The 72089-nt window shown below is 36.7% G+C and overlaps 5 protein-coding genes across 8 annotated transcripts; 2 read left to right on the forward strand and 3 right to left on the reverse strand.

The window, feature by feature from the left end:
• Positions 1 to 22602: 22602 nt before the first annotated feature.
• LOC122049564 lies at positions 22603 to 23463 on the reverse strand. The gene is made up of 2 exons (XM_042610937.1): positions 23197 to 23463; positions 22603 to 23115 (listed from the first exon to the last, which is right to left on the reverse strand). Exons 1-2 carry the CDS (start codon positions 23450 to 23452, stop codon positions 22880 to 22882), a joined length of 492 nt encoding a protein of 163 aa, XP_042466871.1. The 5' UTR covers positions 23453 to 23463; the 3' UTR covers positions 22603 to 22879.
• Positions 23464 to 23820: 357 nt separating this feature from the next.
• On the forward strand, positions 23821 to 26722 carry LOC122049565 (myosin-binding protein 7-like). Its single transcript, XM_042610939.1, has 3 exons — positions 23821 to 25255; positions 26270 to 26316; positions 26406 to 26722. Exons 1-3 carry the CDS (start codon positions 23963 to 23965, stop codon positions 26545 to 26547), a joined length of 1482 nt encoding a protein of 493 aa, XP_042466873.1. The 5' UTR covers positions 23821 to 23962; the 3' UTR covers positions 26548 to 26722.
• Positions 26723 to 27830: 1108 nt separating this feature from the next.
• On the forward strand, positions 27831 to 31214 carry LOC122047333 (protein WVD2-like 4). Of its 2 annotated transcripts, none has more exons than XM_042608525.1 (10): positions 27831 to 28134; positions 28486 to 28745; positions 28832 to 29021; positions 29094 to 29140; positions 29277 to 29353; positions 29780 to 29857; positions 29938 to 30019; positions 30099 to 30170; positions 30250 to 30360; positions 30610 to 31214. In XM_042608525.1, the coding sequence occupies exons 2-10, from the start codon at positions 28500 to 28502 to the stop codon at positions 31009 to 31011; spliced, it is 1305 nt and encodes a 434-aa protein (XP_042464459.1). In that variant the 5' UTR covers positions 27831 to 28134; positions 28486 to 28499; the 3' UTR covers positions 31012 to 31214. The 2 variants fall into 2 exon arrangements, with proteins under 2 accessions (XP_042464459.1, XP_042464458.1); XM_042608524.1 differs by having other exon boundaries at positions 27832 to 28134; positions 28469 to 28745.
• Positions 31215 to 31608: 394 nt separating this feature from the next.
• On the reverse strand, positions 31609 to 32067 carry LOC122048740. The gene has a single exon (XM_042610270.1). The coding sequence runs from the start codon at positions 32065 to 32067 to the stop codon at positions 31609 to 31611; it is 459 nt and encodes a 152-aa protein (XP_042466204.1).
• An 881-nt stretch (positions 32068 to 32948) lies between these two features.
• Positions 32949 to 38011, reverse strand: LOC122047334 (putative E3 ubiquitin-protein ligase SINAT1). 3 transcript variants are annotated; one of them, XM_042608528.1, is made up of 4 exons: positions 37964 to 38011; positions 34649 to 34988; positions 33678 to 34061; positions 32949 to 33553 (listed from the first exon to the last, which is right to left on the reverse strand). In XM_042608528.1, the coding sequence occupies exons 2-4, from the start codon at positions 34901 to 34903 to the stop codon at positions 33233 to 33235; spliced, it is 960 nt and encodes a 319-aa protein (XP_042464462.1). In that variant the 5' UTR covers positions 34904 to 34988; positions 37964 to 38011; the 3' UTR covers positions 32949 to 33232. The 3 variants fall into 3 exon arrangements, with proteins under 3 accessions (XP_042464462.1, XP_042464460.1, XP_042464461.1); XM_042608526.1 differs by lacking the exon at positions 37964 to 38011 and adding an exon at positions 36648 to 36853; XM_042608527.1 differs by lacking the exon at positions 37964 to 38011 and adding an exon at positions 36678 to 36852.
• Positions 38012 to 72089: the final 34078 nt, after the last annotated feature.

Below are 72089 nucleotides of genomic sequence, written 5' to 3' on the forward strand. Positions count from 1 at the left end.
TTACGCTCTTGGGTGAGAACTATTCTCAGATTCCTGTACCAGTCCAGGAAATTTGCTCCGTTGAGCTTGTCCTTGTCAAGGTCAGAACGCAGAGAGAAAGTGTTCGTGTTTGACATCATGGTTATCTACAACAGAAAAATACAGAAAATAAATAAATATCATATTCTTTTAATCATTTAATTAGGCCTTTTAACTAAATGATGCTCCCACTGAATTCTATAATTCAAGTGGGATAAGATCCAAATCATACTATGCCTTGAGTTAGCTTTGGCTAATACGCCTAAGATTTAGTATGATCGGTAGGTAATAATTTACCAATTACATCTCTATGCAACTCTTGTTTATAGGATCATTATCCGCAATTATATTAAAACTTGAGTTAGCTTTGACTAATACGCCCAAGAATTAATATAAATGTGATTTATGTCCTATCTTTCCAACCGTTGGAAGAATGCCTACAGTTAAACTCGATTTAACTAGTTGTACTCAATTAAATTGAGTCTCTACTCACCCATGCGTTGATAGGCGCGACCAAGATTGTCCCTCCATACCCTACCAAGATAATATGTGTTGCTCTGCTTTGGCAGATTCAACAACACATGTGATCGAGGTAGTGATAGGTATCATGGCATGGTAGGCATTTTAGAGTTGACGCGATTGAGATCTAATCTAATCGTAGGGTGCATCTTGTACACGATTTAGATCTAATCTAATCGTTAAGGCGCTAATTAACTACTTTATTAGCATGCATCAAATACACACAAGCAATTAATTATACTATTTGTGATTAGTCATGGCCCTACTACGATATTCTCAAGCCAATGAGAAGATCGGATGGTCAACCTAGGGTCAACAGCTTCTCAAGCTCCTCCCTTTGACCACCTTGTGTTGCTCGCGCCCTCCTCGTAACTCCGTCTCGAGTGGACCTTCCACGGCTCCAATTTTGTATATTACAATTTTGAAACTTGAGTTACATTCGAGTCTAAACTAATTTACAACAACAATAAATGGGGAAAGGCACGACGCGCAGGTCGCGTATCAAATATACAGTACACACAACACAAATGACGACGCGCAGGCCGTAATATGAATTAAAACACAATTTTCAAATCTAATTTGGGTCTTTTGGGTCATGAATTTCACAAACTAATACATAATTCTAAATTATTTATTTTCTATAATTTTCTGTAATTTTTACTACAATTTTTATGAGTAAAATTCCCGGCGGTCCCGTTTAGTGAGTTTCGGGCACAATCGGGAACGAATCCCCTTGCGGGGCCAGGGGCAGTACCCCTACCCGCGATATAACCATCGCGAGTGTTCCTTAGCGATCCTACAGCGTCTTAGCCCGCTGTCCCAAAACGTTTTGGGGTGAAACCTTGCCGTTTCAGAAAAATCTTCTCGGTAGTCGAAACTTACAAGTGTCGAAACACTTGTGCTTCGCTTCTACGAGAAAAATACCCATAAAAACCATAAAAACCATAAAATTATAGAAAGTTATAGAACTGATATTTTTCTAAAAAATACAAATTAAACTCGTACAAGACTTCGCACGTGGCTCTGATACCACTGTTGGGATTTTCGGGCCGTAAAAACCGCTTTTTCGCGTTACGGAAACCCCCCATGCCACCGGATCCGTGCGAAGTTTATAAAACAAAATTTTCATGTACGAGTTTACTAAAGCCTAGATCTACACTAGGAGAAGAAATTTACCCTCGATGCGATGCCCTTCGCAATCCCGCTTGTCAAACGGTTCGCCGGATCTCAAAATCGTCAAGTGTACGATCCTCTAGAAGTATCCACACAAACAAACTAGGTGGGGAAGACCAAACAAAGGTGTGCTAGCACCTTAGATTGTTCGGCCAAGGAGGAGGAGAGGGAAAGCAAGAAGAGAGGAAGAAAGAGAAATGAATGCCTTGAATAAAAATCAAATTTTCATCCACCATAAGTGGTCGGCCACATAATGGAGTTGTAACCTCCATTCTCATTTAATGTGGCCATTAAAGAGGAGATTTGTAACCTCCATGAGGTGGCACACACATGTGCTAAACATGATGATGTGTAACACCATTATTGGCCACTTAATGCCAACTCACAAATGAGGTGGCATATAGTCAAGCCAAACTTGACTTTTCCTCTTTCTCTCAAGTCAAATCAAACTTGACATTATAACTCCCATGGTTGATCAAATCCAACCATTTGATTCGAGCAAATTTAATATAATGGATCTAATTCATTTAATTAAATTGATTCAATGAGTCATAATCTAAATTAGACTCATTGAACATATGCATCAAATTGAGTCCAACTCAATTAGTTCAATTAGGATTACTCTTAATCCAATTTGATTCATCATATGAATCTAATTCTCTTGGTTCATCATATGAACCTAATCTCCATCTAATTGTCCTTTGTGTGTGACCCTATAGGTTCTTATAACGTTGGCAATGCTCCTAAACTCATTTAGAAGCATAAGTAATGAGCGGTATCTAGCAATCAATCATTACTACCCAAGTTATAAGAATGTTGAGATCCAACATCACCTTGTGACTACTAATTGTGACTCCTCACAATATATGACAAGTGCCCTTCTTGTTAGAGTGTATACTAAAAGTCTAGCTTTTGGTATAAACATTTATCTAGAAATAAGAATCACATTGGTCAAATGTCTACATTTATGATAAATGTAGTTGCTCAATTAATTTATATTGTAGATAACATGGTGTGTGGTGTCACATACAGAAGATCATATTATCGGTTCCTTATAAATTATAAACAGTAGCTCACGACCAAGATGGAAAGGAACAAACCATTGGAAGGTCGTAGTGTAATTAGGTATTAGTTTATCTTAACTATATAATTACACTAGTACACTTAGAGTGTATTGAGTAGGACCATTTGAGGTCGTTTCTTTTATACTGACTTTATAAAGAAACAAAGACCTCGGTTATTATGGAAGTGTGTGCTCTTAATCCTAATATAATAACAAGCACATATATTTGATATTTATTTCTTTAATTTATCAATGGGTGAGATTTAGTTCGATGAATCAATAAGCTCGATAAATTGGGAAATGATATCACTTATAGTGTGTGTTGTTGATTATAGAAGGAAACTGTGTCCTAGTAATCTAGGTTGAGAATGTCCCCAAGAGGAGCTCATAAGGATTGTCATGTTAAACCCTGCAGGTGGACTTAGTCCGACATGACGATGAAGTTGAGTGGTACTACTCTTGGAGCTAGATATTAATTAAGTGAGTTGTCAGTAACTTACTTAATTAGTGGACATTTGTTATCTTAAATACAGGGAGACTAACACACTCATAATAAGAAGGAGCCCAAAATGTAATTTGGGATTGGTGCGGTAGTTCAATAATAGTTCTCTAGTGGAATGAATTATTATTGATAAAATTAAGTTGTGTGTTCGGGGCGAGCACGAGATGCTTAATTTTATCGGGAGACCAAAACCAATTCCTCCTCTCGGTCCCTATCGTAGCCTCTTAATTATAAAGTACTATATCCACCTATACCCATCTTCTTACCCATCCTATAGGGGTCGGCCAAGATAGCTTGGAGACCAAGCTAGGGCCGGCCATGGGTATGTTCATGGGTGAATTCATGTGGCCGTCCCTATTAAAATAAAAAGGAATTTTAATTTTAAAAATTTTCTTATGTGGATAATATAATTTAAAAGAGAGTTTAAAAATTTAAATCCTTCCTTTTATAAGATTCTACGAAAGATTAAGAGAAGAGTTAAAATCTCTTTCCTTATTTGTAGATTAAAAGGTTGATTTTAATTTTGGTAAAAACTTTCCTTTTAATTATATTCATGATTTAAAAGAAAGTTTAAAAATTAAAAATTCTCTTTTATTAGTTTCTACAAAAGATTAAGAAAAGATTTAATATTTTTCCTTATTTGTAGATTGAAAGGAGATTTTAATTTTTAGAGATAACTTTCCTTTTTGGAAATTATCCACATGTTTAAAAGAAAGATTTTAATTTATAAAATTTCTTTTTATTAACCAATCATGAAAGGATTAAAATTATTGGAGAAATTTTTATAAATTTCTAAAAACAAATTAGGAAGTTTTAATTTTTGTTTTAATTAAAACTCTCCTTGTTTTGGGGAGAAGAGTGGCCGTCCATTATAATTTGAAAAGAGAAAATTATTTTAATTAAATAAATTTTCCTTTTCAATGGCAAAAGAATTAAGGAAGTTTTTATTAAATTTTCCTTATTTGCCAAGACCAAGGATTATAAAAGAGGGGGTAGAGGAGGCTTCAAGGCTAACGACTCTATTCTATTTTTCCTCTCTTTTCTCCTTGGGTGTGGCCGACCCTTTCTTTCCTCTCCTCTCCTTTGTGTGGCCGAAACCTTCTCATGGTGGAGATAGCTTTGGTGGCCGGATCTAAGAAGGAGAAGAAGGAGAGAAAAGAAGCCTCTTTCTAGCATCCCTTGGAGCATGGTGGTGGTGGCCGAACCTCTTCATCCTAGGAGAAGTTTTGATGGCGAAACTTGTAAGGAAGAAGAAGGTGCTTGGTGGTTCTCATCTCAGAAGATCGTTGCCCACACAACGTCCGAGGTTAGAAGAGGAATACGGTAGAAGATCAAGAGGTCTTTCTAAAAGGTATAACTAGTAATTTTTGTTTCCGCATCATACTAGTTATTTTTGGAAATAATACTAAATACAAGAGGCATACGATTCTAGAGTTTCGAATTTGTTTTCGATATAGTGTTCTTTTGTTTTTTTTTCCTTGTGATTTGATTGTTCTTTTCGGTTAACCTAAAGTTATTTTAGGAAATTAAATATTAGCTTTCCATAAAAGGTTTTGTCTAGTCGGTGGTGGTTGCTCCCATATCCAAGAAGGCCATGTGCCTCGCCACGTCAGTACTGGGAACCAATTATGGAAATTAATATTTAATGAAATTAATAACTTAAGGTGATTTGGGTCGAACGTGTTAAGTTCCGCAGGAGACCCAAGTCAAAACCTAAAAGAACGAATAGATTAAGTTTTGGATCAAACGTGTTAAGTTCAGCAGGCGATCCAAAATTTAATTTAAAAGAACACATGGTAGCTAGGAAAAGGTTCAAACCTTTGTACGAAATTTTTGTAGAGTGGAACCTCTAGGTTTTCCGAGTAGCAACCAACACTTCTATCCTAGACATCTAGATTGATCAATATGAGGCATAGACCGTGTCATCCTTTAATTAATCTAAATCTTGAACTCCAAGTAGATTCACTCGATCAAATGAGCTCAATATCTCATATTGACTCATTTGGGCATGGTCATGCACTTCGTGGTCTCACTCTATCAAGAATATCGATGTCGCTCCCGTCATATAGGAGGGATAGATCTCATCTACATCACTCACATCTCTCTGCATAATTCGTTACATACCCAGTAATCACCTTTATAGTCCACCCAGTTACGGGTGACGTTTGACGAAGCCAAAGTTCGTAACTCCTTATATAGGGATCCATGGTGACTTCAGGTCCAAGGACTAGTAGTCATACTAATAGTCACATGAGAAAGTATATGACACTCATATAACGATTTATGATACTTTCTCATGGCGGGTCATGCAGTATACATTCTCCAATGCATACCCATGTGTCAACTTGATATCTCCATATCCATGACTTGTGAGATCAAGTCATCGAGTTGACCTACATGCTAGTCTTGTCACATTAACATTGTCCCTGAATGTTAATACTCGACTAGGAATGATTAAGAGTAGTGTTCCCTATAACATCTCACTATCGATTCAACCAATCGATTGATATAGGTAAGAACCTTCTACTCAAGGATGCTATTATACTTAGTTTATTTGGCACCAATACAAGTAAGCATAATAACCAAAAAACCAAATGCCTTTATATATAAGAATATGATACAATGAGTCCATACAACAATCATCAAATGATTGGCTCTAGGGCTCTAATTAACATATGCCTACTCCACTGCTCTACCGAATGGACGACCTATCCACATATATCTTCCAGGTTACTTTTGGCTCAACGTTCTACACTTTAGTCACAAAATCGACTAAGGCTTGTGCCTTGGTCGTCGATCTGGGTTGGTATTGTATGTCTAACTCACTTAACTCCGTGGTTCACTTGATTAGCCACTTGGATGCCTTTGGGTTGAGAAGGACTCTCCCGAGCATGCTGTTAGCTAACACAATTATGGGATGCAATAGAAATTATGAGCGTAACTTTCGAGTGGTGAGGATCAACCCGTACGTCAACTTCTCAAGACAAGTATAGCAGCATTCAACATTTTTCAATAAGTGGGTCAAAAAGTACACTGACTGTTGTTCAACGTCGTTATGTCGCACCAACGCTGATTTGACTGCCTGTTCTATGGACGACAAGTACATCCAGAGCGGCTCGTCGACTATGGATTTTACCAGTACATGTAAAGAAGTTAAATAACTCTTGAGCTCTTCTTGCGTCTTGTTACACTCCGCATTTCATTGAAATTTCGTAGCTTAGCGTAGACCTTTGAAGAATGAGTGGCTTTGATCGAACGACTTGATGATAAATCTTGATAAGGTTGTAATTCGTCTGGTTAGTCGCCAAGTCTCCTTTAAGTTGTGCGGAGGGGGCATGTCTTGGAGTGTCTTCACTTTGCTTAGATTTACTTCGATCCCCCGCTCAGTTACGATCTAACTGAGGAATCATCCACTTTTTACCCCGAATAGGTATTTATTGGGGTTGAGCTTAACTCTATACTTCCTCAGGGTTCATTAAGTCTCCTCTATATGTTGTCGACGTATACCTCCATGTTCCGGTCGATCTATCTCCAGAACACCTTGTTCATCTGTTAGAGTGTATACTAAAAGCCTAGCTTTTGGTATAAACATTTATCTAGAAATAAGAATCACATTGGTCAAATGTCTATATTTATGATAAATGTAGTTGTTCAATTAATTTATATTGTAGATAACATGGTGTGTGGTGTCACACAAAGAGGATCATGTTATCAGTACCTTATAAATTATAAACAGTAACTCACGACCATAATGGAAAGGAACAAACCATTGGAAGGTCGTAGTGTAATTAGGTATTAGTTTATCTTAACTATATAATTACACTAGTACACTTAGAGTGTATTGAGTAGGACCATTTGAGGTCGTTTCTTTTATACTGACTTTATAAAGAAACAAAGACCTCAGTTATTATGGAAGTGTGTGCTCTTAATCATAATATAATAACAAGCACATATATTTGATATTTATTTCTTTAATTTATCAATGGGTGAGATTTAGTTCGATGAATCAATAAGCCTGATAAGTTGGGAAATGATATCACTTATAGTGTGTATTGTTGATTATAGAAGGAAACTGTGTCCTAATGATCTAGGTTGAGAATGTCCTCAAGAGGAGCTCATAAGGATTGTCATGTTAAACCCTGCAGGTGGACTTAGTCCGACATAACGATAAGGTTGAGTGGTACTACTCTTGGACTAAGATATTAATTAAATGAGTTGTCAGTAACTCGCTTTATTAGTGGACATTTGACATCTTAGACACAGGGAGACTAACACACTCATAATAAGAAGGAGCCCAAAATGTAATTTGGGATTGGTGCGGTAGTTCAATAATAGTTCTTTAGTGGAATGAATTATTATTGATGGAATTAAGTTGTGTGTTCGGGGCGAACACGGGAAGCTTAATTTCATCGGGAGACCAAAACCAATTCCTCCTCTCGGTCCCTATCGTAGCCTCTTGTATATAGAGATTTATACTCACCTTCTTACCCAACCAATAGGGGCCGGCCAAGCTAAGCTTGAAGCTCAAGCTTAGGGTCGGCCAAGCCTAAAGGTTGGCCTTAAGGTGGCCGGCCAATAGCTTGGAGCCCAAGTTTAGGTGGCCGGCCACATCATATTAAAAAGGATTTTTTTATTAAAATTATTTCTTATGTGGATATCATAGTTTTAAAAGAGAGTTTAAAAATTAAATCTTTCCTTTTAAAGCTTTCTACAAAAGATTAAGAAAAGATTTGAAATATTTCCTTATTTGTAGATTGAAAGGAGATTTTATTTTTAAGAAAAACTTTCCTTTTTGACCATGATAATAATTTAAAAGAGAAGTTTAAAAATTAAATATTCTCTTTTATTAGTTTCTACAAAAGATTAAGAAAAGATTTGATATCTTTCCTTATTTGTAGATTGAAAAGAGATTTTAATTTTTAGAGATAACTTTCCTTTTGGAAATTATCCACATGTTTAGAAGAAGAATTTTAATTTATAAAATTTCCTTTTTATTAACCAATCATGAAGGGATAAAAATTATTGGAGAAATTTTTATAAATTTCTAGAAACAAATTAGGAAGTTTTAATTCTTGTGTGAATTAAATTTTCCTTGTTTGGGGGAATTAGAAGTGGCTGGCCATTATTATTAAAAGAAGAAAATTGTTTTTTAATTAAAATAATTTTTCTTTTTTATGACAAAAGAATTAAGGAATTTTTTATTAAAATTTCCTTATTTGTCAAGACCAAGGATTATAAAAGAGGGGTAGAGGTGCCTTCAGGGTGATCAACTCTATTATTCTTCCTCTCTTTTCCTCCTTGGTGTGGTCGGCCTATAGCTTCTTCCTCTTCTCTTCTTCTTATGGCCGGAACCTCTCTTGGAGCTCTTGATGGTGGCGGTTCTAGCTAGGAGAAGAAGGAGAGAAAGGTGTTTTTGTTTCTTGCATCCCTTGGAGCTTGGTGGTGGTGCTCGGACCTCTACTTCTCTTGGAGAATTGTGGTGGCCGAAACTTGCAAGGAAGAAGAAGGTGCTTGGTGGTTCTCATCTCGGAAGATCGTTGCCCACACAACGTCCGAGGTTAGAAGAGGAATACGGTAGAAGATCAAGAGGTCTTTTTAGAAGGTATAACTAGTAATTTTTTCTTTCCGCATCATGCTAGTTATTTATGGAAATAATACCAAATACAAGAGGCTTACGATTCTAGTATTTCGAATATGTTTTTCGAAGTTGTGTTCTTTTATTTTTCTTTTCCTTGTGATTTGATTGTTCTTTTTGGTTGACTTAAAGTTATTTTAGGAAATTAAATATTAGCTTTCCATAAAAGGTTTTGTCTAGTCGGTGGTGGTTATTCCCATATCCAAGAAGGCCATGTGTCTCGCCACGTCAGTACTGGGAACCAATTATGGAAATTAATATTTAATGGAATTAATAACTTAGGTGATTTGGATCAAACGTGTTAAGTTCCGCAGGAGATCCAAGTCTAAACCTTAAAGAACAAATAGATTAAGTTTTGGATCAAACGTGTTAAGTTCAGCGATCCAAAATTTAATTTAAAAGAACACATGGTAGCTAGGAAAAGGTTCAGACCTTTGTACAAAATTTTTGCATGGAACCTCTAGGTTTTCGAGTAGCAACCAACAATTGGTATCGAGCTAGGTATTGCCTCTGTATTTGGTATTAGTTTAATTATGCACATGTCATACATAATTTAGGCATTAATAGTAGGATGTGCTAACTTTGTGGATCTGGATCCAACTATTATGGCTTATAGTTATTATGTGTGATTGGATCCTTGAACATGTCAAGGGCATTTATTGTGTGTGCATGATTGTATTATAAAATACAGCAGGAGCTGTATTTATTTTTATTAGGATTTTATTTTTGATCTAGATACATGTACATTCCTTCGAGGAATATAGGATCGAAAAATGTAAAATTCTATTTATGTTGCGGATCGAATCTTGCAAGGCGTGGAACCTTTTGAGGACCAGAGGCGCAGCAGAATAAGGAGCAAGATGGATGCGACAACTAGACCCGGTGGCGGTGGCCAAAGATGGCAGCAGCTAGGGTTGGCGACACACGAATGACAGCAATAGATAAAAGCCATAATAGTTGAAAATTAGTTTTTCTATTTATTGCTTTTTATGCTGTGTTGTGTGTGCTTGTTAGTATGCATATTTAGTAGGCTAGCATAGTTAAAATTCCTCATTTATAAATAACTAAGAGGGAGAGGGATTTTTAAGTAAATCCCATGGTCTCCATTACTGGTTTGTAAGTGATGCAAACAAGCTTGCGCGTTGGCTCTGAGTGCCTTCCTCCATAACGGATGAGCTTGTTTGTGGATCACTAGAACAGACTTCCATTTTTGGATGACTATAGGAAGTTAATTAAGAGCGTGTGATCTTCCCCAACGGAAGGGACATAATCTTATTAATGGACTTAGTGTCAAGTAATGGTATACACTTAGACACATTTAATAGTATCCTCCCCAACGGAGTCACTACTATCACTTGTGTGACCAAAAGGAAATCAACTATTGATTTGTCATAAAACTAGATTGGCAATATAAATAAAATTAATAAACCCCTCTTACAAATGTTTGAATTTGTATACGTCCACACTAACGTGGCATACAAGATTCATGGTGTTTGAGGTAATTTTATTTGCCAAAAAGTTATATTGACAAGATAGTCAATGGGTAAAACCCTCCTCTTACAAATGATGAATTTGTATACGTCCACACTAACGTGGCATGCAAAATTCACGGTGTTTGAGGTGTTGGTAAATTTAAATAATATTGTTTGAGGAATCAATGTTATTTTAAATTCAAAGAGTTTTGACCAAATATTTGATCAAAGACAGATCAACTATTAATTTTATTCGTTATAAAGTAAAGTTGATGAGATAATAAAATTAATGAATAAAATCTCCTCTTCGATTTTGTATACACAAAATTCATGGAGATTTTAAGGAGTTGATCTTGACCAAATATTTTTGATATTCTTAGGATGTTTGTCAATCCCTAGTAGTCATACTATAGAAAAGACTTAGTAGTCCCAATTGTAATGATTGGAAATAGGACTTGGACATTAAGGTAGTCTGTCTTCTTAGAACTAAGAACAATTTAGGTGTATTTAATTCATTAGTTGAAACATGTCTAGTGGTGTTATCTACCAGAACCTGGAGTGTAGATACAAGATGCCATTAATCATGTCTGCAATTCATTGCAGGGTTCCAGGAAACCCGACAGCTAAATGAAAGGTAAATCATCGTCCACATGGGCACTACTGTAAAAGTGGTAGCTGTTGCAGTGGGAGATGTTTATCCTTTGATAAGAATAAAATATGGATTTTAAGTAATTGTCTTTACGTACCAAGTTTAGAAAGAACCTGATTTCAGTTTCTAAACTATTATAGATATTGTGTCTATTTTGATAACAAAGTTGTTATCAAGAAAAATAGGGAAGTTATCTATTCTGGTATGATGGTTGACAATTTATAATCCAATAACTCTCACGCTGCAACAAATGGAAATTAGTAACACATCTTCTAATTTTAAGAGAAAGCAACCTTCGGAAATGAACCAATTATATCTTTGACACCTAAAGTTAGGTTATACTTAAGTAGGATTCATTGGTAGCTGATGAACTTTTGGGTTCATTGGTAGTGGAAATCTTTCCAACCTGCGAGTCTTACTTGGAAGGAAAATAACCAAGAAGCTTTTAAGTCCAAGGGGTATGGAGTCAAAGATATGTTGAAATCGGTTCATTCTGATTTGTGTGAACCTATGACTATCCAGACAAGAGGTAGTATTGAATATTTCGTCTATTTTATAGACAACTATTCAAGATACAAATAAATTTACTTAATGTACCGCAAGACTAAGTACTTTGATTAGTTCAAAGAGTACAAGGCTGATGCGGAGAAATGTTAAAGTAAATGTCACTATGGTAAGATCGTAGTGGCAAGTACCTCTTGGGAGAATTTAGGAGTCACTTATCAAAAGTAGGGATTCAATCCCAACTAACTGCAGCTGGTACACCCCAACAGAATGGTGTAGTAGAAAGAAGGTAAAGGACTCTTATGAAATAATTAGATAGATGATGAGTTATTCAGAAAATTACCAAATTTGTTTTAAGGATAAACTCTGAAAATGAAAGTGAACATAGTACCTTCCAAGTTAGAACTCTCTACTCATATAGAATTGCTGAATAGGTGAAAACCTATTTTGAAGCATATTCGGATTCGGGTAATCCAGCACATATGTTAAAGAGAGACAATGATAAGTTGGATAGGAGTTCACTTGTTTGTAAGTTATCCTAGATAAACAAAAGTAGGTTTATAGTCTTAAAAATCAGAAGGTCATTGTTAGCATCAATGACTGATTTTTTAGAAAAGGACTATATAATGAACCACGTGCTCATAAGTAAATTTGTTCTTAAGGAAATAATAAAGGACATGTCTAACCTAGTACCAACTGTACAAGATGAGATACCACAAGAAAACTGCAACACGTATCACAAATTGATACACAATTACAGAAAGTGTCTTGTTGTAGTGGGAGGGTTGTTATGCAACCTAAATAGGTTCATGTTTTGGGAGAGTTTTTGGACTCGATCCCTGGAGGACATGAACCTGATCTCCGGTCATATGATGAAGCACTCCAAGATAAAGATGCAGCATCTTGGCAAAGAGTAATGAATAAAAGAATTAGAATATATGTATTCTAATAAAATCTAGAAGCTTGTAGAATCACCAAATGGTGTAAAAGCCGTTGGGTGTAAAAAGGCTATAATAGGAAAAGAGGGATAGACAGGAAGGTAGTAACTTTCAAAGCAAGGCTTGATGAAAAAGGAAACTTTTTCACTGGTAGTCATGCTTAAGTCTATCCGGATTCTTTTATATAATATTCACTGAGTTACCTATATCTATAAAAGTTTGGTAAATATTATAGTTAGTAATTACCGCTTAGATAATCAATGTGTCGTAATGAGGGACTTTTACTCCCTCCAAGTCTTGAGGATTGCATGGGCTCCTGGCCCTTGGTGTTGTTGCACTATGCTTGCTCGAGGCCCCTTTGGCGGTTGGTGTGTATGGGTCATCTAGCGTTCCTAGATAACTGTCGACTCCAGGATTACTTCCTTTTTCCAAGTTGTCTAGCTTCCTCGAAGTTGATGTATTTGGTAGCCCGCCCTAGCAGGTGATCAAAGTCTATCAGGGGCTTTCAGATAAGCGAGCGATAATCGTCATCTATAAGTTCTTGAGAAAAAGAACTTATCAAGATTTCTGAAGTGGCTGATGGGACTTCCATAACTACTTAGTTAAACCTCTTAATATAGGCTTTCAATACTTCCTTGAGCCCTTGTTTGACCAAGAACAAGTTGAGATTTGTCTTCTGATAGTGGCGGCTACTTACAAAGTGCTAGAGGAACACCGTTCGGAAGTCTTTAAAGTTGCATATGGATCCGATCGACAATCATTTGAACCACTTCTGCATTGATCCAGAGAGCGTGGTGAGGAATATTCGACACTTGACTCCATCAGTATACTAATGAAGTGTAGCCATGTTGTCGAACTTAATCAAATGGTCCTCAGGACCGGTTGCCCCCGTGTATTGCCCAATCATTAGTGGTCTGTAGTTATGTATCAGTTGTGTTGGTTGCTACTCGGAAAACCTAGAGGTTCCACTGTACAAAAATTTTGTACAAAGGTCTGAACCTTTTCCTAGCTACCATGTGTTCTTTTAAATTAAATTTTTGGATCGCCTGCGGAACTTAACACGTTTGATCCAAAACTTAATCTATTTGTTCTTTTAGGTTTTGACTTGGATCTCCTGCAGAACTTAACACGTTCGACCCAAGTCACCTTAAGTTATTAATTCCATTAAATATTAATTTCCATAATTGGTTCCCAGTACTGACGTGGCGAGGCACATGACCTTCTTGGATATGGGAGCAACCACCACCGACTAGACAAAACCTTTTATGGAAAGCTAATATTTAATTTCCTAAAATAACTTTAGGTTAACCGAAAAGAACAATCAAATCACAAGGAAAATAAAAACAAAAGAACACTATATCGAAAACAAATTCGAAACTCTAGAATCATATGCCTCTTGTATTTAGTATTATTTCCAAAAATAACTAGTATGATGCGGAAAGAAAAAATATTAGTTATACCTTTTAGAAAAACCTCTTGATCTTCTACCGTATTCCTCTTCTAACCTCGGACGTTGTGTGGGCAATGATCTTCCGAGATGAGAAACCACCAAAGCACCTTCTCCTTTCTTCAAATTTCGGCCAAGCACAAAGCTTCCAAAAGATGAAGATCTTTTCCACCAACCAAGCTCCAAAGGATGTAGGCTTTCTCTCCTTCTTCCTCAAGCTAGATCCGGCCACCAATTAAAACTCCATAAGCATGAAGAGGTTCGGCCACAAAGAGAAGAAGAAGAGAAGAAGGAAGTGCCGGCCACACCACCAAGGAAAAGAGGAAGAAAAATAGAATAGAGTCGTTCACCTTGAACCCTCCTCTACCCCCTCTTTTATAATCCTTGGTCTTGGCAAATAAGGAAAATTTAATAAAAATTTCCTTAATTCTTTTTCCATTGAAAAGAAAAATTATTTAATTAAAAATAATTTCCTTTTTCAAATACAATGGCCGGCCACCTCAAACCCCAAATCAAGGAAAGTTTTAATTAAAACAAGAATTAAAACTTCCTAATTTGTTTCCGAAAATTTATAAAAATTTCTCCAATAATTTAATCCCTTCATGATTGGTTTATAAAAAGGAAAATAAATTAAAATATTTCTTTTAAACATGTGGATAAAAAGAAAGTTATCTCTAAAAATTAAAATCTCTTTTAATCTACAAATAAGGAAAGATATCAAGTCTTTTCTTAATCTTTTGTAGAAACTAATAAAAGAGAATTATTAATTTTTAATCTTTCTTTTAAATCATGAACATGATTAAAAAAGAAAGTTTTCTTAAAATTTAAAATCCTCCTTTAATCAACAAATAAGGAAAGATTTTAAATTTTAAACTCTCTTTTAAACATGTAGATGATTTACAAATAAGGAAAGTTTTTACCAAAAATTAAAACCATCCTTTTAAACTACAAATAAGGAAAGAGATTAATCTCTTCTCTTAATCTTTTGTAGAAAGCTATAAAAGGAAATTTTTAATTTTTAAACTCTCTTTTAAAATCATGATATCCACATAAGAAATAATTTTAATAAAAATCCTTTTTAATATTCTAGTGGCCGGCTACCTAAGCTTGGGACCCAAGCTTTGGTCGGCCACCTACATGACTCATCCACTTGATCTTGGCCGGCCCTAGCTTAGGTTCCAAACTAGCTTGGCCGGCCCCATTGGATGGGTAAGAAGGTGGGTATGCGGTGGGTATAAATCTCTATATACTAGAGGCTACGATAGGGACGGAGAGGAGAAATTGGTTTTGGTCTCCCGATGAAATTAAGCATCCCGTGTTCGCCCCGAACACACAACTTAATTTCATCAATAATAATTCATTCTACTAAAGAACTATTATTGAACTATCGCATCAATCCCAAATTACATTTTGGGCTCCTTATTATGAGTGTGTTAGTCTCTCTGTGTTTAAGATAACAAATGTCCACTAATTAAGTAAGTTACTGACAACTCACTTAATTAATATCTAGCTCCAAGAGTAGTACCACTCAACTTCATCATCATGTCGGACTAAGTCCACCTGCAGGGTTTAACATGACAATCCTTATGAGCTCCTCTTGGGGACATTATCAACCAAGATTACTAGGACACAGTTTCCTTCTATAATCAACAACACACACTATAAGTGATATCATTTCCCAACTTATCGGGCTTATTGATTCATCGAACTAAATCTCAACCATTGATAAATTAAAGAAATAAATATCAAATATATGTGCTTGTTATTATATTAGGATTAAGAGCACATACTTCCATAATAACTGAGGTCTTTGTTCCTTCATAAAGTCAGTATAAAAGGAACGACCTCAAATGGTCCTACTCAATACACTCTAAGTGTACTAGTGTAATTATATAGTTAAGATAAACTAATACCTAATTACACTACGACCTTCCAATGGTTTGTTCCTTTCCATCTTGGTCGTGAGCTACTGTTTATAATTTATAAGGAACCAATAACATGATCTTCTGTGTGTGACACCACACACCATGTTATCTACAATATAAATTAATTGAGCAACTACATTTATCATAAATGTAGACATTTGACCAATGTGATTCTTATTTCTAGATAAATATTTATACCAAAAGCTATGCTTTTAGTATACACTCTAACAAGTTGGTCATCCAAGATCTCTTGAGAAAAATGTCATTGATCCGCTCGGGAGAGTCGTCGAGTCGGGGTGCTTTACCTTTCCGCCCATCCCAGACAGGTGCATCCTCTGAAGAGGATCCTTGTGTCTTTTTCACTCGGCCTTGCTCTTCTAAGGGTGTGCGGAATAACGCCTGGTGATAAGGGATCGGCATGTTTGGTGCCTCTCCGAAGGCGTCGGTCGACCTATTGCTTGGCTTGCGAATGAAAGGGTTTTCCGCTCGGGCTCTGGGATCAGCTTGCTGGCCTGTCATCAACGCTGTGGGGTCATTTGCTCGCAGTCAACTGTTGTTTGTTGTTGCTCCAACATCTTCGCAGCTCGGACTTGTATCAACATCTCCAAGTCTTCTTGTGTTAGCGTTACCATTGTAAGTCGTCCAATGCCCTCCATCTTCATGTTTCGGCTACAGGTAACTTCCCACAGATAGCGCCAAATATGATCCTGTCTGAAAACGGAGAAGATGACAAGATAGGGATGTGGCTCGAAGGTTGATGAGGCGAAGACTCCACGTGGTCTTGTAACACGAACAACATTAGTGCCAGACCAGGAAGGGGTTTGTGGCATTGTCCCTCAGACGCTTAAATCAGTAATCCACACAAATGTAGAAGAAGAACATTAAGTATGCTGTAGGAAAAGCATATTTAATAGCGAAGCATCACATACCTCTACCTGTGGATGGGAACCTCCTTTTACAGTGTCACTGCAGCGTCTGTTTTCCAAAGTGTGCACATGTTTTCTAAAACATCCTAGGAAAAAATAAATCAAAAAGTGTCTCTGACACATTTCCTTAAGTGAGCATACAAATCTCTAATGTGATAGGCTAGAAGCTTTTAAAGTTCTGTTTGTCTACTGGACATGCTCTGTTGTCAGTAGTACAAACCTCTAAAAAAGTACGATGAGATATGCAGGGGTCTCGATGTAGGTTGACCGGTGGCCGCTCGACCGTGACGCCCTGTCGACCGGGTCGATGGCTCGGGATTTTATTGTTGCCTCTATCATTCCGTTGTTGGCTTTCAGAGACTGGACATTCGGACAGATTCATTCGTTCAGAACTATGCTTGTCTTCTCGGATCGAGCATACCGTTCGTCCTGCCTTGCTGCCCCGTTCAGCCAACATCACCTGATCTACTAATCTTGTTTCTTTGACTTTGACCTCCATATCAGTCGCTCTTCTCTAGTGGGACCCCTATTCATCATCATATCATTTACTATATGAGACTCTTAAGATTATAAGTTGATCTCAGTTTTACTCTAAGTGATTATTAGCTGTCTACTTGAAGTTCTAATCAGTGTCTGCTAATTTAACTTGTATCCTATTGACTATGGATGATTCGGTCTATAGAGTATAACTAGGAAAATGACTGATTAAAATGAATAGATTTTAACTAAAAAAGAAGATTAAAATAGATTTACATCTTTTATATTTATTCATTGGTCAAACAATTACATGTTTTTGTTGAGTACTTAAAATACGATTGTTAATAATTATATTGATTAGAGATATTGAACATACTCTCAACATGATAGTCATTATGAGGGATTAAAAATGTTCGTATTAATGTAAATAATTCAATCTGGGGTAAATATAAGATGTTGATGTCTCCAATTTGTTTAGAAGAACAGCTATGTAAGGTATAACAACTAGGGATGGCAATGGGTCGGGTTCGGGTCGGATTCTATATCCTCCATACCCATATCCATCGGGTATAGGATATCCAATGGGTATACCCATACCCATTAAAGGACCGAATATATTCTATACGTGTAATTTTTCTTCTTTCTATCGAGTTATTATCATTCAACAAAAACATATTAAAATTAACATCCTATTAAAATATATATATATAATTAAAAAAATAGATTAAACATCTATATAGGCCTACTAATATCAACAAAAAATAGTAAGTTGATTTTAGAAAAAGAAAATTTTCTTTATTATATGTATATATATTATTTAATCAGGTATTCGGGTCGGGTATCGGGTATCGATAGTCCCTCCATACCCTCCTCCATTCGGGTCGGATGTCGGATCCTCCATCGAGTTCGGGTCAAATTGTCATCCCTAATAACAACTTTCTTAGCATCAATTGCTCTGTATACTTGTTGTCGCACGAATTATTTTTCCTTAAATATGATTTGGATGTACTTATTTGGTTTTTATGACATGTTTCTTATTTGGTGTATGCAACTTGATTCTTATTTGGTCTTTGTGACTTGATTTTTATAGTCTTTGTGACTTGATTCTTATTTAATTTGGTCTAGTTTTTGTATTAGAGTTGAGGAACATCCATAAAGAATATGGATTTGGTTTCTGGAACTTTTAAGGGAAGTTTAATTTGTGATCATTCTTCTAACAACAAGTGTGAAGAAAAGGATTAGTAAATAATCGTTGTAACTATTTATAATTTACATATTGATTAATCGTTCATGCATATCAATCATGTTAACAGAAGGGACTCAAGTCTAGTTCAACCTGCTCAATACACTCATCCCAAGAAGTGGAGTTTTCCCAAGAACAAGTCATCTCTGACTCAACATCAGACGCCAACTACGTCTACGACTTAGCCAAGACATCTCAGCCTCAACAACTCGACCAAGACATTCAGTCTCGGTAACTCAGCCAAGACATATCGGTCATGGTAATTCAGCGAACACATCTCCGTCTTGGCAACTCAGCCAAGACATCTTTGCCTCGGCATCTCGGTCTTAGCAACTTAGCCAAGATATCTCTATCTCAATAACTTAGCTAAGACATCTCAGCCTCGACAACTCAGCCAAGACATCTATGCCTTGGTATCTTAGTGTCAACAACTCAACCAAGACATCTCGATCTTGGCATCATGGCCTGTCTTGGCCTCAAATCCCAACATCCTTTTCTCGGCCTCAATAGCCAACATCCTCCTTGCCTCGGGCTCACATCCCATCATCCTCTATGTCTCAGCCTTAGTTGTCGACTTTATCTATTCTTAAGATCACTCAACATTGACGTTATTTCCTTATTTGTCCTTGGCAAAACCCTCATTAATGAGGTCGTTGTGCCTAGAAGATGCGAATAACAATGATCAATATTCTAGAACACATAGCACAAGATGAATAGAGAAGTAGTTGAGGAGTTATCAATTTGGTCTTCTAGAAGCTCTCCTTCAAACACATGGCACTTAGCGGATGGAGAGGTAGCTACTAATCTCCTCATCACTGCTGATGTGAAAATGCTCTTCAGATTATTCTATAAAATCTAGAGGAGGTAAATGCAAAGGGCTGCTATTTTTGAACTCTCACATACACACTCTGCGATATCATCTAAGACGACTATATAAACTCTATAGGAGGTAAATACAAAGACTCCTCTTTTTCAACTCTCACATACACACTCTAGATACGGTATCATCTACCTTTCTTTTTCTTCTTGCCATTGTAGTTTCATACTTTAAGTAAATTCTAACTTGAGCATCAGAATGGTCTATCAAAATCTCTCCGACACTAATTAAACCTATGTTGAGGTGTATTTCAGGACAATCTCATCCTCCTTCATCAATGACTTTCGGAGAGAGAGCATGCCAAATCGGTTGTTGACTAATTATATATAATATTTGATTGGAATAGAGTGACAAAGTGGCAAAAGGCGATATCGCTCGCTCCCAATGTCCCCGTCGCACCACGCCCAAGGTCTTCACGAGGAAGGTAAATCACGATAACTGGAGAAGTTAGTGCGTAGTGGGAAGAGATGCACAGAGACCAAGGAATTGGAATAGAGTGACAAAGAAGAGAGAGGAAGAGGAGGAGGAGGAGGAGGAGAGCATGATAATTCATAAAGAGCTCTTGTTCCCTGGATGGAGTCACTCACCTATAGTATTCAATATTCATGCGTGAGTTAAGGCGGCATAGTGCAGAAGGTACAGTAGGAGTTAGGTAAACACAGACCACCGCACTACACCACTTTAATCCTTGTATTCGTACCTTCAATAGCTTTTATTATTACTGGTTGATCAAATCATACTTGAATATACTTGTTTTGATCAAATCTCCCTTTCATTCTACAACTGCCCATGTAATTTGAAAGGTCAACACCATAAATTTTTGTACAATTAAAATATCTTAAATTGACTATATAAGGCCAAAAAGTGCTAAAAGCCAATATTAGGCCTCCAACAACGTCAAGTGAGGCGAGGCACAGGTAGAGTGGGTTGAGGTTGGGTGGCAGGCTAGTTCGGGTCGACTGAGCTTCTAAAAACCCAACATGAGCTACCAAAAGCTGTTCGTGTTTTATAGGGCACGGATCTTCTGATCCCGGATCCTTGAATCAATCTTATCTCTTATTCATTTATTAGTTGAATAAATTGGATTCCATCTGTTTAACAAGTAGGATCCAGTTCACCCATCCAATGAATAAATAGGACCTCTTCTAGTCCAGAAAACCTTTGTTTTATAACAGATGACCGATGTCAACTGGTGAGCATGAAATAATTAGTGATGAGTAATGATGTGTAAAGGAAAAAAATGTTAGAAACAAGTTTAAAGATTGATATATAAATTTATGGTTTACTATTTTTATTTTCGTGGATCCATCATTTTATATGTCTATTCTTAAATTTTTCTTTGAGATTTTTTTCCTTTGCGTATTATTTTTCATTAGTGATTTCATCTTTAAGGGCACAAGTAGAGTCAACTCTACTTTGAAGGTCAGTTTACTTAGGAGAGCGAAAAACAAAACTAAAGAAAAAATTTGATAATGGAAAGGTCTCCGTTGTTTACTTTATTAAAATTTTCAGATGGAAGAGAAACACAATTCATCAACGGATAATTTTAGAGTAAAAATTGATTACCTTAACTTTCTATTTACTCTAAAATATGGATGAGGAAGGAAAAAAATCTATGGTAGAAAATTATGCTTGGAGGAAGAGAAGAGAAAGGGTGAAAGAATCCTTTCCTTTATATACTTGTTTATATATCTTGATAGAAGATGGTGGATACATACAAAGTAATTTTATAAATAAAAAATGGTACATGCGTCATTTTATGGGTATATGGTGTAATTTTATAAGTAAAAAATGATACATGTGTTATTTTTTGGGTAAATGATATAATTTTGTGAATGAAAAGGGGTACATGCATTATTTATTTTTCCATCCGCGACTTTTCATTTGCTTTTGAAGTGGTCGAATTTAGCTTCAAAATTATCCGTTGATGGATTGCATTTCTCTTCTATCTGAAAATTTTAATGAAGTAAACAATGAAAACTTTTCTACTATGGAAATTTTTTTTTTAGTTTTACTTTTTGCTCTTCTAAATAAATTGACCATAAAATCGAACGGAAGAAAAAAAAATAATGTATATACCCTTTTTTATTCACAAAATTATAACATATACAAAAAAAAAAAATGACGTATGTACCTTTTTTAACTCGCAAAATTATACTATATACCCAAAAAATGACATATGTATCTTTTTTTCCTGTCCCGACACTGACGTTCTTGGTTTTACAGCTCAGAACGAAGTCTTCGCAAGGTAAATTAAACCACTGAGTCACATCCCCGACTAGTTGTCTTCACCGTTTCGGGACACGATCACTGACATCAGACGAAAGATAGCGGATGGAAAAAAATAACGCATGTACCTTTTTTTCATTCACAAAATTACAACATATATCAAAAAAAAAAAAATTGATGCATGTACTATTTTTAACTCATAAAATTATACTATATATATTAAAAAATGATGTATATATATATTTTTTATTTATAAAATTACGTCACATCTATCGACATTTCTCTATTAAGATAAATGAGCATATAGATTTTTTTTTTTTTACCCTTTTTCTTCTCTTCGAGATAATTTTTCATTATAAAATTTTTTCCTTTTTCATATGCGCTTTTGAGTAAATAGAGCCTACGTAATCATTCTAATTTCTAATTCTATTCGTCTTAGCTTAGGTGGGTTCATTGCTTTTTTTACTTAGTAGATCTTTTATTCGCCTTATATATATATATATTGCACGACTCAACATACTTCAGAAAGAAGACACTTTTCTATCCTCTAAAAGTCAAACATTGTAGACTGCGATGCATGCTTTCAAAGTTTGCCTGTCCTCCACTGGCACGATATATGCTTCCTTCCTGATCATGCCAAACCCCCTCAGAAATTAAGAATGGTCCTAAGTCCTATATATTACATCATTCATGCACATCAAAGTCCACAGGTTGACTACTTGTCTCAAAATGCCGGGGCACTCCATGTTCTTTAATTTGTGCATGGGTCCTGAACTTGTCGAATCAATATGACAATTCGACGTGCATACTTCAACAGTCAAGCCACGAAGGAGAGTGGCAAACAAAAGGCTGGCTAGCTATACAAATTAGAAGAAAGAGTACTTTGTGTTCGATAATTAATTAACAATATTTCGACTTAATCTGTCAACAAAAAGAGGGGAAATTAACCGAGAAGTCAGTTCTGATCAGACTAATGAAATAGCTAGCGGCGTAAACTTGAGTATATAAATAAAGTGGTTATTTGATGTATTTCTGTGTCTAAATCAGCATATACATAGTTCACACCATAAAAAAGGATAACAAATACAGAACTGTTTAATTAATGATAAGAAAGTGACTTCTTGATGATGATCATAAACCAACTGTGCTAATAATTCCTAGAACTGTATAATTAATAGACGAAAGAGAAGGAAACAAACGAAGGAGAAAGAAATAAATTCTTGATTTTTTTTTTTTTGAAATAAATGGAAAAACTGAGTGATTAAAGAAGAGAGGTTGGCGTTTACGGTTGGAAGAGCTTGTTGTGGCACTCGCATCGCCAGGCCTGCGGGTAGTAATTCTCCGGAGGAACGCTGCCAGGGTGGATCACGACGAGCACCGCGCGGCACGGCGCACAGCCCCGGCACCGGCCGAGGCAAGCCGGAGGGGAGGAACCAACGAGCAGCAGCCTATTTCGGGAAGAAGGTCGGACGACGGCGCGGGCGAGGGGCCTTCTTTCTTTCGCCATCGTCCCGACCGCTGCGCACGGGGCGATTTAGGAGGTCGGAAATAATCAAGAATTCGATGAAGAAATATATAGACAGTTGTTTGCATGCTTACAAAGAACTCCGGCGAGGAAGAGGAAGAGCACGAGCCGGCGGCGATGGTGGCGGAGGAAGTGATCCATGGAAGCGCTATCGGTGGTGAGTTTCGGTTTGTGTGGCAGAATCGAAGAAGTGGAGTGGGGGATTGCTTGAAAACTGAAGAGAGGCGGAATTGGATGGAGATGGATGGATCTCCGAATGGAAACGTGCGGCGAAGTGGCAGCGATGTCATTAATATATATGAACTTGGTTGGATATGGTGATATTTTCATTTGGGTCCCTTGCACTTGTCTTATTTAGTTCCCTCAGTTTCTTTTATGTAAATACTAGATAAATCAGGTGTTATATGGTCAATGATTAATGTTGAATTTAATATTCAATTTAATAAAAATTTATTTATAATATAAGTCAATTGAACAAATAAAATTAATTTATTAATTTTTATGAATTATAAAAAAATATAATATTAAACTTCTTTATAGCCTTAATCTTTTCTTCATATTTTTTTTCAAAAAAAAAATTAACAGGCCTCAAAGTGAATTTATTTATTTTTTATTAATTTTCAAAATTCAATTCTTATTTTAGGCGCCTAGTTGTCATCTCCGTAACTTATTCTTCTGAAACTCTTGCTCCTCCTCCTCCTCCCCTTCCCTTTCCATCTCCACCGCTGCTCTACCAAATTTCCATCTCAAACCCTAACTTTCCGATTTTATCGCCGGCCCCTGTTTCGAACCTCCTCGGCTTCGGCGGAGGAGGATTCCTTCTTCATCGTCCCATAATTCATGCGGCGGCGGCGCCCTGCAATCGCCCTCTGTGATCGCCTCGACATCCCCGCCGAATCCATGGCGATTCCAGACGGAGGAGGAGATGATTTTGACGTATTACGATGCTCCACCCCTCTCACCGTCTCCTGGCATCGCTGCCTCAAGCGGAAGCTGGACGAGAGGGACTCAGGTGCCCGTTGCCTCTCTTTCTTCACCGGCGAAGACGGTGGCAACGAGAATGGGTTTGCTAGGGTTGACATAGAGAACGAGGCGGCGGCCCTGAGGGAGGCACTAGCCAGCCACAAGCAGTCCGTTGAGAAGCTCCTCGCAGAGCTGGAGGAGGAGCGGAACGCCTCATCGTCTGCGGCCACCGAAGCGATGTCAATGATTATCCGGCTCCAGCGCGAGAAGGCGGAGGCGCAGATGGAGGCGCGCCAGTTCCGCCGTCTCGCCGATGAGAAGATGGCCCATGACCAACAGGAGATCGCCGTCCTCCAGGATCTCCTCTTCAAGCGCGACCAGACCGTGGAAGCCCTAAATTGTGAGGTCCAGGCATACCGCCATCGCCTCCTCAGCTATGGCATCGGCGTCGACGACGGTGACGAGCCTCCCTCTGAGCCGCAGACACCTGACACTGCCACCACAACGCCCACCCGCGCTGCTGCCGGCTCCCAATTCGATGCCCTCTCTCGTGACTATCCGGCATTGCGGTGCGCCGATGATTCCGCCGCCGACCTCGACAAGTACAACTCTGGAGAGATCCCCTGCGCCGCTGATTCACCCCGCGGGCCGTTTCGCCCGCGCATTCACCAGTTCGAGCGGGTGCAAAGCGGCAGCTTTCGCAGTTTCAAGGACAAAGGCGTCGTGGTGAGGCAGTCCTCGCGTCGGTGGTCGAGCCATGTCAGGAGCTTCTCCTACGGAAGCTTCAGCTCTGGCCTGGAATTCCCAGTCGACGACGCATCCGACTGTGGCGCGAGAGACGACATCAGCGACAGAGTCTACACCGTGGACGCTGTGCACGGAGCGACAGAGGACTACGTGAGCACGCCGAGGGAGCTCCATGGCAAAAGTGGAATCGAGGATGAAGCGCAAGAAGCGGAATTTAAGAGACTTTACTTGAGGCTGCAGGCCCTCGAGGCGGATAGAGAGTCGATGCGGCAGAGTTCGATCTCCATGGGCACGGACAAAGCTCAAATTACACTTCTGAAAGAGATCGCGCAACAAATGTGCAAAGAAGTGGCAACTGAAAGAAAGGTGGTGAAGAGGTCGTCTTCCATCAAGAAGTCCTCTTCACTTATGTCAACGGTTAAGGTGCTAGTTTATCTTTTTAAAATTTGAGTTTATTGGTTCTACTTTCAAGTGCAATGCAGGTAATTTATTGGGAAAAATTAGACAAAAGGCCACATTTGATTCACTGAAGAAAGCCTATTTGCCAGACACATCAAAACTAATAGACTAGATATGTCTCTACTTCTAGAATTAGGTACTTCATCTGTTGGTTAAAAGGCCAGATAATTATCTTGATCCTGTAGGAAAAAAAAATTCCACAATACTTTTCCAGGTTTCCTTATTCTCATTTCTTCTGTGTCTGAGAAGGAGTGTTTGTGTGGGAAACAGAGAGCTTATTATAAAATTTCAGCTTATGCGTCAAGTATCTTGATTCAGAGTAGAGCACAATTCAATTCCTTAATGATCAATCAATTGAGACAGTGAAATCCTTGTAAGATAGATATAATTGCATAATGTATCCTAGTTTTAACATGCTTCCTGTATCATGACTAACAGGTACTGGCCTAAATTTGAGACCATATTGAATTAGGGCTGACTTTGTTTCATCCAAAATAATGTGTGCCAATTAAGAGAAGAAACACTTCTACTATATCGGCGAAGCTCATTGCATCTCAAAATATTAGTTACTTGAGAGAGGAAAACCCATTTAGTATAATGAATTGTCATATTTGTCAATGCACGAATCAAACATACTGGCCAACCTTTCATATCATGTTGAATTAGGTGGAATTGTTTCATTCTAAATTGATTAGTCACTTGGCATAGGGAAGCTTTTTAAATTTCTGAACATATTGGATCACTACACTTGTTAATGTATGTCTCTGAGGTACTGTCCTAATTTTGCTACCATGTTAAATTAGGGTACTAAACACTTCATTCCCATGAGTGATAAGTTTAATTGATTCCAAGTTATTGCATTCTTATTTTACCTGGAATGCTAGATGTCCTAGTATCAGTTATCATTTGCAGTTAATCCTAATTTCTCAATAACATGTGTCATGCCTTCTCTTCTTTTGATTTCTGTTCTTTTTACAGAATGTCATCTCAATTGTTTTGTGGAGGAAAAGGTCATCTCGTGTCAAGTAAGTTCACATCATCTCATTGATATACTAATCTGCTAATTTCCATCTCAGGCCAATAAACGCTGAACTTATCGTTTCTATTCTACTAGATTTACGTTTGGGTTATCGTCAAACAATGCCGGATTAGTACTACTCTTGGAAAAATCTTCTCCCCGTTTGAGGCACAAGAGGCTCCTCACAAAAGCACAGGGCTCAGGGATGAGTCCTAAGCATCGGGTGCTCACAACCTAACAGTATCCATCTTGCTGCGGTTCTCGTTCTCAGGTTTGCTTTCAGAAATGTATTCTTTTCATTGAGACTCAGCGAGAAGAAAAGATTTAGTTTCAACTTCCATCCTGTTGTATATTTGTATTCCAACTTATTATTGTACGCACCCATTCTTTTAGCACAGCACCTATTACTCACGTTGGCAGATCTATCGCCAGAGGTCCACAATAGTTTGTTTTTATTTTATCTTATTTTTTGTGATCGGTGTCTTTTGGCCGTCCGGTTTAACTGGAATTTTATCCCAGACATTGACAATTACTTACCATTAGCTTCCCCTTTCATATCGCAATCATTATCCATTAGCAGTTTGTTTTGATGGCCATCTCCTATGTCTTACATGTCACAGGATCGGATCGGGTCGGGCTAAATCATTAAGACCGTTCTGTATAGTTTTGACCAAGTCAAGCTCATAATCGCTTCAATGAATCCTTCTGTGTACGTAAAATGTTAGCACGTACCGCAGTATTTTTTTTACCACCCTAAAAGCACCTCACCTCATCAGGTAACTGAAGACGATTACCTGATGGACGGTCGTGACTGCATCAATATTTGTGAACGGAATACGACGAGACGTCGCACCTAACCTTTCTGTACGGCGACTTCATAAGTTTATCGCGCGAGAGCAACGTTACTTAAACGATACTCGCTGTTCTATTGGACAAAAGTTCACCTGGACTTGGGGACCCTGCACATGCTTCCAATCATGATGCTGGTGCAGTGCGAGGCGAAATTAGGGCACTGCCTGTTCCGCCCAGAGCATCAGATCCTCACCCGTCGCCAGCATAGACGGCAACGCATCACCAGCCTGCTGTGAGCGGTGCCATGATTGGGGCCCATCGGACGGCCCAGATCTTCCCATTATACTTCCGCAGCCGTCCGATCTGCTCCGCCCACCCGCACACCCACGTTGCCTCCAGCTCACTTGTAAACTTAGATCCCCCGACGCCGCACCACCGCGTGCGTCGCGTCTTCTTGCTCTGCCCTTCAGGACCGCACGATCGATTCCTTAACCACAATGTCGCCGTCCGATTGATCGACCGAACATGAATTTCATCGGGGTACCGCGCGGAGGAAATTCTTGTTCCAGCGGCGCTGTTCGAACGATCGCCATGTCATCGACCGCCCACGTTCTCCCTCCCTAAGGCTTAATAGACTAAGACACCCCTCCATCTGGCACGTTCATTGGGCAAAAGTATGGGCTATTGTAGTAAACTAAGGTGGCATTTTAGTAAATAACGGTGGGTCTACATGTACTACGAAAAATGGCCGAGCTTTTCTGCGGTGGAGCAATAGGAGAGCGAGGAAGCAGTGGCTACGAATCCGAGGAGAGATGGCCGCCGGAGAAGCTAGGGCTGTGTAGGGAAGGCGGATATTTAGATGCCCCGGTGACGGGACAGGTCGTTCTTCGAGCGGGCGTCGGTTTAAGAGAGTTCGGACTTGAATTCCCAGGCGGTTCGATCTCGCAACGTTAAGGGCGGATCGCTTCTACTCTCTCGCGGATCAGTTTGCGTTCCTTCGGATCCCCTTTTTTCTCCTCGCGCAATCAGTTAGGTACGGTGCGATCTCTTTCTATTCCTATTATTAATGATGATCTTCGGTATGGCTCGCTTGATTGGTGACGGTGCGGATCGGTCAGTGTCGGATGAGATTTTTCGAATTTGGATCTCTAGTTTTGGGTATCGTTGCTTGATAATGTTGGTTATTTATTTGAATTAGCCACAGATAAAAGTCCATTTCTCTTATTTGTGTTGAGGGAGATATGTGGGGCGACGGAATTGAGGCTGAAGTAGAATTGGACCAGATTACCTGTGTTTAATTCAGGATATGTAAATTTCGATACAACTATTGCATAAAAGTATGATCTTGTAATGAAATTTTGCGACAGTTGCTGTGGTGTGGCAGAATACCTTGCAGAGATGGAATCTGGTGATGGAGTTGAAATGGAGCTTAGTAAAGGAACTCCGGAAACATCTCCAGAGGCCAATGGATTTAGTTCTCAGATAAATAAGGAGAATGAAATTGTCGAAAACGGTGCTGATGCTGTTCCTGCAAGCAGTGGCTCCGAGGACACCTCAAAAGTCGAAGTCCCTGATTTCTCCAGAGACAGCCACGAAGTTTCTGAATCTGCGAGAGAAAACAACGGATCATTAAATCCCATCAAGGTAATGGTCGTTTTCTGTTGTCTATTTCCACAAACATGGAGAATTATGTTCCGTAGAAGATGTGATTTTGACAATTTCTTGTGCAGAAAGGTGGATCTGACGAATGTAGTCAATTCAAGAAGACAAAGAAAAATTTCGGACTTCTGAATGGTTCTGTAGGTGAACTGAACGAGAAAAGGAAGGCTCTTTTACAGAGTTCGTCCTTTCCGTCTAAAGGGTCCCTTAACACCACTACTTTAACAAGGCAGACTAGAATTGCATCGTCAAAAACAAATGGTTTGATCTTCTCCTACTTTGTTCATTTAGGGATGAATTGTGTTGTGCTTGGTTGATCTTGCAAATTTGCAGGGCACCTTACTGCTAAGACGACCACATCAAGTGTTCAGAAAACATTGGTTAGTCAAGACATCGGTGATTTTACTTTTCTTTTTCTACAATATGATAACAAGATTATTTTAGTAAACCTGCATGGCTGATCATGTGCTGTGATTTACTTGGGAGAAACTTTAACACTAGTTTTGCTCACTCCAGGCTGTGAACAAAGGCTCAGGAGAGGTGATTATTAGTGACAAATCTGCTAGGAATGGTACTTCTATAAAAGATGGAAAGTAAGTTATTTTGTGAGAAATGCATTCCTTCATCCAAATGCGTAGGAACTATTTTTATCCATTATTAGTTATGGTCTTACCTAACAGATAAGTTATGGTCTTAGTTTCTTAATTGTTGAATAGTCTGTTATTTGGGACAACTTTGAATACACTTCAGGAAATAAATTAGAACATCAGAGGATAGATAAATCCATATTGCTATAACAGTTTATATATATATATATATGGTGCATAATATTGTATGAACAAAAAAACAGATAAAGCAAACATATTCTTTCTTGTCAGTGAAAGTGTTGGAACATTTGCATACTATACTTGTCCAAGAACCTCATGCACAATTGAAGCAGTATATTTGCTTAAAAATGGCTTAACCATGTAAAATGTTATCTATTCTTTCGAAATGAGGTTTATGTTCATCTGATGCAGGTCCTATGATATCAAGGAAAAACTCTCAGATAGCTCATTGTCAACCAAAAACGATGAAGATGCCCACTCCAATGCCTCGTAATTTCATGCTGATCCAATATATTTCATGAATTTACCTTCTTAGACTTTGTTTGAGGTTTTTGTTATGCTTACTCCAGAAGTACAACACCACGTGCAATAAAGGGTACTGGTTGTGGTTTTAATTTTAGGTTGGATGAGCGTGCTGAGAAACGCAAAGAGGTGTGCATATGGATTTTATTTTTTGACTTATTTTATACAGTATAAATACAAATTTAACTAATGTTTATTGTTTTCCCAGTTTTTCATGAAGCTTGAAGAGAAGAATCATGCAAAAGAACTTGAAAAGACCAACTTGGATGCAAAATCTCAGGTGCTCTTTTTGTTTGAAATGTATGCTGTCCTACAGAGGAAATGCCAAATTAAAGTTAGGCAAAATATCGAACTTATAGGAAAATCAAGAGGCTGAGATCAGACGATTGAGGAAGAGCTTGAACTTCAAAGCCACTCCAATGCCAAGCTTTTATCAAGAACCTACTCCTCCAAAAATCGAACTGAAGAAGGTATTATCATCTTAACTATCACAACCTTCATTACTCAATTGTAAGCTCATTCATAAACCTTCACTAGAAATAGAGAGAATATATCTGCAGCAGCTTTCTTTAATCATGGTGCTAGCAAATTGACAAAATGTCTCCTGAGACCTTTAGTTCTACATAGCTGTTTCTACACGACCAAGAATAATGACTATGCTTCAATTAAGCACTTTGTTCCGTGGTGAACACTATTGTCGTTAACCTTGATCATTACAGATCCCTCCGACACGACCCAAGTCGCCTAAACTCGGGCGTCGCAAATCATCCACTACAGCCACCGACAATCCTTTGGAAGCTGTCGACTCAAGTGAGAACTCAACCAAATCGAATGACATCTCCGCAACCAGCAAGGGGAATGCAAATGCTATGGCTTCCAAAAACCCAAAGCCGAAGACACTCGCCAAGCTTCCATCTCCCAAGTCGACAACCACAAGGTCCGACACAAAATCCAGTGCGGCAGACAAACATGCATCAGACCAAAAGCCTATGGTCGAGGTACTTCAGATCGAGAACCACGCAATCACATCATCTCTCGAGGACAAAACTGAGGGAGATAAGGCAGTGGCCAACCTCGCTGAATCTGAAATAGTGCCCCAGCAAGTTTCTGTGCTTGGGTAAGTAGTTGCCGAACGCTTCCTGCTCATAAGTATATTAATTTTGAAGCCATTTGTGAATACAGAGGTTGTGTGCTGCTTGAAAGGTATGATTCGGATCTTTTACTGCAACTGCAAATTTTATTGTTTCCAATTAATAGATAAATGTTGCACGACTCTATCTGTTAGACCATGTAAATCGTTTATAATATTCTGCTGTTTGATTTATGTTAATGCGTTTAAGCTATGCCTCGTTTGATTGCGTTGATGGATGCCTTAAATTTAATTATGCTAGACCCATTAAATATTAAGCAATACAAGAATAAAGACAAGCAGGTTGGAAATGACCGAATTCCATCAGCTTAGACTTGCAGAAGGATCAGCACCAAGGCATCAAAAAAAAATATCCATTGTATATTTGTATTAATCAAGAACAAAAGACTTTGATTCCTCCCCCAAATTCTAGTTCCTCATCGATTCATCATCCACAACGAGAGGAATCTTAAATTCAAGTGGAATTGATCCAAAAACTGGACATCGTCAATGGGAAATCCTATCTTGAAGATCTTCTCCTCTATTTTCGATCGAGGAGAGGCAAAGTTGTCTTTTTTCGAGTTTTTTTTTACTTCTCCCTCTGCGAAGGGCTCCGCCAGAACCCGGCGCCGTAGAACTTCGCGATCATGACCTTCTCCAACTCCACCAGCTCCTCCGACGTCGCCTTCGCCGGTGAAGACTCCTCCGCCTCCTCCGCCGCCAAGATGAACCCACGGAGGATGTTGTTCTCGTCATCGTGAAAGGCGATGACTTTGTTCCCGTTGGCTTTTGTTCTCTTCTCCTTCAGGTGGACCTCTCTTCTCCGCCTCCGCCGCGCGCGCTGGACGATCGCGGATGGCAGCTTGACGGCGGAAACGACGACCAGGCTCGCCAGGCAGAAGGGGAAGCAACAGAGGACCGCCGCGCACTCCGCCGCGGTCTCCCCGGCGACTGCCGGTAACTGGGCTCCCCTGCGCGGTGTCGCTGATGCGATCGGAGGCCTCCGGCGCTCTGGCAGGGGCGCCGCGTGTCGGGGCTTTTCCTCCATTGCCGTACACGTTTGGTGTTACCTTTCGGTTTCTGGAAAGAAAGCGGAATATAAAAAGCCAGAAGAAGAACCACCTTGCGAAGCAGAAGACGACGGTACGAAGCTTCTTCGGTCTGGATTGGATGACATACGATCCATGGCCCACCTGTAGGTAGCGGGGCCCATGCGTGTATTTGACCGCGTGGGTAGCTGGGTGAGTGGCGTAAGGTTCCGTTTACTGGATCAATTGCTATGCCGCCGCTTGCCCCAGCGCACGTGCAGCACCCGTGTTGTCGAGTGCCCAAGCGGATTTTGTTATCAGAAGAATTTAGTTTAATTTTATTTCTTTATCAAATCGATTCAACATTACTCACACGCAGCATGATCTGGTCGCGACGTGCCACTACACCCCCTACATCAGCTTACATGCCACTAGAATAAAATTTGTCCGATGATTTTTATTTATCTCTCAAATATCCTTTACAATGAGGATATTTAAAGGAGATATTTAAAAAAATATCTCCTTTAAATATTCCTATTGGAGATGTCCTTACATAATCAAACATATTTTCAATTTTTACTAGAACATCTCCCGCTCATAACATGATACTTACATTTTTTATTTTTTTCACTTTGATCAATCAAACATTGTACTTCTATACAAAATTTTACTAACTGAAGATAACAAAAACCATCTTAATTCAAATGGAAATGTACACATGGAGTCTCGTAAGATTTTTCATTAAATTAACACAGGTAGATGATTCATTATAATTGTACACACTTATCGCCCTCATCGATGACACCTCCAAAGTTCTAACAAAACCCTTATTATTACTCTCCAAAGTTCAAACAAGTGTTTTCAAACTAGAACTTGAGTAAGAGAGTGAACTTCAGCAATGTTTCATCATCAAACTGCTTGCGCCAACCCATTTAGTTTGATTTTCAATTCATGGTCTAAAAATTACATTCACCGGCATATGATTTGCCAAATCGACCTGCAATTATATGCTAAGATTTTAGCAATGCAGTGAACATATTTCTGCAAAACTACACCAGTCGACAGGATTAAATACACGGGCGGGCTCAATCAGATCCTGGACTGCAACTCCCAGCAGGACTGAAAAAATTGAACCCTCTACAGCAAATGAGATGCTTTTCATAACCCCATATCTATTTATATTCGTCAAGTCTCCTTCCAAATCCTGCCAAAGACTCTCAGCTTCAGCACCTTCTGATCGTTGCCGGAGAAATAAAGGGCGAGGTTCCGGTGAACTATAAGCCCATCGTAGCTGTCTCGCACCATCCTGTGGTGAGTCCTGATGCTTCGAGGCACACCCTGCCATTTCATCTTGCGCCCATGGCCTCCGATTTCAAGGCAATAGTTGAACTTCCTTGCCTCAGACTCTTCACCGATGAAACGGATGAAGGCCATATAAACTGGCTCACAACCGATCACAAACGCTTCGAAATGAAGGCAGAAGTAGCGGTCGAAGCAGTTGAATAGCTGGGAAAAGAGATAACAATCAAAATGTGTCAAAAGGACAAGAAATAATACATGTGTATTAACAAGTAACTTTCTAAGTAACTGCAGAAAAAATGCAGTATGTCCCAGGAAAGGCTTTGCTTACAGTTAGAGTCCATGAGCAATTGTCAACAGAATGAGGATCCTGTTTCACATAACGGTGATTGAAAGTGCTTCCTGCTTGAAGATCCAATTTGTGGCATTGTTTCAGATGCGACATAAGTTCATGAATGTCTCCGGTGAAGGGACAATCTGAACCAGGATGAGGGCATGCGTAAGGCCGGTAAACACAATGTGTTTTGTGCTGCAACTTGCTGTAATAGGGCATCATTTCTGTGCAACCAAGATGATGGTATGAGCAAGGTACATGGAGTGAAGCAGCAAGTTTTTCCAGTGCTAAACAACGGATTTGGCCAATTTCCTTTCGGCAGATTGGGCACTTGTTCACTTTGTTTTTGCAGGAAAAGCACAAAGTGTGCCCACTTGGACACTGAAAGAACATCAACCAAAGGTAAGCATATCAGCATGAGTTCTAAATAACATATGATCAGAAATAAAAACACACTCATTGTGTACAGCACATGTAGATTAATGATACAAGTGACGCAACTTCTCCATTATGAGTCTGCCCGTGCACAATATGAAAGAAATAAAACTTATAATAAAAATTAAATTTAAAATTACACTAAAAAATAGTGCAAGCCTATACTGCAACAAACTGTTTGATCCAACTATTTGAGATCAGTCCTATAGAGATCTTCTTACCTTATAACTGAGTTCTATGAGTGATCATATCTTAGCAATACTAATCTCTTATATTTTGTAGTGGCTAACAATTACAGTAATCAGAGATTAAAAACTAAACTGGATCTGGTTGCTCAAAAAATAGGATATGAATAAGCAATCCATACTTGAAAACCAAGAATCCCTCAAATTAGCATAACCTATGAATGCTAGACAGATCAGCATCCTCACGGTACATTTTGAAGTAAAATATAGTGTTGGTTGATCTGCTTTTTTAAGAGTAAGTAAAAAATTTAGGTGCAATAATAGTACTCCTGCTGATACTCAACAAACCTGCTGAATAGGTGGAACCATTGTGTTTCTGCAGACAGGGCACTCTAATAGTTTGTCGATGCCACTGTTTGGAAGTATGAATGAAGATTTTCCATGTGATGAATTCACTGCAGACTGATGTTGAACCTGTTCCTTTGGCTTGAGAGACTTGAGATTCATTGGTGGAGGAGAGGATGATTCATCCATAATTATAGGCTGAACAGTGCAGGATGAACTTGCAAATGTTTGCTTCTTTCCCAGCAAAAAGTTGGTCATCTTGTAGACTGAAGAAAAGCCCCCACTTTAATTATATTTTAACTATGTTCAGACAGACCGAGAGTAAATTTCATCATCACACTACCTGCAAAACAATTTAGTCAGTAGCTATTAAAATGTTCTGAACATTGAATAAAAAAATAGTATGCCAGGAAAAACAAAGGTAATAGGATGACATTCTGTAATAAGAATAACAATTAAATGTGAAACTGTACTTTGTGAAGGTTGGCTAGTTTCATTGTCGAACTGTTGTTCCAGGATAATATCAACAAGTAGGCTAGATATCATCCAATCTAACAATCCTCATGAAAATGATTCTCATGCATATAGTATCTGGATCTACTGCTTTATCTTTTCATGAATCAAAGTAGAACAAGAAGTTATCTAAATCTGTCATGTGGGTCATATTTAAAGAAAAATAATAAGTTATGTAAATAAGAGTCCACAAGGAAAAGGACAACAAGTAGTATCTATGCTTGGGTTTTCATAGCATACTATGAATCCACTAGTAATATGCTTGGTTCATCTTTTTAAATCTATTCGCCTTGTGATGCATGCTTGTTTACTAGGAATGGAAACTCTCACTATCGTTCTTAACACACTTAAGAAATATAAATGATCTTTACAAATATCACCATAGGTATGAATTAATATGTTAAAGATATAGATAGATTGCCTTTCATACCAATTCGAGATTTTGGGATAAATGATCAAGTAATCATCATTAACATGGTATCAAAGTTCAAATCTTATCTAAGAGACTGATATTTTATCATTAATTCATGTATTAAGGACAACCAAGAGAATCCACCCACACGTGAAGGGGAAGTATCAAGGATATAAATGTATAAATTGGTGGTATGTTCCCCAACAACTGGAGCTTTTGGGATAAATGATTGGCCAACGGACTTTAACATTATATAGATCTCAATGGCAAAAATGATCCATGTACTCAACTCAAAACACTATGATTTTACTTCCTTGTGTTCCTTGACCTTACCAAAGCCTTCTGTTAGGAACGGAGATGTGTGCTGGCATGCAGAAAATGAAAGAATAAAAAATTCAATTACTACATTGCAGGAGCCTTCAACAATTGATTGAATAACTATAACTTAATAAGTCTGTTTGATTTCTCTTCTTCCTAAAACTCTGGTTCTTACTTCTTAGCCACAGCCATAAATGTGCACATATGTTAGTTAAAATTATCAACTATCAAATTGGATCCATAATGCCAAGGAATAATCAATTAAGAAGCATGTTTAGCCATAATTCTGAAGCATGATTGGAATATAGAAACTAGTATTAATCTGACTACCTTATACAAACTTCTATCAGTATTATCTATATATACATGGATAAAAGGAAAACCCAAAACCAAATATGAAAACTTGATTCTACTGCTCAATATGCACGTTCAAACAAATTCCACAAGCAAACCATAAAATGAGGGGAAAAGAATAATCGTCCGGGAGTCAAATAACAAGATATTTTTTTTAAAAAAAAAGGCTAATACATTGAAATAAAAGCAAGATAATCAAAGACATCCGTCCCCTACCATACGTTCAAATTAGTAACCCTAAAAGAAAAGAAAAACAACAACAAAAAACGCAAATCACGAATCCCCCATCCGCAAAGAAAAGACAGACAGATGCAGGGAGAGAAATCAATAAGATGCACGGCAGCAAAAGATCGACAGACAGGATTCAAAAGGAGAGGCCACAAGGAAGGACAACATGAAACGAACCAAAAGACGGAGCAATTTGAGAGAGCTAACTGAAGGATTGAATAAGAATCCGAGGTCAAATCCCTCGAATTGTGCCACGCTTCCTTCTCCTTGGATTCGATCGCGATCCTTTTCTTCGATCTTCGATCTCCAATCTCATTCACCTTCGCTCGCTGTCTCAAAAAAGGTACGAGCGAGAACCGGAAGTGTGTCAGAAACGGGACGGAGGGTAACGGAACGGGACCGACGTTATGACGATACTGCCCCTTTATATTTATATATTTTGCTACACAAATGGTAAATAATTCGCTACGACAAGGGTAGAAGTGTAAATAAGTTATGTGGGGTTGTTCCCAAGTAATCCGGAAAAGATTCCGGGAAATTAGTACGTTATTTGTTAACTAATAGTTTTTGTTGTCCCAAATGGTTGTTATATGTTATTAATTAAAGGAAAACTTTCATTTTAGCCCATAATTGTTTTTTCTAACAAAATGCGCTCCAGAGTTTGAAAATAGTAAATCACCGCTCAAAAGTTTTCTCTTTTTCACTGGCTAATTCAACAATTAGTTTGAAATCAATTTCATTATGTTCATCACGTCCTTACGGTCTGTGTTTAGATTAGATTATATAAATAGAGATAAATTATAAGGACAATTTATAATTGACCATCAAATAATTAGGAAATGAAAAAACAAATAACTATGAGTTTAGTTGATCAACAAATGACTATAAGATGGGGGGAGTTATTTTTTTTGTTGGTCAGAAATTAATCTTTGTCTCCATCATATTAAATTTATCATCCTTTAACTAACTAAACACACCATGAGAATTTGAAATCAACATTATTATAATAAAAATTGATTACACTATTCGAGATTATATAAAAGAAATAAATCATAGAATATATTTATAGTCATCCAATACATACTTGAAATCAATATCATTGCATCTATTAAACTTCACCGAAATAATATTGGACATCATTAAACCATGAATTAATGATAGTTAAATTACAATTAATCTATCATCATCCTAGCTCCAAATAAATATTTTGAAAAAGAGAGTTAAATATGAAATTATGAATATGTGCATGAGCAAAATTGATCTGCTGCCCACCTTCTAGCACTAGGTGCCAATCAAGGTAGTAAAAATGAATATGTTTATCCTCAGCATCCCTATCAATTTGTCCGAGGATCAACACGGACTGAGATACCAATCAAGATTGTCACATGAGTAATCCCTCTCTGTTGCATACTGAGATGCAAGGGGAGGTGGGCAGCAGATGCCATATGTTTGCATAAGAAAGTAGAAATATCTATAATTTGAGGATTACATACCACACAGTATTGCATCGTGAACTTGGAATTGGATTCGCAAGACAGACGATGATGCATTGATGCCATTGTGGGTATATAAATAGGCATGGGTTGGGCAAGCTTACATGCTAATTATGTACACCCACAAATTTTGTTTATGACGATTTGTTTAATTAGATAAAAAGAAAAAAGAAAAAAAAATAGGTGTCATGTAAACAATGCACAAACAATTAATTCGGGGCCAATAATTTTGGGGGGTCGAATGATTTGAGCCGGCAGAGGTCGGCGATGGGACTCAGACATGGCATGCGTCGGGTGCGAACACGTAGAGTTATTATGGGGAGTGGGGTTGGGAAGTGGAAATCCAGCAGTCGCATGCGGACGAATGGGTCATGGCCAATGGCCCTGTGGATGAGGTGGCAAGCGGTTTCGTGTGGGATTTGAACTAGTTTGCTGGTCAAAATGTGTTGAATCTCGATTGGATCTTTCATTAGATTCTGCTTCGACAGGTTAATTTTTTAGGCGCCTCATAATTGAGATAAGGTTGTAATAATTCGATGATTAACATGCCTGCATTTAAGACGATGATATTTGTTGTTGTCATCGACATCGACAAATTATTGTTTGTTTCTTCTAGTTGTGGGTCTTCTTTCTATCTACATTCTTTAAGGTAAACATTTCCATTTAATAATGAGTTCTTCACTCTTGTGTTTGTTGTTTTAAATTTAGGTATCTGAATAATTAATTTTAAAGTTAATCTGTTTGGCCTGATAAAATTTTTTCATCAATTATTAGAATAAATAAAAAAAATTATAAAAATTTATTTAAATAATTAATATTCTTAGGTCTATTTCATTAGAGAAAATATCTCCTATAATATATTATAATTAAATTTTAAATTTTAAATCTTAAATCTATATAGTTATTTATTAGAGAAGCTAATCATTATACTATTGACCCGCCGGGTGTCAATTGTTCACTCTTGTAGTAGTCTAAAAGGTTGACTTCATTCTTTATTATATACTTGTTTACAATGTCCGTTTAATTATTTGTTATATGATTGTTTGTATGCATGTTCGTAATTGAATTAAATGTTCATAAATATATTTAGCGTTTGGCATGATAAAAATTTATTTATGATTATTTTAAGATTATAAATGAGTCGAGTTGAGCTCGAGCCAGCCTTAGCTCAAACTCAGTTCGACTTGTTTAATGCTAACTTGGCTCAAGCTCAAGCTCAATCGAGCTTATAAATTTGAGCTCAAGCTCGGCTCGATCATTTAATCCAAGGCTCGAACTTGACTTAAAATATCTAACCTTTTTATCAACTAACTGTACAAGAGTTGACAGGTCTGGAGGACTAAACACCAGGCTGAAATCCGGCTAGGTATGCAGGACCTGATAGCTGATGCGAAGTCCAGATAGCACTACAACAAAAACTGCAAACGACAACGGATATTATCCATTGTCGTAGGGTCAAAAAATCGTTGTAACTGAGGGTATTGTAGAATGTATTGTCCTACGACAACGGTTTTGAATCCGTTGTCTTTGTAGACATTCGACAACGGTTTTTATCCGTTGTTGTTTATATGCTCAAAATTTATTTACGAAGGATACGACAACGTTTTTAAAACCGTTGTAGTAGATAATTTCGACAACAGATATAAACCGTTGTGGTAGACTCTTTTTACAATAGATATAAACGTTGTGGTATATAATTTTAATATATTTTACAACGGATAAAACCGTTGTCTTTTATCACTTTTTTAAAAAAAAAATCCGTTGTGGTTACGTACTTTTTACAACGTTTTTAATCATTGTCTTTAAGGTTCATGATGTAACATGATAATACCAAACAACCAATCTTTATTTAATATAAACAACCACCAATACAAAACTAAATACAAAATATGACAGCTAAAATATACAAAATGAGTTGTACTCATCAAACTTAGTAGTATCAAACCATAAATCACATGTTTTCCATTATTGTTCTCTATATGACTTTTACACATTAGCAAGGCAAGATAGAACCTAACAAAGCTCACTCCTTGCATCAAAAATCTCAAGCCTCACGAATTGCCCGAGTTACGTACCTACAAGAGAAAAATTAAACAAAACTTATCAAAAAAATATAAAATATAAGAAAAAAGAGAATTGTAGTAAGTACTGCATGAACTGTAACCAGAGAATAAATATTTCGCATAGCTCTAATATCTGGACATGAGAGAAGGATTTCCAAAATTCCAGGACAACACTCAATGTCTGTAAAACGGAAGAGAAAAACTTATTCAATACAAACTTATGCAATATAAACTTATAATCTCTAAGAAATAAAACTTATGCAATAGAAACTTATGCAATACAAGCAATTTAACCAACTTAGAGTTGTCTTGGTAACTTCCATGTGCACCATATCAATCACCTTTAAACCTTTTATAGAAAGTGACATAAGAAACTACCATGTGCACCTGCATTCATACTTCAATAGTGAGGGAGTTAGGCTTAATGGTCTAAAAATAGGAACTAATGTAATAAAAACTAACAGCAGATACATAAACTAAAGAAAAGCAGAATTTAGAACTGATTTTAAAATGAGAGGGATAAAATGAAAGATATTTTCAGGTGACTAATGCATATAATCCACTTTAGAGTTCTGGTATGACTTGAAATTACAAAGATCTAAAAACAATTTAACTAAGAAAAGTGTAAAACTAACAAATGACTGGAGATTTCAGGATTTAGTATTTGTATGATTTGTCAAAAGGTTTCTTTCAAGTTCTTGTTTTATGTTACCTTTATGACAAGGTTATCTAGCAGTTTTTGGATGAACATAAGATCCACTCTTTGCATATTACGTTCTTTGGCTAAAATAGAAAGTAGTTGCCAAGCTACCTCAGAGGTAATAAGTTCTCTCCCATGTTGTCCAAAGCTCTGGAATACAAGGAATGTTCTGTCACAAATATGAACCATTAAAATCTGACAAAATTGCATTAAACATCATGCAAAGGATATCATACAACTTGAATGACTTTAAGTTTTTTTCACTTTTAGAATATTTAAATTTAGATAAACTCTTCACTGTGAAAATGAGTTAGATGCAAAGAAAGTACCATAATTACTTTGGATATCCAAGTTTAGTACCTCTTATTTAGCACAACTTGGTGCTATTATTACTTCACCATGTAAATATCTGCCAGATGTAAATTCATACTACTTACCAGAAGTATCCTAAACTTTGATTGGTCATCTATATCCTCCGTATGTCGATTGTACGTGACAACCAAAATCTCTGCAACATAGCCCTTATTGCCTGCTTTTATAGTTTCCATCTTATACCAATGATTTTACTCGGCTTAGAAATCATCAAGAAACTAAGTGTTTGATAAAGGACAATAAGCTGAGCCACTTACAGTCAAAGTATCTGGATGTCGAACTACCGTCACCTTAATTTCTTTCAATAAAGCATCACTGAAGAGTTTCACAAGACAACATTTCAGTAAGGAAACTAGAGAAAAAAAAATTAAGATAACTCTTATAACTGGAAACATGAATAGCACAACATTCATCAAAATTATCGATTGTCCAAAGAAGAACATGCCTCCATGCGTCAAAATAGAGCAATCACAAGATGAAAATTTTCAAACCCTTAAAAAAACTTATTCAATACAAACTTATAGTCTATAAGAAATAAAACTTATGTAATACAAGCAATTTAACCAACTTAGAGTTATCTTGGTAACTTCTATGTGCACCATATCAATCACCTTTAAACCTTTTATAGACAGTGACATAAGAAACTACCATGTGCACCTGCATTTATACTTAAATAGTGAGGGAGTTAGGCTTAATGGTCTAAAATAGGAACTAATGTAATAAAAACTAGCAGTAGATACAGGAACTAAAGAAAAGAAGAATTCAGAAATGATTTTAAAATGAGAGAGGGATAAAAAGAAAATCATCAGCCATAGAATTTACAAAATGATTCAAAATGATCCCAAATGAAGTTCAACCATCTTTTGAAGTGTTATTTAAAGGTAGAGGAAATTTATTTGCATTTTAATATAATGGGAACACCAAGAAGGTAAATAAAATATGCAGGAACATAGATATCAAACCTTTAGTTAATTCAATTTGTCAAATTGTATAATACTTTTCCTTACCAATGGTATAATTTCTGACACCAAACTTAATTGCTTGAACTATCAAACATTATCTATAATATTGTTTGCATTTGATTAAGGAGCACACAACAGTTAAAACACTAATATTAAATACTATATTCAAGGATATTTTGGTATTGCTAACATTAACTTTCATATGTATGTTTTTAGTGATAATAAACTGAAATCCTTAAATTCATATCCTTGTATCAGAAATCAAAATTAAAATTAGTTGATTATTCAAACTAACCCTCACTAAAAAAGTACACAAAATCAAATTATTCTACAAAAGAGCAACGAATTATAACAACTTACAATACAATGAGAAAGAAGGCTTATCTGACAAATGCAATACTTCTTTGATGATTGAAAATCTGTCAAAAATATGTTTAAAATGTATGTACATATGAAAGTCGGTAGATTATGCTAGAATACTGCATATTGGTTCGAGTCAAACCGGGTGACAGTAATGCTGAATATTAAAGGTGTAAAGGACAACACTCTAAATAAAATTGAATAGGAAATAAAGTAATAGCTAAGAACAATTTGATCCAGGAAGGAAAAAAACTGCAGAAATAAGAATCATTTAGGAATGTGTTAAATAACTGTCAAACTAAAGTTCCTTGATACAGGAAGAAAAAAACAATGAAAGCATGAATTGGGCACGGAGCGATAATATCAATTTTGAACTAATCCAACATATTGGGGAATCGTCTTCAATGTAAACCAGATTTCGATAATAATCAACAAGGCAAGAGTCAGCAATCGAAGAGAATAAAAAGCTAAAATTAACTCAAATATGGGCCTCCAAAAGAGTAAAAAACAAATTTCGATCAAAAGCTCAAACTCCAGTTTTTAAGGAATCGGTGACGAAGAAGATGACAAAAGAAGGATTATTAATTACCCGTAACCATCGACGAATCACTACTGCTCTCAGATTACAAAACTGTGTTCGCCGATCCACACCTCTCTGTAGTGTTCGATAATCGCTCCTGCAGTCTAGAGAGAGAGAGAGAGAGAGAGAGAGAGAGAGGACTTGCCGAAGCCCCATCTGCGTTTCTCCTTGCAGTCCGCCGGGAGCTCGCTGACGCCTGTCTTCTTCCCGTTGAGAAGTCCCCGCAACCACCTGGCGGCGGGCCCTATCCGCTCACTGCTCCGTCGCCCACGATGACTCCCCCATTCCTCACTCAAATCCGCAGCTAAGGCCACCAAAGAGCGAGAAACCAACCCTAAAGCCACAGCAGCAAGGAAAAGGAAGAAAGCTAGCAAAGAGAAGATCAAAATAGATTGGAAGAGAAAACACGTGCGAAATACGTAGTCAAAGAGCCAAAGAAGCAGCAGTGGAAGGTACTCGTCGAGATTAGAAACCCGCTCACCAAGAAACGAGAAGAGAGCACACTATCGTGGAGGAAGATCCAGCGGAGACGACACCCCTTACTGTCGCGCGGTTGACAGGATGACGTGAAGAGATGGTATGGGGAGAGGGAAAGAAAAATGGCTTAGGGTTCGGGAATGCGAAGGGGAAAATAAGGCGCTGAAAAGATTTGCGGAGAGAGGGAAATGACAAAACGAATAAAATTAAATACAACGGTTTTATCAAAACTGTTGTCGTAGCCCCTAAAAAGCGCTTAAAGACAACGGATTTAGAAAACCATTGATCGCTCAATGACAACAGTTTTTCCAAAACTGTTGTCTTTTATATTTAATGCGGAGTTCAAAGACAACGATTTTGGCAAAAACCGTTGTCTTTGAGCAAATACACAACACTTTCTCTTAAAACTGTTGTCGTAGGGGTGTTGTCGTTTGTAGTTTTTGTTGTAGTGTAGGTCCACAGGACCCGATATTTGGCGAAAAGTTCGGTTGGATCTGCGGGACCTAACAACCGGCCAAAGTCCAGTTGGGTCCGCGGGACTAACAACTGGCGGGAAGACCTGGTGGGTCAAAGGCAAGTTAAGCGATTGCAGTTGGTAAGTGGAGGTAAGCAACTAGAGGAGAAATCCAGTGAGGATGTGTTCTCGGTTGAGGGAACTGTAGGTGTCAGTCCAATTTATGTCCATTTGGGAAAACTAAGTTGAGATTTTGACTAGATCGATCTCGAGGAGACAGGATCTAATTACTACTTCTATTTTATTAATATTGTGCTAACTCTATTTTGCAGGATAAACATATATATTTTCTGTTGTCTGGACTAATCATTTTTTGCAGGGAAGAAACTGTTGAAAAAAGGGAGTCTGGCTCCCGGAGCTGGTCCGAGAGCCTGGACTAGCTTGCCCAGGCAAGTGCCACAGGCACCCAAGAGGTCGGGGCATCCGAAGTTGGTCCAGGCACCCGGACCAGAAAACTTATCCAGGAGCTATGTTGGAGCGCGTCGACTGGTCGAGCCACATCAGCATGCATGGTCCAAGCCCCCGGAATGGACCTATATAAGGGCCTTTGACCGGTAGTTTCAAATCATCATCTGCTACAACTTTCATATTCAAGTGCTGTTCTGAAAAGGCTAACGCTATTCCCTTAAAGACATAATTGCCATATAGACTTAAATGCTGACATCAAGCCAGCATTACATAAGCTTGAACTCGGTTCGAATATTAAATGAGCCAACTCAAGCTCGACTTGAGCTCAGTCAAAATCAAGCTCAAGCTGAGCTTTGACTGAGTGGCTTGACTCATTTGCACCCTTAGTTCGTTCAATACACACGAGATCAATTAAATGAACAAATTTAAACAATTTGCTAAACTAAATAACAAGCTTGAACACATATATAGGGGCGTAGTCAGGATTTTCGATTAGGAGGGGCAATTTTCAAAAATTCATGAAATGAGGAATTCGACTTACAACTCTTGGAAGATCATTGCTTTTGAGAAAAATAGAGAAGATAAAATAGAGAGGAAGAAGTAAAAAAAAAGGAGAACTTTACTTTCTTCGTTAGCAACCTTGACTAGTTTCGGTGAGCTCGGCAATAACACAAAGAGAGCAAGGTAAGACAAGACATGACTATTTTGCCGTACCAATAAAATCCTAAAAAATACCAGAAGAGGAAGAAAATAAAAGGGTTGATAGCTGCTTGATCTTGTTGCTAGAAGAGGGCATCAACTGGTGTTGCATTTCTTGTTTGCTAGAAAAAAGAAAGGAGAAGAAAAAAGCTCTTGTGCTTTAGAAGAGGAGAGGAAAAAATTATAAGTTTACTAACGTTGGAGAAGAGAAGGAGAAGAAGCAAATGAGGAAGAAGAGAAAAAAAAAAATAAAAGATAGGAATGAGCGAAGGGGTGGCATACGGTACGGTTGGGATGTAACATGCATAGGAAGAAGAGGGAGAGAAAAAAAATGAAAGGTTTCGTCAAAAATATCCTTATTCTTTTTAAATCGTTTGAACTCATTTAAATATTAAACTTGGTTCGGTCATAACTTAACTTCAAATCAATTCTAATTTAAACCAATATAATACTTATCTTCATATCTACCTGTTGAATTTAATTCAAACTTGATTCAATTTTAATTTAGTTTCGTTACTTTGTGCCCTACGATTTAGTTCATCCGTTCATTATTATATATTTTATTTTTAAAATTCAATACTTAACATTTAAAATCGTGATATTTCCTTGTAAAAGTGGTACCAATGGATAACTTAGGTCATGAACTTTTCAAATATATGATCAATTTAAAATTTTGACATTGAATGGTGATGAATCAACTACTCAAAGTTATATATATATATATATATATATATATATATATATATATATATATATATATATATATATATATATATATATATATATATAATTTTTTAATAAAATGTGAGAGGGGGCGATCATGGCTACGCTCCTGCACATATATGTTCAACTTATTAATGTTTGTGAACAATATTTATGAATAATATTTGTGAACTATGTTCATCAGTAAAACTCTTATTAACCTGTTAAATAAACTAAAAAAGTTTCAAAATGAAAAAACAAATTTGTATTATAAAACTCAATAATCAGCCAAATAAATTTAAAATGTAAAAATTTCAAACAATCAAATAAATTTAAATTAAGAGTTCGATAACATTTAAATGAACCAAGTTCGAGCAAAACTTCAATTAATCTCAAACCAAGCTTGAACCAAGCTCAAGCCAAACTCAACCAAACTCAAGCTAATAAAAAAAATTAAGTTAAATTTAAATAATTATTTTAAAAGTTGGGTTCATTTTATATTTGGCATATCTTGACTTGATTACCATATTAAATAAACTTTAACGTCATAAAAATTAATTTGATTTGTCTTATTTACAGCCTACACAAGAAAAACAATATTATATGTATAATAGAGAATATAATTATCCCGCAAATGCAGGAAGGCCAACACACTTCCCATTACTTAAACATTTAAATAATCAAAATGTTCTTCTGAATGCTAATTAATAATATTAGCTTCGAGCATAATTTGAAGGCAACATTACGAAGAGATTAATCATATATTGTTCAATCTAAGCACGAGAACTTTCATTTAGTTGCATTTATTTACTTCATTAATTGACCTCGAAGCTGGCTAATTAATTGATTAAACTTGCTTTTTGCCTTTGATGGAGAGCCCTAAATGGATCTCGGGGAAGCGTGACCACTGCATAATATTGATAATTAACATCTGTTAGTTTCGCAAAAAAATATAAATGATTTGAAAAAAAAAAATTAACGTAATTAATTCATTACGTTTTTGGCAGCTGCACTGAAGGCTTCCTTGTGGCTAATCTTGGGATTTTCCATCTTCAGACGCAGGATTTCCTCTCTATTTTCAAGAAAAGAAAATCTCAAATCAATGCTATTTTTTATTTTAATAATTAATGTTAAAAGTAATTAAGTACAACCTTAAAAAAAATAGTCATTAATTATCAATTAACCTTTAGTTGATATTGGAATCGCTTACTTTATAAACCTGTTATATGCAGAAGGAACGCGTCGCTTTTGATCTGTAGATGCAGCTTAATTCAAGGAGAGGAAGCAAATAAATTAATTACAAATTAGATAAAAAACAACCTATTACAAAATTCTTACATTAAGATATATCCTCGTTTAAACTAATTATGAGCATCATACAAATGGTCATCGCAAGAAGCACTATTTTTCAGAATTTAATCACAATTATGTATGTTTAATTTGACACTGTGTTTAAGAGCACTTAACTAAGTTAACTCTAGAGTTCTAACAAGATTATTCAGTGTATTAGTGATAACACAGATAAGCTTACGATATTGAATGAGTTGCACTGGACGTGGAACGCAATCCATTGGGTTAATCACAGACAACTTGGCACGTTTAGACGAAGAACCGTAATCCATGTGGACAAATTGAGCTTCAAGGTTTTGGCTCTGCATTTAATGAATTGTAATCTCAAACTATTAAATTTAATATATGAATAAAAAAGAAGAGAGGAACAATATTTATATAAGATAATATAAGTACCATCTATCAGAAGTTATATTTCTTCTCTAATAGCAGTAAAGAATAATTTTGATTGATATATAATTTGATCATTTGTTGATATTGTTTACTATTTTTTAATATTTTAAAATGAGACTTTTTAGATATTAAATTACATTTGCAATAAAGTTATATACAATATTAACTAAAGATATTAACGAGACATGAAAATTGAGCAGTCTATATATCTAATTAATTATTCATGTAACGATGTGATGAAATAGGCAACCCATATATATTCTGGAAATTAATTTAGGAAAGTAAGAAGAACATATGATAATAATTGTTAATTTAATTTCTAGGTGCATAAATCATAAATATAAAGAAAAGAAAAGAAAAGAAAAGAAAAGAAAAGGCATTGCTCTAACCTGCATATTTTGAAGTGGCCTTACATTTTTTTCGATAAAAGTTTGGAGATTGAGTGACAACACATTGGCACACACTCCACATGTTACTGCCACAGCATTAACCACATTGTTGCTTGGCACATTAACCTGCACAATATCAAATAAATAAATATTTAGATTTAGATAACTTAATTTTATTAAGTTTATAGTTAAGCATGCAATGGTCCTTTAATTGATTATTAAGGAAAATTATCAACTAGCTAATTAATTATATATACATAACAAAGCAGGCTGATCTAAGTAGAAAGAATAGGGTTTCAGAAGCTTTGTCAAGATCTTTCATCTTGACAAATGAAAGATCTGGTAATGATCCTACTGTGAGCTATATATATTACATAAAGATGAATAAAAATGAGTGTTTTCATGTCACACATACATGTATACATGGTCTTGAATTAGGGTTCTTAGTGACGTCAGTACTATCAATTAGGGTTTTCAGCTGGAACTATATAGAAGCCTATGGATCTTGAGTACAGTACTCCTGATATATATGCTCTGTTATCAATTCAAGAAATTATAATATTTGATTGATGCATGTATTGTTATAGAATCATTAGGCAGAATTTGCATTTGTTTACTAAATTATATTAGCTGATAAAATTCCCCAAATTAATCCTATGAATATTAATTTCTAAATTTTTTTTGGTAAAATTGCACAAATGAATCCTATAAATATTTCTGCTTCATCTCCTCTAGGTTGATCCTAATATTGATTACCTCTTTTTCATAATCCTATAAATAATATTTCTTTTAATAAAATCCCTACTTCTTCTTATATATGTTCCTATAAATGCAATTGTCTAAATACTTCATATACTAATTCTTCTCCTCCTCCTCCAAATTAATCATACAAATATTTCTTCTTCTTCTTCTTCTTCATCATCATCATATCACGATCATCATCTTCTTTGTCTTATATACTTCTTCATCTTCATCATCATGGTCATTCTCTTCTTTCCATTGTAAATTTCTTTATCCAGTAGTATCTCTACATCTTCTTGATGCATGTAGTCTAATTAGAAAAAACGTTGCAATTGTCCTCTACATAATTAGCTGATAAATTGTTCAAATTAATCCTATCAATAAAATCCCCCAAATCCTCTAAATATTTCTTCTTTGAGAGAGATAGAGAGGGAGATGGTGCAATTACAGACACTACAATTGCAGTTATATAAATATGAAGTAGAAGAAGATATTATTTACCACGAGAATGGTGTTGCAGAAGCTGCAGTTGATGTAGCAAACTTGGTCAAACGTCGACATATCCTATCGATGATGGCGGGCGAGTGATGACTTTGCTTGATGCAGCTTGTAGATCTGCAGCAGCTAGCAAGGGCAAGGTTATTGCTATATAGAAGAAGGCAAATGAAGATAAGTTTGATATATTTACAGATAATTACGCTGCCTCTCCTATTTCCTGTAATTAGTATTTTGGAGCTTCACATATAATTCCAAAAAAATATATAGTAATATACGTCAAGGAAATTTAAAAAGTTGCCAAGGAAACGTCAATCTGGAATTGACAGAGGCATTAATGCATGGTCTTCCAAATTCTACGACACTGAAGAATTGATCACTTGTCTATCATCATCCATTATTATTATTATTAATAAAGCATCCTCTTCACTAGAACATGCTGTTTAACTTAATATATATATATATATATATATATATATATATATATATATATATATATATATATATATATATATATATATATTTATATTTATATTTATATTTATTTATTTATTTATTTGATGCAGTGATAAAGAGGAGTCACAGGAGGTAATAGTCGATGAAGGACAATGCTGCCCTGAACTAATTAAGGCGAGTGGTGGTGTCATCTGTCCGATTGTACATGACCATCCGAGCGGCCCGCGACAGAGGCTAACAGACAAACAACAACTCCCCTGGGCCATATCTTCCGAGCGGGAGGCATGTCCGGTCGGACAAAGGGCAGCTCTCTGACAACTGTGCAGCCGAATGGGAAGCAGGGCAATAGCTTTGCTCATTACGTCCGGACAAGGACCACCCGGCCGAGCAACGGCCAATCGACTGCGTGTTGACCCTTTAACTATTTTATCATATCTTTTTTGGAGTTTGTACCGCTGACAGTAGAGCATGTCTAGCAGGTAAATTGTGCTTTAAAAATTTTTAGATTGTCATATCAGAGAGTTACATGACTGCTTAAAGAATGATGTCAAGGACACTTTTTTACTTATATTTTTCTAAGCTATCTAGGAAAATGTGTCTATGTCTTGAGATATGTGCACGAACACTACAGTGACACTATATAAGGAGGTTCCCATCTAGAGTGAGAGGTATGCGCAATTTCATTTTTTATATGCTTTAGCTACAATTCTCTTTTTTTTTTACTCACCGGAGACGACTTAAGTGTCGGAGGACCAACATTGGGAACTCCTTCCTAGCCCAAGACTAATGATTTTATGTTGTAGGCTTACATGAAATCTTTATTTCATCAACCTTCAAAGTATATCCTTAGTTTTACATCTTTTTAGCCTTAGACAGAATTAATATATAATTAATGCTTTTCATGTTAAAATTTTCAATCCATGTTAGGTCAAATCAACAACCTGATGCTTTGGCTCCACCAAGCTTTATCAAATTCAATCATTGAAAGAAAAAGAGGATGCACCAGCGTTCTCAAGTATCCATCATAGCAGAAGCACTAGGGTTCTTAGTCTTGCAAATTAAACAACCCTGTGCTTCTTCCATTTCACATCATCCTCGACCTATTTTGTATCTTCTATTTGGTGGAAAGCAGCTAGCGCACTGAGAAACAACGAGGCAAGTCCGAGTCAACTGGAAACCGAAAGATATGTCGGCTTTGATTTGATTCGATATAGAGCAAGGCGAAACACAGCCCCCCCTGGTTCAAGTGGAGAGAGTGACGAGTCACTCCAAGTTGGATTCACAAGCATATGCATGTTTTTTTTGTATGCTAGGAAAAGTGTGGCCAGTGACATGATTTCAGAGATTGCATAAAGTTGGAATTGTGGGCAGAGTATTTGTCATTTTTTTACCAAGAGAATATTTTTGCTCATGATATATCCACTTCATTGTATGTGGCCCATGCCTCCTTGTCTTCTCGAGTTACTTAGTTAAGTATGGCATTGGGAGGTTGTTGCAACTTGCATGCATGGGCCAACATGGCTGCCATTGAAAACTACCTGAACACTCCGCAGTGCACATATAATTTACTAGGCCTTTCAATCATGGGCCACTTTGAATCATGGGCCAAATATGGATCTATCGGCCCATTATATTTATATATATATATATATATAGCGCTGATATCCTGCACGACGGCACAGTACGCGACTGTGCGCGTCGCGCAGGATTTCAGCGCTTTTTTTTCCTTTTTAATTTTTGAATTAAAAAAATAATTAAAATATTTTTAAAAAATTTAATTTTTAGGATTTAGACTTTGGGTTATAGGGTTATAGTATCGAAGTTATTTTTTTTTTATTTTACCTCTAGGGTTCAGGCTTTGGATTATAGTATCAAAGCTAATTATGGTTCAGACTTTGGGTAATAGTATCAAAGCCATTTTTTTTAGATTTTACCTCTAGGCTTCAGACTTTTGGTTATAATATCAAAGCAATTTTGTTTTTTAGATTTTACCTCTGGGGTTCAGATTTTCCAATTAGATTATAGTGTTTGGTTTTTAAAAAAAATTAAAATAAAATTAATTTAAATATTTATTGAGTATTGTAATATGTTAAGGGGATATATTAATATATTAAAAATTTATATAAGGAAATATTAATTTTTTTAATTGTTTTTTTTAGTTTAAAATATTAAAAAATAAAAAAAATTTAAAAAACAAAGCTTGATCTCCTACACGATGCGCACAGTACGCGATTGTGCAGGACATCAAGATTATATATATATATATATATATATAACACTGATGTATTGTGGACGTCTTGCCGCGCGCTTTTGCACACCACCAATATCTAGGTGCTTAGATTCTCTTATTTTTTTAATCAACATTTCTTTTAAAATAAAAACATTACTCCTCGAAATAATTTTATACCGTGAAATCTAATTTTTATTATATGGAATATTGTAATCTAAAAAGAAAACCTGCACCATAGAAAAAAAAATTTTATTGGCTTAAACCCAATAAAACTTAGCCCCTAAATCTTAAAATTTTAAACGCTAAATATATATAATATACCCTGCGAACATCTAAAATTTTTAATTTTAAATACTATAACTCAGGAAGAAATCTTGAACTCTAGAGGGAAAATCTTATTGACTCAAACCTATTATAACCCAGCTCCTAAATATTAAAATTTTAAATCGTAAATGCATATAATATACCCCAAAAAAATAAAAAAAACTTTCTGCTTGAATCCAGGCACATAGATTATGGTCCAGGCGGCTGAATTCATCCATATAGTCACACAACAACGAGTCCGTAGTATAGCAAACTTGTGTATATATATTGTTAATATAACGACTGCATAAAGAAGGAAGACAACACCTCACAATCTCTAACGCAGAAGAAGAGAAAGAGAGAAAGAGATCACACGGAGCAACAAACAAAGATGCACAAGAAAGAGCAAATATGAGAAAGAAGGAGAAGAAAAAAAAGAATTACAGTGATTCAGCAGTGTGCTTACTCCACATCAAAACGACGCAATTTTATTAGTGTTCTTTCTATAAGAGAATCACATTCAATGATTCTCATTATATAATAGGTTTACAATGATCCTTATAAATAGTGTCTACACCGCAGATCGGGTAAAATCGTAACAGAATTATGTTATGAAAAATCGTAACAGAATTCTGTTACGAATAACTTTAACAGATTTTTCTTCTATGACATCCATCGTAGTGACTTTCATTTAGATATGAGTCACCTGTCAACAATTTTCATCTTGGTGAATATTCAACCCTTTAAAGAACACAAGCATCTGAACAAAACTCTACTTGGATTTCTGGATCTGAACTTCCTTTAGCATCTAGAAATATGGATCAAGTTCAAGTAATGATTTAACTTCTTTGTGGTTATTGACTTTGTCAACATGTCTGTAACATTATCTGTAGTGTAAACCTTCTCAAGTTGAATTTCTCCTGAAGCAATCAACTCTTTGATCTTGTGAAATCTCACATCAATGTGCTTGGTTTTCTATGATACACCTGATTCTTCACCAAATAGATAATACTCTAACTATCGCATAACAACTTGACTTTACCTTGCTGAACTCCAGTTCTCTGACCAACCTTGTAACCCATAAAGCTTTCTTCGCTACTTCAGCTGCTGCTATGTACTCGACTCCATAGTAGACAATGCAATAATAGATTATATCATAACTGTTGGTGCAATTTCCCCTAGGTCAAGGTTGACCTAGTTGACCAAGCGTAAACCTTGGTCATGGTTTCGATGTTTGACAATACAGAAAGATATGTAGACATGGACAATGCAGGTGCAGTTATCCATGCGGAGAGATACTGATCAGGGTCTGATCAGGTTGGATGAAGAAGAGTCAAGTAGGTCAAGGTTGACCGGATACTTGACTGGGAAGTCCTGGTGAGTGAAGCCAGGCAGTTCGGAAAGTCCTGGTGAGTGAATCCAGGCAGTCGGGAAGTCCTGGTGAGTGAAGCCAGGCAGTTGGAGAAAGTCCTGGTGAGTGAAGCTAGGCAATTGGGAAAGACCTAGTGAGTGAAGCTAGGCAATTCGGAAGTCCTGGTGAGTGAAGCCAGGCAAGGGGAATCCAGATGGGTCAAGGTTGACCAGACATCTGGTGAAAAGTCCAAGTATGGAGACTTGGCACGGGTAAAGTCCAAGTATGGAGACTTGGCACGGAAAAGTCCAAGCAGGGAGCTTGGCACGGGAAAAGTCCAAGCAGGGAGCTTGGCACGGGAAAAGTCCAAGTATGGAAGCTTGGCATGCGAAGTCGGAGAGGGCTCGGTAGCTCGTTCTTCGGACTAGGTCAAAGAGGGCTCGGTAGCTCGTTCTCTGGACCGGATGAAGTCGGAGAGGGCTCGGTAGCTCGTTCTCTGGACCGGACGAAGTCGGAGAGGGCTCGGCAGCTCGTTCTCCGGACTAGGTCAGAGAGGGCTCGGTAGCTCGTTCTCTGGACCGGACGAAGTCGGAGAGGGCTCGGTAGCTCCTTCTCAGGACCAAGTAGGGTTTAGGGCTGGGAGCTCTAAACCTGGATCGGTCTGGTGACCGATCCAGTGATACGCTGGGTTATTTGATCGGTCTGGTCACCGATCAGTAACCAAACAGAAGCATTATGTTGCTTGTCTGATCGGTCAGCAGACCGATCAGTGATTGATCAGAAGGAGATCACCTTCGGGAGGGAAAGGTCTTGATCGGTCATGGGACCGATCAGGGAAGGACCTGATCGGTCCTCATGACCGATCAGGACCCTTGTGGACCGATCAGGATGAAGCCTGATCGGTCCACGTCCTAGCCGTTGCGTAGCAACGGCTAGTTTCTTCTGTGTCTTCTTCGCAGGTTATAAAAGGGGTTGAGGAGCTACTGTTCCAAAGTGTTACTTCTTCCTTCTTGCCCCTGCTTCTTGCTGCACTTGAGCTTTGCTGAGCTCTCTGATTCGTGAAGCTTCGTGTGAGCTTCCCCGGCTGGTCAGCTGCTGCTGTTCTTCCGTGAAGTTGCTGCTTCGACAACGGAAACCAGTCGAAGGCAAGCAAGGTGTTTTACATTCATATTGTTTGTATTTCTTGCTGTATTTCTATCTTGTTGTTGCAAGTTATTGTGGCGAGGTTTCTCCACCCAGAAGGAGTTGTTATTAGCCGATTTTCCGGGGTCTCATCCACCGACGGATTGATAGGCTTCGTCCACCTTACGGACACGCCGAGGAGTAGGAGTATCATCTCCGAACCTCGTTACATCGACGAGTTTGAGGTTTGCTATTCTCCGTTGTCGTTTCTTTTGTTTATTTCCGCTGCGCTAACCCTAATCGTAGGAAGAAACGCGAAGATTTGGGGTCGGCTATTCACACCCCCCTCTCTAGCCGCGATCATCGATCCTAACAATAACTTCTAATAGATAGGCTCTCCTGCCATAGTGAACATGTATCCTGTAGTAGACCTCCTGTCATCTAAATCTTCTACATAGTTTGCATCTACGTATCCAATAACTGAATGATCTTATGTTTGTCTACTGAATATGATGTTATAATCAGTTGTATTTCTCAAGTATATGAAAGTCCACCTCACTACATCCCAATGTGGTCAACTAGGATTTGAGAGAAACTTGTTCACCATATTAAATGCTTGCATCAAATCTGGTCTCGTGCAAATCATGACATACATCATATAATTTGTTGGTTAATCCTAGGAAAACATACCGGTTCCATTGTACAAAATTTTTTGTACAAGTGTCGAACATTTCTTTAAATAACCTATTGTGTTCTTTAGAAGTTAAATTAGGAATCACAGACATCATTGATTCCAAATTTAACTTATCTGTTCTTAATGGTTTAAATTTGAATCGCAAGCGGAACTTAACACTATTGATTCAAATCTACCTAGGTTATTAATTCCATAAATATTAATTTCCAAAATTAGCTTCCAGGACTGCATGGCGAGACACATGGCCTTCTTGGATATGGGACTAACTACCACCGCCTAGGCAAAGCCTTTTAAGGAAAGCTAATATTTATTTCCTTAAATAACTCTAGGTTAACCAAAAGGAACAATCGAATCACAAGTTCGAAAAAGAAGAAAACACAAACTTGAAAAATAAATTCAAAAAACTAGATCTAATTGCCTCTTGTACTTAGAATTCTTATAAAGAAAATAACTAGTATGATGCGGAAGAAAATTACTAGTTATACCTTCTCTTTGTAAGCTAATGACCTAGAGATCTTCTGTCGTATTCCTCGTCTCGCCTTGGGCGTCGTGTGGGCGACGATCCTCCAAGATGAACACCACCCAAAAGAGTCCTTCCTCTTCCTCTAAGATTCGACTACCACCACCACCAAGGAGAAGAGAGCAAAGGGAAAAGGAGAAGGGAGAGGGCCGACCACCAAAAGACCTCCAAGCAATAGAATAAGAGTTGTGTTCCATGAAGCCCCCTCACCCCTTCTTTTATATTATTTGCCCAAGACAAATAAGGAAAAACTTTTACAAAAAATAAAATTATCCAAGAGTTTTTCCTTTTTCCTTTTAATTTTTCCTTTTCTTTCCTCTTGATTGAATCAATCACCAAATTTAATTTTGTGATGATTTTAATTAAATTAATATGGCCGGCCACTTGCTTGGGCACCAAGCAAGGTGGCCGGCCACCTCATCAAGGGGAAAAAGGAATTTTATTTTTATAAAATTTTACAAGAAAAACTCTTATAAAATTTTACAAGCTCTCTTTCCTAAAGTATGAGTTAAAAAAGGAAAGTTTCTAAAAATTAAAACCATGTTTTAAAATTTAAAAACTCTCTTATAAAATTTTCTTTTTTAACATGATGATAGAAAATTTTAATTTTAAAACTTATCTCCTTTTTTTTTCTTAAACCATGAGGATGGTTAAAAAAGGAAAGTTTTAAAACTTTTAAAACTCTCTATTAAAACATGTGGCCAAATTCAAATAAGGAAAGTTTTTAAAATTAAAATCTCTCTTTTAAAACTTATAGTTTTCTACAAAGAGAAGATTTTAAAAAATTAAAAACAATCCTCCTATTTGAATTAATATTGGCTGGCCCCTACAAGCTTGGTCACCAAGCAATAGGGCCGACCCCTATAAGAGGATGTGGTCGACCATTGCTTGGTCACCAAGCAATGGTCCGACCCCCTTCTTGGATACCAAGAAGAGCCTTACATTTGGATGAACTTGAGTCTATAATGAGGCTATGACAGGGACCTAGAGGAGAAATTGATTTTGGCCTTTCGATGAGCTTGAGTATCCCGTGTTCGCCCCGAACACACAACTCAAGTTCATCGATAATAACTCATTCCACTAGAGAGTTATTACCGCACTACCGCACCAATCCCAAATTACATTATGGGCTCCTTCTTATCATGAGTGTGTTAGTCTCCCTGTGTTTAAGATTACGAATGCCCACTAATTAAGTTACTGACAACTCACTTAATTAATATCTGACTCCAAGAGTAGTACCACTAAACTTTATTGTCATGTCGGACTAGGTCCACCTGCAGGGTTTAACATGACAATCCTTATGAGCTCCTCTTGGGGACATTCTCAACCTAGATAACTAGGACACAGATTCCTTCTATAATCAACAACACACACTATAAGTAATATCATTTCCCAACTTATCGGGCATATTGATTTATCGAGCTAAACCTCACCCTTTGATAAGTCAAAGAAATAAATATTAAATATATGTGCTTGTTATTATATTAGGATTAAGAGCACACACTTCCATAATAACTAAGATTTAGTTCTTTTACTAAGTCAGTACAAAAAGAACTTACCTAAATGATCATACTCAATACACTTAAAGTGTATCAGTGTAATTTATTAGTCAAGATAAACTAATATTTAATTACACTACGACTATTCTGATGGTTTGTTCCTTTCCATCTTAGTCGTGAGCAACTGTTTATAATTTATAGAGAACCGACAACATGATCTTCTGAGTGTGACATCACACTCCATGTTGTCTACTATATAAATTAATTGAACAATTACATTTAATAAATAAATGTAGATATTGACCAATGTGATTCTTTTATTTCAACAAATAAATGTTTACAAAAGCTAGGCTTTTAATATACACTCTAACAATCTTCCACTTATACTAAAAGACTAAGCTGCCATATCTGTTGCCTTACATCTGATTCTCATCCCCTCTACATGCCGATCAAAAGCTTTCGCCGGAAGGGCCTTTGTGAAAGGATCTGCTAGGTTATCTTCTGATGTAATCTTGGCGACGACAACTTCTCCTCACTTGACGATGTCTCGTATCAGGTGGTACTTGTGCTCTATATGTTTACTTGTCTTATGAGCTCGTGGTTCCTTCGAGTTTGCAACTACACTGCTATTATCACAATAAATTGTGATGATTTTGGGCAAACCAGGAATCACATCTAAGTCCATTAGAAAGTTCCTGAGCCATATAGCTTCTTTGGCTGCCTCAGAGGCTGCCACATATTCAGCTTCCATGGTTGAGTCCGAGACGTATTTCTGCTTAACACTCCTCCATGCAATGACTCCACCTCCTAGAGTAAGCACATAGCCTGACGTAGACTTACTATTGTCCCTATCTAATTCGAAATCTGAATCCGTGTAACCCACAGGGAGCAAATCGTCTATTTGGTAGACTAGCATATAATCTCTAGTCCTTCTCAGGTACTTTAAAATATGCTTCACAGCAGTCCAATGTCCTTGTCCAGGGTTACTTTGATATCTGCTAACCATGCCCACGGCAAAACAGATATCAGGTCTCGTACACAGCATTGCATACATAAGGCTTCCTGCAGCCGACGCATAAGGAACTGCCTTCATGTCCTCAATCTCCTTTGATGTCTTCGGGGACATCTCTTTAGATAAGGCTACTCTATGCCTAAAAGGTAAGAAACCTTTCTTGGAGTTTTGCATGCTAAAACGAGCAAGGATTGTATCTATATATAAAGCTTGGGATAGACACAACATTCTTTTCTTGCGATCCCTTATAACTTTGATCCCAAGAATGTGTGCACATTCTCCTAAATCCTTCATATCAAATTGTTTGGACAACCATACCCTTACGTCCGATAATACCTTGACATTGTTGCCAATTAACAAAATATCATCTACGTATAATACAAGAAAAACCACCACATTTCCATTACACTTCTTATATACACAAGACTCATCCGGACACTGAATAAATCCATATGACTGGATTACTTCATTAAACCGGATGTTCCAAGATCTTGAAGCTTGCTTCAGTCCATAAATGGACCGATTAAGCTTGCACACTAGATGATCTTTGCCTTTTTCAATGAACCCTTCTGGTTGCTTCATATGGATGTTTTCTTCAAGACTTCCGTTAAGGAAAGCTGTCTTGACGTCCATTTGCCAAATCTCATAATCCATATGAGCGGCAATGGATAAGAGTATCCGGATAGACTTAAGCATGGCTACCGGAAAAAAAGTCTCCTCATAGTCGATTCCCTCTTTCTGAGTATATCCTTTCGCAACAAGTCTTGCTTTGAAGGTTTCTACTTTCCCATCTGCTCCTCTTTTCCTTTTGTAGATCTACTTGCATCCAACAGCTTTTACACCATCAGGTGGTTCTATAAGCTCCCAGACCTTATTAGAGTACATAGATTCTATTTCAGAATTCATTGCCTTTTGCCAAGATACTGCATCTATATCTTGGAGTGCTTCATCATATGTCCGGGGATCAGGTTCATGTTTACCCGGGATCAAGTCCAAAGACTCTCCCAAAAACATGAATCTCTCAGGTTGCCTTACAACCCTCCCACTACGACGAGGCACAGTATGTGGTTGTGTATCATGTGTGACACGTGTTGCAGTCTCTTGTGGTACTTCATCTTATACTGTTGGACTGAAGTAGACGTGTCCTCTCTAATTTCTTCTAGAACTATTTCACTCATGGGCTTATGGTTGATTACATAATCTTCTTCAAAAAATTGAGCATTGGTGCTAACAATGATCTTCTGATTTTTAGGATTATAAAACAAACCACCTTTCGTTCCCTTAGGATATCCCACAAACAGACAAACTTCTGTACGTGATTCGAACTTGTCAGTATCTCCCTTCAGCACATGTACTGGACTACCCCATATCCGGATATGATTCAAACTAGGCTTACGCCCATTCCATAATTCCATGGGAGTAGAAGGAACTATTTTAGAAAGTACCATATTTAGAATGTACACTGCTGTTTCTAAAGCATATCCCCAAAACAAATTTGGTAATTCTGAATAATTCATCATCGATCTAACCATTTCCATAAGAGTCATATTCCTTCGTTCTGCCACACCATTCTGCCGGGGTGAACCAGGTGCAGTCAATTGGGATTGAATCCCGACTTCTGATAAGTAATTCCTAAACTCTCCAAAGAGATATTCGCCACCATGGTCAGACCGTAGTGTCTTGATACTTTTACCAAGATGTTTCTCCACATCAGCCTATATTCTTTGAACTTGTCAAAGCATTCAAACTTGTGGCGCATCAGGTAAATGTATCCGTATCTTAAATAATCGTCTATAAAAGAGACGAAGTATTCATAACCACCTCTTGCTTGGATAGACATAGGACCACACAAATCAAAATGAACCAGTTCTAATGCATCTTTGGCTGTATACCCCTTGGCCTTAAAAGGTCTCTTGGTCATTTTTCCTTCCAAGCAAGATTCACATGTTGGAAAGTTTTCCAACTCTAATGAACCCAAGAGTCCATCGGCTACAAGCCTTTGAATCCTACTTAAGTTAATATGTCGAAACCTTAGATGCCAAAGATACGTTTGGTTCATCTCTGAAGGTTCTTTTCTCTTATTAGAGTTAGAAGATGTGTTATTAATTTTCATATTTTTCTTTGTGGGAGAAATTAGATTTAAAGTGTATAATTGCCAACCAATGCACCAGAACAGATAATCACCTTATTTCTCTTTATAACGACATTGTTACTAAAGGAAACTGAATATCCATCCAAATACAGTTTAGAAACTGAAATTAAATTCTTTCTAAAACTGTGTACATAAAGACAATTTCTTAAAATCAAATTTATATTCCTATCAAAAGATAAGTAGACGTCTCCCACTGCAACAGTCGCCACCTTAGTAGCATTGCCCATGTAGACAGTTATCTCTCCATCAAGTAGACGTCTCCCACCGCTGCGCCTCTGGTGCTCCAAAAGTACCACGTCTCGCAAGAATCCGATCCGCAACAAAAATAGAATTTTACATATATCGATCCTATATTCCACAAGGGAATGTACATGTATTCTAGATCGAACAAAAATAAAATTCTAAAAATAATACAGCTCCTGCTGTATTTTATACATACAATCATACACACAAATAATGCTCTTGACATGTCCAAGGGTCCAATCACACACAATATCAATAAGTCATAATAGTTGGAGCCTGCAACCAAAGATTTAGCACATCCTACTATTTTCCTGCCTAAATTATGTATGACATGTGCATAACCTATTTGAATTCTAAATACACAGAGGCAAACCCTAGCTCTGATACCAATTATTGGTTAATCCTAGGAAAACGTACCGATTCCACTGTACAAAAATTTTTATACAAGTGTCGAACCTTTCCCTAAATAACCTATTGTGTTCTTTAGAAGTTAAATTAGGAATCGCAGACGAAACTTAACATCATTGATTCCAAATTTAACTTATCTGTTCTTAATGGTTTAAATTTGAATCGCAAGCGGAACTTAACACTATTGATTCAAATCTACCTAGGTTATTAATTCCATAAATATTAATTTCCAAAATTGGCTTCCAGGACTGCATGGCGAGGCACATGGCCTTCTTGGATATGGGAGCAACCACCACCGCCTAGGCAAAGCCTTTTAAGGAAAGCTAATATTTATTTCCTTAAATAACTCTATGTTAACCAAAAGGAACAATCAAATCACAAGTTCAAAAAAGAAAAAAACACAAACTCGAAAAATAAATTCGAAAAACTAGATCTAATTGCCTCTTGTATTTAGAATTCTTACAAAGAAAATAACTAGTATGATGCGGAAGAAAATTACTAGTTATACCTTCTCTTTGTAAGCTAATGACCTCGAGATCTTCTGCCGTATTCCTCACCTCGCCTTGGACGTCATGTGGGCGACGATCCTCCAAGATGAACACCACCCAAAAGAGTCCTTCCTCTTCCTCTAAGATTCGGCCACCACCACCACCAATGAGAAGAGAGCAAAGGGAAAAGGAGAAGGGAGAGGGCCGACCACCAAAAGACCTCTAAGCAATAGAATAAGAGTTGTGTTCCATGAATCCCCCTCACCCCTTCTTTTATATTACTTGCCCAAGGCAAATAAGGAAAAACTTTTTACAAAAAATAAAATCATCCAAGAGTTTTTCCTTTTCCCTTTTAATTTTTCTTTTTCTTCCCTCTTGATTGAATCAATCACCAAATTTAATTTTGTGATGATTTTAATTAAATTAATATGGCCGACCACTTGCTTGGGCACCAAGCAAGGTGGTCGGCCACCTCATCAAGGGGAAAAAGGAATTTTATTTTTATAAAATTTTACAAGAAAAACTCTTATAAAATTTTACAAGCTCTCTTTCCTAAAGTAGGAGTTAAAAAAGGAAAGTTTCTAAAAATTAAAACCATGTTTTAAAATTTAAAAACTCTCTTATAAAATTTCCTTTTTTAACATGATGATAGAAAATTTTAATTTTAAAACTTATCTCCCTTTTTTTTCTTAAACCATGAGGATGGTTAAAAAAGGAAAGTTTTAAAACTTTTAAAACTCTCTATTAAAACATGTGGCCAAATTCAAATAAGGAAAGTTTTTAAAATTAAAATCTCTCTTTTAAAACTTATAGTTTTCTACAAAGAGAAGATTTTAAAAAATCAAAAACTGTTGCAAGGTTGGAAACATAGTCCCATATTGGAAACACATGGGAAAGATCATGGGTTTATAAGAGAAAAGATATCTCCATTAGCATGAGGCCTTTTGGGTAGAGCCCAAGAGCCAAACCATGAGGGCTTAGGCCCAAAGTGGACAATATCATGCTATTGTGGAGATATCTAAATTCTTTTCGATCCAACAAAAACAACCCTCCTATTTGAATTAATATTGGTCGGCCCCTACAAGCTTGGTCACCAAGCAATAGGGCCGGCCCCTATAAGAGGATGTGGCCGGCCATTGCTTGGTCACCAAGCAATGGTCCGGCCCCCTTCTTGGACACCAAGAAGAGCCTTACATTTGGATGAACTTGAGTCTATAATGAGGCTACGACAGGGACCAAGAGGAGAAATTGATTTTGGCCTTCCGATGAGCTTGAGTATCCCGTGTTCGCCCCGAACACACAACTCAAGTTCATCGATAATAACTCATTCCACTAGAGAGTTATTACCGCACTACCGCACCAATCCTAAATTATATTATGGGCTCCTTCTTATCATGAGTGTGTTAGTCTCCCTGTGTTTAAGATTACGAATGTCTACTAATTAAGTAAGTTACTGACAACACTTAATTAATATCTAGCTCCAAGAGTAGTACCACTCAACTTTATTGTCATGTCGGACTAGGTCCACCTGCAGGGTTTAACATGACAATCCTTATGAGCTCCTCTTGGGGACATTCTCAACCTAGATAACTAGGACACAGATTCCTTCTATAATCAACAACACACACTATAAGTAATATCATTTTCCAACTTATCGGGCATATTGATTTATCGAGCTAAACCTCACCCTTTGATAAGTCAAAGAAATAAATATTAAATATATGTGCTTGTTATTATATTAGAATTAAGAGCACACACTTCCATAATAACTAAGATTTAGTTCTTTTACTAAGTCAGTACAAAAAGAACTTACCTAAATGATCCTACTCAATACACTTAAAGTGTATCAGTGTAATTTATTAGTCAAGATAAACTAATACTTAATTACACTCGACTATTCTGATGGTTTGTTCCTTTCCATCTTAGTCGCGAGCAACTGTTTATAATTTATAGAAAACCGACAACATGATCTTCTGAGTGTGACACCACACTCCATGTTGTCTACTATATAAATTAATTAAACAATTATATTTAATAAATAAATGCAGATATTGACCAATGTGATTCTTTTATTTCAACAAATAAATGTTTACAAAAGCTAAGCTTTTAGTATACACTCTAACATAATTAACTATATTGACATAAGAAATCTTTGACATCTCTTTGATCTCGTCATCCTTCTTTCAACATTGTGTATTAGATAACTTGAAGTGATTCACTGGGGTGTGTTCACCGACTTTGCATTCTTCATGTTAAACCTATCCAACATTTTATTCACATAGCTACATTAAGACAACCATAATTTGTCTGCAGCTCTATCCCTATGAATCTTCATCTCACAAATTTCCTTGGCCTCTCCCAAATCTTTCATGTCAAATTCCTTGTACATTAGCCTTTCAATTTATCAATCTCTTTCATTTTCTTCGCATCAATGAGCATATTATCTACATATAGTAGTAAAAAACCAATGATCCATCTTCAAGACTCTTTACATATATGTAGCAATCATACTCACATTTTTTATATCCATTTTGAATCATGTATGAATCAAAATATTTGTATCATTGCCTAAAAGATTATTTCAATCTATAGAGCAATTTCTTTAACTTTTAAACAAACCGCTCTTATCCAAGCTGACTAAATCCCTCTAGTTGTGACATAAAAATCTGCTCCTCTAAATTTTCATGAAGAAATGTCGTCTTCACATCCATTTGCTCCAACTGCAAATTATGATATACCACCAAAGCCAACACTGCTCTAATGTCTTACTACTGGAGAGAAAATTTCTTCATAGTCAATCTTCTTTCTTTGTGAATACTCCTTTGCTATCAATTGAGTCTTAAACTTCACTTCTTTTACCTCTGACATTACTTCTTTCTTCTTGAATATCCACTTGCACCCTATAACTTTATTTCCACTGGATCCCACATTTGCTTCTTATGCAATGATTCCATCTCCTCCGCCATAGCACTCATCCACTTGTCTTTCTTAGAGTTGTGTATGACCTCCTGAAAAGATATAAGGTCTCCGGTACTAGTGATAAGCGCATAAGATTCTAAGTCTTTGAATCTGTATATGGTGGGTGGTTTTATGACTCATCTCATTCTAGCATCAATTATAGTGCAATGCTCCATGTGCTCTGAGCTAGAATTATCAGAGTCATAAGTCTCTCCGGATAGCTAGCAAGAAGTCCAGACGGGTCGACGGGCTGACCGGACGTCTGGCGAGTAAGTTGAGGTAAGTCACTGGAGGGGAGTGACTATGAGGACGCGTTTTCGGGAAGGGAACTTAGACGCCAATCCAACTTAGAATCATTTTGGAACTCTAAGTTGAGATCTTGACTAGATTCCGGTCTCGGTGAGATGGAATCTAATTACTACACTATTCCTTTTTTATGATTATGCTGTGCTAATACTTTGTTTTGCAGGGTAGTTTGCATTTTGCCTTGGAGTAATACTTTTATGCAGGTAGTTGGTAAAGTGGAGGTCAGGGCACCCGGAACGGGTCCGGGCGCCCGTAATGCAAAACTTATCTCCAACTAGCTTCGCCACGTGGAGCACCCTGGTTGGCTCGGCTACGTCATATTCAGGGCGCCCCGAACCTCCTATATAAGGAGGGTGAAGGCTGGAGCAAAAAAAAAAACAATGACAAGATGTCTCATCACGTGCTCTGCTGTGCTCCTGCTACTCCACGACCGACAAAGTGCTGTTTTCCGTTTCCTTCTTTTCATTGTCGGTATTTGTTTTTCTATTAGCATTCCTATAATTCAATTTTGTAATCAGTATTCCGAATTGCTAGTGGATTACCCAACGAAAGCACTCGATGAGTGTGAGCCTTGGAGTAGGAGTCGCCGAAGGCTCCGAACCAAGTAAAAAAAAATACTTGTGTTAGCATTGTTGGTTTTTTTTATTCCGCTACGTACTAAAGTTTTTAATCGATATTCACCCCCCTCTATCAAATTCACAATCCAACAAGTGGTATCAGAGCAGGTACCACTCTGATTTGGTGCAACCACCAATCAGATAAGGGGGTGAAACCTTTTTTTATTTTTTTTCGGTTTTCAATTTTTCGTTATATTCCAAACTGGTATTGTTACCTCTTTGGAAATCTTCTCATTGCAATTAATCTGAATTGATGCAACATCAATTCAGTTTTAGATATTTTTTTCTTAAATACCGCACTACTAATCCAAGATCAAGTCTTGAGACTTCTTGTCTATTTGTTTATTTGTGTGCAGGATAATTATGCCCCAAATTGAAGGCTTCAGCACAGTACGTCCTCCCCTATTCAATGAGGACGATTTCCCGTACTAGAAGAAGTGGATGGAGGTTTGCCTAAAGACAGATTTCGACCAATGGTTCAGCGTCACCAGAGGCTACAAGACGCCAGTCGATAACTCCGGAAATCCACTGGACCCGGAATAGTGGACTCCGGACATGAGAAAAAAGTCCTCTGCAGACTTCAAAGCCCTCTGCAGACTTCAAAGCCCTCAATACACTACAATGCGGGTTGACGAAGGAAGAACTGAACCGGGTAGGACCGCACCAAAACATAAAAGAATTGTGGGATAAACTGATTGAAGTGGACTCCGGATATGAGAAAGAAGTCCTCTACAAACTTCAAAGCCCTCAGTACACTACAATGCGGGTTGATGAAGGAAGAACTGAACCGGGTAGGACAGCACCAAAACACAAAAGAATTGTGGGATAAACTGATTGAACTACACGAAGGAACAAGCGACGCCAAGGTAATGAAGCGTGATCTCTTTTTAAACAAATTATTTAATATTAAAATGCAGGAAGGAGAAACGGTGAGTCAACTGCATGCGAGGATCAAAGACATCCTCAACGGACTTCACACAATAGGTCACCAAATGGAGAATCGCGATCTAATCATGTACGCGTTAAATGCTTTTCCATGTAATACTTTGTGGGCATATATCGTGGATGCCTACAAAATTTCAAAAAAATTATCCAAATTAAAACTCGATGAATTATTTTGCGAATTAGAATTACACGAGCAGACTTACGCTAGAACCGAGAAAGGTGTTACCTTATTTGCAGGTTCCTCCAAGGAAAGGATGAAAAACAAGCCTGAGTTTGAAGATGAGTCTGACCATGATTCTGAAGACGAAGCGTACCTGGTAAGGAAAATATTCACTAAGAGGAAGAAGAGCTTCAGCAAAAAGGATCTGCAGAAGATCAACTCCCCAACCGAACCAAGGAACATAACGTGCTTAGGGTGCAACAAGAAGGGTCACTACAAGAACGAGTGCCCAAGAGTGAAGAGCAACAAGATGAAGACAACCAAGAAGAAGACTCTCAAAGCAACGTGGGGTGACTCATCCTCAGAAGAATCGGAAGCTGAAAATCAGAAGCACCAAAGCCACCTCGCGTTGATGGCCCGCGAAGCAGAATCGGAGGACGAATCAGAAGACGGGTCCGAACCCGAATCAAGCCACGAGTCCTCACTGGTTTCGGAAGGTCCTGAAGAGGTATATTCTAATTTGAATAAAAATTTCTTTAAAATTATTGCTTGTTTAAATAGGAAATTAGTTACAATAGAAAATGAAAATGAATTGCTCCTTGAGGAAAATCAAAACCTTAAGGAACAAATTACAAATGCTAATCCAACTCAAGACTTAACAGTTGAGGAGGAAAATTCAACACTAAAATTAGAAATTAATAAATTAAAAGATCTTTTAGAAAAATTTACAACAAGATCAAAAAATTTAGATCTTATTTTAAATAATCAAAAAGTAATTTACAACAAAACCGGACTTGGCTACAAGTAAGTTCAAATAAAACATTTAAATCATTAATAACTCAACATAAATAACAAAATAAAGCGTGGTTTCCGAAAGCGTGCTTAACACGCAAGTAGGAATTAACCAATATTACATATCTAAAGACAAAATATACTATATAAAATCTAATAAACCAAATCAAAAACCAAAACACAAACCTAGATCAAAATCGAAAAATTTAAGAACCCATCAAAAATCAGATTATCATCAAGTTAAATATAATTATAAAAGTAACAGACAAAAACCTAGAATTTAAAAATAACAGACCAATAATTCAGGGGGAGGCTCCAGAATAGCTGGCACCTCCGAAATTAACCTACCCGACAGGGTAACAATAACCAATCTGCCCGGCAGGGTAAGTAGAACTAGTTCAAAGGGAAAATAGTTTAACTTGACCAACGATACTGATGAAGTTTTGGATGATAGTACGTTAGGGAAGCTTAGTCTATGCATGTCTAGGAAGATATGACTTTGACCTGGTGCATTTGGCTAAGTGGAACTAACCGAAGCTACCCTTTACGGCTCCTAACTAGTTAGACCAATGTTTTGTACTAAGTTCAGTGGATAGGACTATTTGGAAAACCTCGAATGCATGATTACTTTAATAATGTCCAAGTGACTCACCATAGCCCAGAAGTTTATCCAGAGAATGACTATTTGTTGAGCCCAAAGCTAAACCTGAATCTAACACAAAGTTAAACCAAACCCTGAAACTGAATCTAACTCATCTCACAAAAATTATAGGATTCCCTGATTGAAAATTTAGATCGGGTGAGATGACTAAGAACTACAAATAAAACCAAATCGAACCGAATCAAATCGAATCGAACCAAACCAAATCAAATCGAATCGAACCGAATCAAATCGAACCAAACCAAATCAAATCGAACCAAACCAAATCGAATCGAGCTAAACCAAATCAAATTCAATTCAATTGAAAACTCAATTTCAAATTATTTTAAAAATCTTTTTAACTTAAAAATAATATTTTAAAAATCTTTTTAACTTAAAAAAATGTTTTTAATTTTTAAAAAATATATTTTAAAAACCTTTTTAACTTAAAAAAAATTATTTAAAAAAAGAATCTTTTTAATTAAAAAAATCATTTTAAAAATATTTTTAACTTAAAAAAATTATTTTAAAAATCTTTTTAACTTAAAAATTATTTTAAAAATCTTTTTAACTTAAAAATTATTTTAAAAATCTTTTTAACTTAAAAATTATTTTAAAAAAACTCCTTAAAAATTATATTACAAACTCGTTAAAAATTATTTTAAAAAACTCTTTAAAAATCATTTAAAAAACTCTTTAAAAATCATTTAAAAATAATAATAATAATAATTATTATTATTATAATAAAATAAATGATAATTATTATTATTTTACTATTATTCTTACCTAAGTAAGGTTGAACTTAAAATATAGACTAACCCTCAACCCCTACTTATTGTAGAAAACCAAGTGGATCTTGGACAGTGGTTGCTCCAAACATATGACTGGAGATCACACCAAATTTACTTAACTCACCTACAAAAATTTAGGAACAGTTGCCTTTGGTAACAATGACAAAATCAAGGTAATTGGTATAGGTAACATTGAGCTTAAAATTGACTTCATTATTACAAATGTTTTACTTGTTGAAAATTTCAAGTATAATCTCCTTAGTATCAATCAATTGTGTGACACTAGATATAATGTTAGGTTATTGTCTTCAGAATGTCTAATCAAGCACCTAGATAACCCTACGATAAGTCTAAAAGGGTTTAGAAAAGATAACATCTATGCAATTAACTTAACCACTTCTTCAACTAAGTGTTATTTAACACAAAAAAAAAGAAACTTGGTTATGACATAGAAGAATATTACACACTAATTTCAGAAATATAAGTAAATTAAATGGGTTAGTTAGAGGATTACCAAAATTACCTAACTTAGACTTAACAATATGTAATGTTTGTCAACAAGGTAAACAAACAAAATCTACTCACAAACCAACTAATCAAACTCAAACCAACTCAATACTAGAACTTCTACATTTAGACTTATTTGACTCCCATGGGGTCAAATCAATAAATGGAAGTTTAATTGTCTAGTAATAATAGACGATTATTGTAGGTTCACTTGGGTAAAATTTTTAAAAAATAAAGATGAAACATTTGAAATCTTTACAAACTTTTGCAAACAAGTTGAAAATGAAAAATACCTTGAAATTAAAAGAATTAGAAGTGACAATGTGGGAGAATTTAAAAATCATAACTTTAATAAATTTTGTCTTGAAAATGGATATCATCACGATTTTTCGTGTCCTAAAACTCCCCAACAAAATGAAATTATAGAAAGGAAAAAATAGAACTCTACTTGAAGCCTCTAGAACTATGCTAAATGAATATAATTTACCTAAGTACTTTTGGGCAAAAGCTGTTAGCACAGCCTGTTATGTACAAACTAGAACAACACTAAATAAAACACATAACAAAACCTTTTTCAAAATATATTATAATAAACAACCTAATATAAAATACTTTAAAGTATTTGGGTGTCCAACCTTCATACTATACACAAGAGAACACTTAGGAAAATTCACTTCTAAAATAGAAAATGAAATCTTTATAGGATATTCACTAAATAGTAGGGTTACAGAATATATAATAAGGTTACATTAAGAATTGAAGTAACCACCAATGTAAAATTTGAGGAATCCAAACAAAACCTAGAACACACCCAACTTCAACCAATTGAGTTTACTCAAGGCAATAGTAATCAAGAAGGAACCAATCATGAAGAGGAAGAAGAACCTCAAGAGAATCAACAGCCTAGAACCATAAGAGTTAACCCAAATCATCTAATTGACCAAATAATTGGTGATCCAGACCTAAGAGTTCAGAGTAGGTCATCCTTTAGAAACTTGAGCCAAATTTCTTTGATTTCATAAATTGAACCTAAAACCGTAGCTAAATCTTTACTTGATCCAGACTGGGTCATTGCTATGCAAGAGGACCTAACTCAATTTGAAAGAAATGAAGTTTGGGACTTAGTGCCACCACCTAAAAATAAAAAGATAATAGAAACAAAATGAGTATTTAGAAATAAATTAAGTGAAATTGGGGAAATTACTAGAAATAAAGCTATGCTAGTTGCTAAAGGATTTAGTTAAGTAGAAGGACTTGACTATGATGAAACTTATGCTCCAGTAGCTAGATTAGAGTCCACTAGAATGTTACTCAGTTATACATCCCATAAAGGGTTCAAATTGTATCAAATAGATGTTAAATCAGCCTTTCTAAATGGACTGATAAAAGAAGAAGTCTATGTAGGACAACCACCTGGGTTTGAAAGTCTAGAACACCCTGACTATGTCTTTAAATTAAAAAAAGTCTTATACGGACTTAAGCAAGCACCCAGGGCATGATATGAAAGACTAACCTCTTACCTAATATCCAAAGGGTTCAACCAAGGTCAAATTGACCCAACCCTATTTGTTAAATTAATAAAAGAGGATATTTTTATAGCATAAATATATGTAGATGATATAATTTTTGGTTCAACCAACTCATAATTTTTAGAAGAATTTACAAATATAATGGAACAAGAATTTGAAATAAGTTTAGTAGGAAAATTAACTTACTTTTTAGGATTACAAATCAAACAAACAAATGAGGGAAATTATATTTATCAACAAAAATATACTAAAGAATTACTTAAAAAATCCAGGATGAAAAATACTAAAGAAATAAAAACACCTATGGCAGTTAACACAATCCTATATGACGATTCTAATGGAAAACCAATTGACTTAAAATACTATAGGAGTGCCATAGGTAGCCTACTACACTTAACTGCAAGTCGGCCCGATATTTTATTTGCAGTTAGTATGTGTGATAGATACCAAACATGTGCTAAAGAATCTCATTTGACTCAAGTCAAAAGAATCTTTAGATACCTTAAAGGAACATCAAATGTAGGACTTTGGTATCCTAGAACTAATAGTTTTGAATTAATAGGGTATTCTGACTCAGATTACGTTGGGTGTAAATTAGACCGCAAGAGCACAATTGGTGGATGTCATCTATTAGGTTCATCACTTGTCAGCTGGTTTAGTAGAAAGCAATATTGTGTTGCCCTATCTACAACTGAGTCAGAGTATATAGTTATAGGAGAATGCGTTGCACACCTATTATGGATAATGCACACCTTAAAAGATTTTAACTTAAACCTTACAAATGTAAGAGTGTTAATTGATAATATTAGCTCAATTAATTTAACAAAAAATCCTGTGCATCATTCAACAACCAAACACATTGAAATTAGACACCACTTTATCAGGGATCATGTCACTAAAGGAGATATTAAACTCAAGTACATTGAGTCCAAATCTAATTTAGCATGGGTTTATAAGAAAAAATATCTTTATTGATATGAGGCCTTTTGGGTAGAGCCTAAGAGTAAAACTATGAGGGCTTGGGCCCAAAGTGGACAATATCAAACAATTGTGGAGATATCTAAATTCTTTTTCAATCCTTCAGAAACTTTATCTGATGAATTTTATCTATTTTCGGGCGTCCAAATAGATCTGGGCTCCTGGACTATGACGTAGGTCGGTGAATTAGTGTGCACCAACTTAGTTCTTGAGGTTGCCT

The sequence above is a fragment of the Zingiber officinale genome, chromosome 2B (assembly GCF_018446385.1).
Source record: "Zingiber officinale cultivar Zhangliang chromosome 2B, Zo_v1.1, whole genome shotgun sequence".
NCBI lineage: Eukaryota > Viridiplantae > Streptophyta > Magnoliopsida > Zingiberales > Zingiberaceae > Zingiber > Zingiber officinale.

What these genes read in the sequence shown, in the direction of transcription:
- LOC122049564 (XM_042610937.1), bottom strand. Translation starts at nt 23,452, where the DNA reads ATGAAAATATCACCATATCCAACCAAGTTCATATATATTAATGACATC. An exon ending in CTTCCTCGCCGGAGTTCTTT is followed by an intron (nt 23,116 to 23,196) that starts GTAAGCATGCAA and finishes CCCCGTGCGCAG; the next exon opens with CGGTCGGGACGATGGCGAAA.
- LOC122049565 (XM_042610939.1), top strand. Translation starts at nt 23,963, where the DNA reads ATGCGGCGGCGGCGCCCTGCAATCGCCCTCTGTGATCGCCTCGACATC. An exon ending in CACTTATGTCAACGGTTAAG is followed by an intron (nt 25,256 to 26,269) that starts GTGCTAGTTTAT and finishes TTCTTTTTACAG; the next exon opens with AATGTCATCTCAATTGTTTT. An exon ending in AAAAGGTCATCTCGTGTCAA is followed by an intron (nt 26,317 to 26,405) that starts GTAAGTTCACAT and finishes CTATTCTACTAG; the next exon opens with ATTTACGTTTGGGTTATCGT.
- LOC122047333 (XM_042608525.1), top strand. Translation starts at nt 28,500, where the DNA reads ATGGAATCTGGTGATGGAGTTGAAATGGAGCTTAGTAAAGGAACTCCG. An exon ending in ACTTCTATAAAAGATGGAAA is followed by an intron (nt 29,354 to 29,779) that starts GTAAGTTATTTT and finishes CATCTGATGCAG; the next exon opens with GTCCTATGATATCAAGGAAA. An exon ending in GATGCCCACTCCAATGCCTC is followed by an intron (nt 29,858 to 29,937) that starts GTAATTTCATGC and finishes TGCTTACTCCAG; the next exon opens with AAGTACAACACCACGTGCAA.
- LOC122048740 (XM_042610270.1), bottom strand. Translation starts at nt 32,067, where the DNA reads ATGGAGGAAAAGCCCCGACACGCGGCGCCCCTGCCAGAGCGCCGGAGG.
- LOC122047334 (XM_042608528.1), bottom strand. Translation starts at nt 34,903, where the DNA reads ATGACCAACTTTTTGCTGGGAAAGAAGCAAACATTTGCAAGTTCATCC. An exon ending in TGGTTCCACCTATTCAGCAG is followed by an intron (nt 34,062 to 34,648) that starts GTTTGTTGAGTA and finishes ATGTTCTTTCAG; the next exon opens with TGTCCAAGTGGGCACACTTT. An exon ending in ATTGCTCATGGACTCTAACT is followed by an intron (nt 33,554 to 33,677) that starts GTAAGCAAAGCC and finishes CTCTTTTCCCAG; the next exon opens with CTATTCAACTGCTTCGACCG.